The 72,089-nt window shown below is 35.6% G+C and overlaps 5 protein-coding genes across 7 annotated transcripts in view; all 5 read right to left on the bottom strand.

The window, feature by feature from the left end:
- Positions 1 to 2,452: 2,452 nt before the first annotated feature.
- Positions 2,453 to 5,467, bottom strand: LOC131075001 (phenylacetaldehyde reductase). Its single transcript, XM_058011767.2, has 2 exons — positions 3,141 to 5,467; positions 2,453 to 2,880 (listed from the first exon to the last, which is right to left on the bottom strand). Exons 1-2 carry the CDS (start codon positions 3,268 to 3,270, stop codon positions 2,729 to 2,731), a joined length of 282 nt encoding a protein of 93 aa, XP_057867750.2. The 5' UTR covers positions 3,271 to 5,467; the 3' UTR covers positions 2,453 to 2,728.
- Positions 5,468 to 5,721: 254 nt separating this feature from the next.
- On the bottom strand, positions 5,722 to 8,116 carry LOC131075000 (putative anthocyanidin reductase). Of its 2 annotated transcripts, XM_058011765.2 has the most exons (5): positions 7,534 to 8,116; positions 7,089 to 7,252; positions 6,355 to 6,724; positions 6,062 to 6,266; positions 5,722 to 5,969 (listed from the first exon to the last, which is right to left on the bottom strand). In XM_058011765.2, exons 1-5 carry the CDS (start codon positions 7,661 to 7,663, stop codon positions 5,825 to 5,827), a joined length of 1,014 nt encoding a protein of 337 aa, XP_057867748.2. In that variant the 5' UTR covers positions 7,664 to 8,116; the 3' UTR covers positions 5,722 to 5,824. The 2 variants fall into 2 exon arrangements, with proteins under 2 accessions (XP_057867748.2, XP_057867749.2); XM_058011766.2 differs by lacking the exon at positions 5,722 to 5,969 and having other exon boundaries at positions 6,102 to 6,280.
- Positions 8,117 to 31,198: 23,082 nt separating this feature from the next.
- LOC131074999 (putative anthocyanidin reductase) lies at positions 31,199 to 58,148 on the bottom strand. Of its 2 annotated transcripts, none has more exons than XM_058011764.2 (5): positions 32,836 to 33,183; positions 32,524 to 32,687; positions 31,855 to 32,224; positions 31,567 to 31,771; positions 31,199 to 31,474 (listed from the first exon to the last, which is right to left on the bottom strand). In XM_058011764.2, the coding sequence occupies exons 1-5, from the start codon at positions 32,963 to 32,965 to the stop codon at positions 31,330 to 31,332; spliced, it is 1,014 nt and encodes a 337-aa protein (XP_057867747.2). In that variant the 5' UTR covers positions 32,966 to 33,183; the 3' UTR covers positions 31,199 to 31,329. The 2 variants fall into 2 exon arrangements, with proteins under 2 accessions (XP_057867747.2, XP_059077565.1); XM_059221582.1 differs by lacking the exons at positions 32,524 to 32,687; positions 32,836 to 33,183 and adding exons at positions 57,434 to 57,597; positions 57,879 to 58,148 and having other exon boundaries at positions 31,201 to 31,474.
- LOC131074998 (putative anthocyanidin reductase) lies at positions 56,072 to 57,161 on the bottom strand. Its single transcript, XM_058011763.2, has 3 exons — positions 56,700 to 57,161; positions 56,412 to 56,616; positions 56,072 to 56,319 (listed from the first exon to the last, which is right to left on the bottom strand). Exons 1-3 carry the CDS (start codon positions 56,854 to 56,856, stop codon positions 56,175 to 56,177), a joined length of 507 nt encoding a protein of 168 aa, XP_057867746.2. The 5' UTR covers positions 56,857 to 57,161; the 3' UTR covers positions 56,072 to 56,174.
- Positions 58,149 to 71,157: 13,009 nt separating the features above from the next.
- The window catches only part of LOC131074973 (putative anthocyanidin reductase), a 1,824-nt gene continuing 892 nt past the window's right edge, over positions 71,158 to 72,089 (bottom strand). Inside the window, exons 2-4 of the mRNA XM_058011731.2 lie at positions 71,748 to 71,845; positions 71,463 to 71,667; positions 71,158 to 71,370 (exon numbers count right to left, since the gene is read on the bottom strand). Coding sequence (XP_057867714.2) covers positions 71,226 to 71,370; positions 71,463 to 71,667; positions 71,748 to 71,845 — 448 coding nt within the window. The 3' untranslated portion in view covers positions 71,158 to 71,225. The remainder of the gene's footprint in view (positions 71,371 to 71,462; positions 71,668 to 71,747; positions 71,846 to 72,089) is intronic.

Below are 72,089 nucleotides of genomic sequence, written 5' to 3'. Positions count from 1 at the left end.
GTATCCATTTTGGATCAGTTGTCCAACACTAATGAGATTATTTTTAATGCCTAGAGAAAAATAAACTTTCCCAATTTCCTTCTTCTCACCTTGCTTGTTGCAGATCATAATAGATCCTTTGCCCACAACTGGAACTATTCCATTGTTCCCCATTTTGATCTCAGACTTGACATTTTTTTCAATAAAAGAGAACAAACTCTCATTACCACTCATGTGGTTACTGCAACTACTATCCAAATACCAAATCTCTAGACTACCTTATTCACCAATGTTGCACATGATGAAGGTTGTGGACTGATTATTTTCACTCACATTCACATCAGCCACATTAGCATTTTTCTTTGGTTGATTACCTTTCTTTATCTTGAAATCTCTTGCATAATGTCCATATTTATGATAGTTAAAGAATTCAACATTTCTCTTGTCATACCTCTGATTCGAGCTACTATTCTTCTTGCCTTGTTTGGATTTATTTTGAGAGTTGCTTGCTCCCTCGTTGTTGTTTGCTCGTCCTAAGCTATCTTCATTGCCACAACCTCTGCCTCTTGAACTCCTACCGCTTCTTTCTTTCCCCTTGACTCTTGCATTGTCTTGAGCTTTGAAGGCTTGCTCTTGGGAAGAAGTAGCATACCTATTTAGGAGTTTCTCATGGGTTTTAAGAGAACCCATCAACCGTCAATATTGACAGATCCTTTTCCTCTTAAATGGCAATCATTATTGTATCAAACTTTGATGGAAAAATTTGAAGGATTCTCTCAACAATCCTCTGCTCCTCCATGGTTTCTCCATTTGACCTTAGCTGGTTCAACAAACTAGAGACTCTTGTATGAAACTCTAAAATGGACTCACTGTCCTTCATTTGAAGAGTCTCAAAATCTCTTCTAAGCATTTGGAGCTTCACCAATCTGACTTTGTCAGTCCCCTTGTAGCTAGTTTGGAGGATTTCCCACGCTTCCTTAGTATAGTTAGTTGCTTCTATTCTAGGAAATATCACCTCTATCAAGGTTGCTTTGATCAAACTCAATGCCTTAGCATCTTTTCTCCTTGTTTCCCTCAACTAGTTCTTCTGATTGTTTGTGAGGGCAACATACTAAGTTGGGTCAATTGTATCCACAAAATTTTGAACCACAAGCTCCCACAAATCATTTGCAACTATGATGGTCTTCATCTTCTTGGCCCAAACATCATAATTTTGTCCATTAAAGGACAGAGGCTGCTGCCAACTCTTTCCTTCATCTCCAACCATGTCTCCTACACACAAAACTCAAACACCCAGAAAATACAAATTCTCAAACATAAAGATTTAGGGATCTATTGCTCTAATAGCTCTATAGCTAGGATAGATCTATAGCTCTAATACCATGTCAAGAGATCAAAATCTCTCAAGATGGGTGGACCCAAAATGCACATAAACTGTTGTCTCAATTCCCAAATAGCTAGGAACAAACCCATAGAGAATAAACTCAAAACACACAAGGAGACATGCAAGATTTCTTTTATTTCTATTAAATGACTAGAAATGACAAAATACAAACTATAAACTAACAACAAACTTCTAATCTATAGGAAGCGATCAAGAGCTGCATACAAACACATAAAACAGAGCTTCTCTAGGCTCACTACAAATCAAATTGCTCACTTGGAGCTACACACAGTCAAGAGAAATAAAGAGTGATCTTTGCTCAACTGATTAACCACACACTGACACCTACAGGCTGTTGCTGTGAAATTCTTTGCACTCACTCTGGAGCTGCACTTCTCCTGGAGCTTCTTCTAAACTCTCTGAACTCTTTAACTTACTGGAGAATGTTCTTCTCTTTTATATCTTTTCTATCCACTCAAAAATTCCCCCCCCAAATTCAAATTCAAACTTACCTACCTTGTTAACTGCTTTGCATTCATGTTAGGAGCTGTTGGGATGGAGATCCCAACCAAATCTTCTCTAGGCTATTATGTTGCAGCTCTCCTAACAGGTAGGTGAGGAAATATATACGTTGGGGGCTGACTGGGCTTAGGGCAATTAATAAATTCCAACACAAATATCACAAACAAATGAAGTGAAAACCACTCTCCTAATAGATCTAGCTCTTGTGCATGCTTTCATCACATTAAGTACGCCATTTACAACAGGCACAATGTAATCTTCTTGCATCCCATCAATTTTGTTGCAACAAATTAAAAGTCATTCTATTTAAACATCAAAGGATTTACTCGTCAAGTAATTAATAATAATTTTAAACTTAATCTATGAATAAAAAATGTATTTTAAATTCTTTAATCACGTTTCACGAGTGATCTCATTAATAAATATCAAATAACTTATCAGTTAAACATTCATGAACTATTTTTACATCTACTTTTGAAATGATAAACAAATATCCTATTTTGACATTTACTTAATAAAATGATAAATACAAATCTTATGTTATTTAGAAAAAAGTAAATGGTTTGATTAAGATAAATGTTTTTGATCAGAGCTATGAACCAAAATCATGTGAAGGACCCGGGCCTGATTACAAAACAACCAAAAAGACCAACAATAGTGTCTCTCAAGAAAAAAGATAGAAATTGGTCGGCCTTAAACCACACACACTAAGCAACATATTAAACCTAGAGATGTCCGTCAATTTTAAGTGTTTAACAATTTTAAGCTAGTGTGTGATTTAAGCCGTCTGTAGAAGACAACACAAATGATATTCAAAATTTTCTTACAATATACCTATAATTGTCAAATTACATTACTAACCAATAAAGCTTGAACACCCATATGACCAGCTACAAGAAAAACTCCTTCACAACCATCCACTGCTGAATCAAAGCTTCCCTCCTTCAGTAGATTAGCTTGGAAGAGCTTAAGCCTATCCTCTGCTCCTGTCAGATCTGACAAAGACCCAAATTGTAACATAATGTTTTACATGATGGATCACAGAATGTGATAATTCTTATAGTTCTATATTATCGTAAGATAGATCATAGAATGCAATCCGAAATGTTGATAAAAAAAACTGACATGATTTAATAAAAGCAATGATGATCTATGGTAAAGCTTTTGGATCTGAGAGATTTAACAAAGGCAAAATGAAACTTCTCTTTCCTATAGTTTTAAGCACGACCATATTATGTGTGAGAAAAAAAGGTACCTGGATCTCTGAGAGTGGTTTTCACTGTGTAACCCTTTTCTAGAAGATTCTTCACCAGCCATGGTCCAATGTAACACGCTGCTCCAGTCACACACACTCGTTTTACACTCTGCTCACCCTTTTCCGCCATTACTTTTTCTCAGAATAGGGTTGCTTAAGACATTATTTATCTGTGAACTAGGTCTCTGTAATTAAATTAATGATAGAAGACTGTAAGACAAAACAGATTGTAATTAAAGTTACCTTACTACTGAATAAGGTAAACTTGGGTCAATTAGATCACAAAATAATGAAGTTAGTATCTTGCTTTGTTTCTATCTCTAAGTAATGTTTTATTTTATCATCAAAATTAACAAAGGTTTTATCTTCCAACACATTTTACTAATATCTTATTTTGGGAAGAAAAAAAATCTTTTATTCAATTGATAGGCTAATGTTACATAAGCTCTAATTTCATTTTCAACTCATATATATATTCCAATGTATTGAAGAGTACCCATTGAGGTTTATTTCCACTCAAGGCTAGACTACCACAAGTACAATGTATATCATATCTTGAGTAGTATGGACCAATTTAAATATTCCCACGTAATTCTCTATACTTTATAATAGCTACAATGTATACCACTAAGATTTTGAAGGGCATGGTCTATACTCTATCATGCTTATGGTTTGGTTGAATGAAGATCTTGAAGTCATAGAGTTCTTGAATAAGGTATGGTGTTAATTTACTCAACCTCACCTCCCATGTTATCGTAATGGTAAAATTTCCATACCCATACTTATTCCAAATTAGGTTTTTGCCCCTTTTAAGAAATTTTATCAATAAAATTGTATATCAACAAATAAGACAAACATATGTGAAATTGAGATCATTTTTATATTATTTACATACTCACATGAATTCATTCATATATAGTTGACCTTATTTTATTTATTTCTATGTATTGAAATAAATTTGAAATTTATTACGCCCACCATTTCTTCATGCATTCATTCTCTATATCATAAATAGTATTTCATTACCCATGTCAATCTAACAACAAAAGATTCGTCTTACACTATACAAAAGTGACCCTTAAAATGCAAAAAATTAAACTAAGTTTTTGCTATCTCTTGCTCATACCATTCTTTTAATGAGTTGGCTTAATGCATGCTTTGCATGATTATTACCATGTGGTAGCATTCTAGAGCACTTAATGTGCATTATCTTATATCAATCATTCATTAAAAAATCAATAGCATTCAAGGAACATTCACCATAGAAACACTTCAATTGAAGTACTCAAAGGAATTGAAAGGAACTCAAATATGAACCCTTTTTTTTTTTAATTGAAGATTGAAGTGTGGTTATATATGTGTAAGCTAATATGGAAATTAAGGTTGCTTAAGGCTATCTCCAATTACTTGAACTCTAATATACAACCCATAAGTTACAACCATGATACTTGGACTATATCCAGTTACCTTAATGAAGTCCACATTTATGAAAATATTGAGAATTGCTAGTCTCCAAAGATGTAAATTATAGATCATTGTTAGCACTGGTTGGGAAACAATACTTCTTCTATAATAAAAATTGAATGAATCCCATCATTGCACAAGGATAGCTACGTCCCTTGTGCCTTCTACTTTGTCAAGCACTCTATTAGATAAGACACTATATCTTGTGACATCATTTTATTTCCTTGAAGAGTCTCAAAATTTGACTATTATGTAATTTTCTATTGCTTTTTTAACCTTTGAAAATTGTAAGATTGATTGATCCATCTTAAGCTTTTTAAATCTAGCAGATTCTTCTAATTAACAATTACAGAGAAACTTCACATAATTGAGTTGAAAATTAAACTTTCCCATTCTCTACCTCTACAACTTTTAAACAATTTGAATTCTGCAAATTATTTGCACAAATCATTCTTGGACACTTGTGGGGATTCAAGAAAAAGCATTTGATGCATAATATCTTGGAAATTTGGTGGTTATCAATCAATTCTGCCATGATGGCTCATATGCATGAATAGAATCTTTGCATTGATCTGTTCTTCAATTTCGTAAGTCACCTGGATATGCCCACATACATCAGCAGACCTTCAAAAAAGGATGCTGAGTTGTCACTACATGGCACAAGAAGTATGCATAATTCAAGTTGTCCGTGATATGAAGGTTACACAACATGCAAAAAAAGCATAGCACGTGGATCCTAGTCATCAATCAATTTAGTCACCAAGACTTAGTAAGGAACCTCAGGCCCATGCCACGTCATGTCCGCGCATCATGAAATTGCAGTGTCATAGTCTATACAAATTATTCTTTCAAGAGTTTATGATACAAATGAGGAACTTAGACAATTTATTCTTTCAAGAATTTATAACATATTAGAAAATGCATTATTGCAGTCAAATTTAACAAACTTTTATTTTGTAAAGAAAATAAATGGAAAATTAAAAAATTAGATAAGCTATAATTTTTTTAATAAAACTAATACAGAATTGTCACATGAAATTAAGAGTAGAGAACTTTAGTGAACCCAGAGAAATAAAACATTCTCGAAGGAATACATTAAGATTTTATTAATCCGAGAGAATTACAAATTCAAAGTTTATATGATTAGAATTTGTATATGATACATAAGTTTGTGGTTAAGTAAATCTATTTTGGAAAATAGATTAAGATGCCTTAAATTATTAATTCAAAATCTTATTCTTCTTACAACATTCTATACCTTCTTCAAAAGTATGCTCCAAACTATATTTGTAAGAGAAGCCCATATCCAATAATTTTTTGGAAGAAAATGGTACATATCTATTAATGGAGTCCTCCTCATACAACCTAAAATAAATATCAAAGACAATAGTTATTAATAGAATATCTACTCTAGACAAATAAAACAATTAAAAAATTATTAAAAAATATTTACTTACTTAAGTGAAATCTTTAATTGTTTGGAAAGCAAATCTTTGAGAGACTTGATAGTTGCAGAATCAACAGAACAAATATGGCGACCTTGTGCACTTGGATGCTCCATCAAAAAAATGTGGGCATTGGATACATCCTCTATATGAACTATTGGTATGGAGCCCAATGTGAATTGCATATACTTTAGTACTTCATAGAATATATCATTGTCTGTGAAAAACACACTATATTAGAAATATAAAGAATCACATATGTTTTCTAATAATAAGAAAATGTTCATATATTTATTTATTTATACCTCCAATTAGAGCTGATATTACTTGGACAGATGTCAACTCATGTGTAGCTGTAATCCAAGGCCCAATGACAAAAGCTGATTGTACTGTTATAACCTCAAGATTGTTTTCAGCACCATAATTGAAGGCCTCTTGTTCTGCTAATGTCTTGGCAGTCATATACCAAGACAAAGCATTTGATTGCGATTTAAGGAAATTTAGAGGACTCCAACATGATTCATCAATGCATGAATAAACTAATTCCCCCTTGTCATTCAATGGACAAATAGCACAAACAGATGAAGTGAAAACCACTCTCCTAACAGACTTAGCTCTTGTGCATGCTTTCATCACATTAAGAACGCCATTTACAGCAGGCACAATGTAATCTTCCTGTGTCTCATCATTTTTATTGCAACAAATTAAAAACTATCTTATTTAAACCTCAATGTATTTACTGGTCAAGTAATCAATAATAATTTTAAACCTAGTCTATTTATACAAATATATTTTAAATTCGTTGATCATGTTTCATGAGTAATAGTTCATATGAATCCATCTCATTAGAATGAATAGTCCACTATAACTCATTACTAAATATCAAAAAAACTTATCAGTTAAACATTCATGAACAATTTTACATAAACATATAAAAATGATAAATAATTATATCTTTTCTAACATTTAGATAATAAAATGATTAAAATGGTTTCATTAAGATAAACACTTTTGATAGTTTCATTAATATGTTACTAACCGATGAAGCTCGAACACCCATAGGACCAGCTACATGAAAAACTCCTTCACAACCTTCCACTGCAGAATCAAAGCTTCCCTCTTTCAGCAGATCAGCTTGGAAGAGCTTAAGCCTATCCTCTGCTCCTGCCAGATCTAACAAAGATCCAGATTTCCTCTCGTCTCCTGCAATTTTTCGGTAAAAGTCCATTTAAAGTCTTAAAATAACAGTCTCCAATTAAACGTTAAACATAAAATTTCTCAAAATAAAATCTTCAAACCATATTACTTACTAGTAAGGATATAGGATCTGGCAGATCTGAATTTTTAAAAATAACAGTCTCTATTTAAACGTTAAACTGAATTTTTTCAAAATAAAACCTCTAGAATACATTATTTACTGGTAAGGATTTAGGATCTAACAGATCTAAAAGAGGCAGAGGGTTTAGGGTAAGGTTAAAAAGTACCTGGATCTCTGAGAGTTGCGTTCACTGTGTAGCCCCTTTCCAGAAGATTCTTCACCAGCCATGATCCAATGTAACCTGCTGCTCCAGTCACACAAACTCGTTTTACAGTCTTCTCACCCTTTTCCGCCATTACTTTTTCTTGAACTAGAACTCTGTAATTTATGTTAGATGATTGTAAGATAAACTGGGGCTGCCATAAACTGGAACTAAAAATAATTTGAGATTTCTTGGGAAGTATGTTAATTTCTCTGACATTTCTTGGGAAATCTGTTATTCGCCAAAGGCATTGCTATTAGCTTGAATTAAACAATTCCATCATATAGAAGAGGATGCAAAACTAAGCCCATAGCTAAAAGATTGTTCAAACCCTACACAACTTTTGTGAAATTAATTGCCAAGCTTTCCATATGCATTTGAGAGAACCTGATCTGTGAACCTTAAAGTATTTGGCAAGAAGAATCTTATCTTGTCAATGAACAAAACTCCAAGCTTAACAGCTCTTTGTGTGGTTGTGAATTGTGTGAACCTTAAAGTATTTGGCAAGAAGAATCTTATCTTGCCAAAGAACAAAACTCCAAGCTTATCAGCTGTTTGTGTGGTTGTGAACTTCAATATTATCGATTTGTGTGGGATTAGTTTCTAATATGTTTAATATTGGCTTCTAATAACGTACATATTGGTGTCCAATGCTTCTAATAACTTTTAATTTGTCTAGTTGTGAATTTCAATATTATTGATTTCAATTTTTAATATGTGTGGGATTACTTTCTAATATGGTTGATATTGCCTTTAAATAAAGTACATATTGGTGTCCAGTGCTTCTATCATTAGTTTTTAATGGATGTTATTGGATTCTTACACTCTCATTATTGATTTATCACCACGTCACATTATTTAAACAAAATTAGTATATATATGAAATGTAGCATAAATAACTAATTTGAGGGTATAGTTAATCTTGAGTCTTCCAATCATGATGTCAATTATTGAGTTAAATGGTGTAAAATTTTAATCATACTAGAATCATTACAATAATAAGGTCTTCTTGGAACTTGATTTGCAATAAAAAAATCCATTACACTTATATCTCAAGCTAGAAGGAATCTCTCTTTCTCTTGTTCATTACATCAAATACTATCTGAGTCGATTTTATTTGTGTTACTAGCTTTAAGTTGTGTAATGAAGAATTATGATTTCTTCTTCTAAAACCCGATCTCTCATTTCCTGTAGGACCTAGTTTCTAGAGAAGTCTCCATCTTTTGAAAGCATTACTTCACCCCTCCTATGCAACCCTTTGCTTCACCTAAAATAGCACCTTCTTTGCCTCTACTAAGAATACTCACTCCATCAAGAAGATACACTCCAATAAAATCTATTTCTCTTGTAAAGAATCCTCCTCCAACCCCTAATTCTCCAAAATTTTAGCAAGTCTAAAGTCAAGTTGAACAAGAAAATATTCAATTGTATAGAGATTCTCAATAACAATGATAAAATGACAAGAAAAACTTATGAGATCAAATTTCTTATCAACAGATGAGTATAGGTGATAATGCTCTTAAATTGTGTCCAGTAATATAATATAAAGACAAAAGTGAACATTTTAGCCTCATAGTGATGATTTTTCTCAACTCCCATCCATGTTTGTTAGACGACCTCCCCTAATAAATCTTGGGAGAGATCCACCATAACCATTGATGCACAAGGATCTTGAAAAGGTCAAATGACTACCCCACTGAATGATGTTCCATAAGCATATATATAGACAACAAATTATATAGTTACTGCTATTACAAGTCAAGGAAGCCAACAAGGGAAGAGGGAGCATAGATAGCTAAGTTTTTAGTAAAGTGGACATGCTAAAGATGGAAAAAAGGCCAAATCTACTAAAAAGGAGCTCAAATATAAAGTGGCTTATTTAACTCATATATTAAAAATCTGGTAGGCCAAATTTCTATATTCTTCTTCTATGCAATCTTCCTGACACTTTAACTTCTTAGGACGAGGGTTGGTCAAATACTCCAAGAATTTTGGGGTGTACAATCACTTTAATTAAATTTATAGTTTATGTCAAAATAATGTTTGTCCTATTATCTTTTGATAGATATCGATGAATGGAACAAGCAAAGGTAAAGCAAGGGCTCATGTGTAAACCATGGTCAGGCCAAATGTAATAGGGATTTTTAAGTTAATTAGTAACAGTATATAAATTGGTAGACATAAATATTAATGGTTTTGTTAGTCAAGAATGGTAAGTATAAAATGGGTATTGAAATTTTTATTTATTGTTGAGTTTTTTTTCCTAATATTCCTATCAATCAATAATATTAGAGCATATTTAGCTAAATTAGTATCTTTTTTACAACTAGTTATTTTTTTCTGCTTAAGTTTACTTAGGAATGCTTATTTTAGTTACACACCTTGTTTAGCTTTTATGCATCTAGGTTAGCTAGAGTTGATCTTTATTTATCTCCCCATGCTTGCACTTTAGTTCTACTAAATTTAGCTTTGTGCTTTCTTTATAAGCGCCTCATTGTACAATTGTAATTATCTTGTAATTTTGCATTATTTAATTTTGACTAGAATATAGCATTCTTTTGTGCAACTCTCGTTTGTGGAAGTTGTTTTTGTTTGTTGTTTGATCTCATAGGCTTGTGTTGCAAATTCAACATGGTATGAGAGCTTTGAAAATTCAACAAACAATCTAGTAGAAAGTCAAATTAAATGAATACACATGCATTCAAAATTAAATCAAATAAAATTATTGTTGTGAAAATTTTATTATAATCTATGGTGAGAATTAAATTTGAAGTTGTAGAAAACATGTAAAATCTCAGTGTAGACACCTAATATTTTCCTAGTATGCCACTATCCCACATGACCAAATAATTTCATTATCTAGTCAACTCCCCTTCACCTAATATCCCCTACCTATCTAAATACCTATTATTATTTACACCTATTTTCCACCTCACACATGATTAAAATATTTAAATACTAATATATTTAATTACAATTATAGTCTCGTCACCAAATTTCAAGAATAAAGTGGTCCTAAATACACTTGTTCCTCACATCCCTCATGGTTGTAACAATTTACTATTTTTCATAAGTGCATCCTAATTTTTCACATTCCAACAAAACTCATTTATCCCCTTGGTTTGATCCAAGGAGATTGAATCTAACTTGATTAAATAAAACCCTAGAGATGGAACTGTAATGTCAAAAATCTTATCCCTTGCAATTAATGCGACAAATGGGGCCTTCCTCCATGTCATCGGAGGTCGAGCTTCACCATCATGTCCTTTTGTCTACTTAAACCATCATTGTCATCTCTGGTCGAAGTATTACCAACTTTGCCAACCTGTCACCTTTGGGGACACAGGCGCGATGCATAGATGTTCGCGCGACGTGCTAGCATCCTACAAATTTGATAGTCAGTAGGTGGTCATTTGAGCATTACGCCTGCACTCGAAAGAAATCGTAACGCCTTTGTATGCACCCACCGACGTCCAGTTTCCTTCCAGGTCATTTATCTATCAATTTCGAAGGCATTTTGGAGGATTATCTTGGCAAGTTGATGATCTTTTGAAGGTTGAAGCTCTTGGAGGTTATTTTTGGATAGCATTCTACAAGAATCACCATTATTGGAGCATCTCAAGCACTCTACGCCAACATTTCCAACAATCGTTCATGGAAGGGGAGTTTCCTTAATCTCTCTCTTTCATTTTTCAATATCTTTTACCAATCTTTTGTCACATCTTTTCAATTATCTTTAATCACTTTATTATTCATGTGGCTTCTTGGGTTGTCCGTGGAGGTGGAAACACCAAAATGGGGGTCTGACTTAAGCAGGCTCCAAAACACAACCCCCAACATTTTCTCTCTTGCATGTGCATAGGTACATTATTGCGAGGAAGAGATTATCTTGCGAGAAGCTTAATAATGTGGCTACTTTGTAACTTTTTCCCTACTTTCTTCTTATTTTCCTTATTTTGTTTCGTAATCCACACTTTTTATTCATTTCGATATTATTTAGCTGTTTTGTAAGTTTTGTCAGTGCATCCAGAGCTTTTTGCTCAGACTCTGCGCTCTGTCCATATAGGATGACAACGCATTGCACTGGTGTCCCAGCTCTGTGTGCTCGTCCCGAGGTCAGAGGCTTTGTAGAGTCGTCTAGAGACATCTCTCAGGTGTCTAACATCCTAGCATAACTTTGTTATCCCCTATCTCATCTTAGCACCAGTTTGAGGAGGTATCAGAGGAATAGTTTGTTCTCAAGGATCCATCATCCTTGAGGTAGCAAATTTCCTCTGTTACATTTTGGTGAACCTGACGTGAATCAGGATTGTCTTTGTATTATTTACATTTTGTTTCACTTAGTTTCCTTAGTCTTTTAAAATTTTCACAAAGTTAAAAATTTGAAAAACAATCTAAAATCTAGGAACAATCTTAAAAAAAAAAAAACAAGCATTCACATTTAGTTTAAATATATGCATTTCCTTTTAGCATTGCGCTTAATTCAAACCAACTTTATCATTCCAACTTTTTCGTGTCCCTGTAGTGTGGTTCTAAACATTGTGTGGTTTGTCTATGAGCTTTACAACTTAGACTGCAATAGGAGTTGTGGCTAGGAGGTTTTCCAGGAGGAGCTTTCCCCCTAATCCTTACATTCTTCTACCCGACACAATGAACGAGGATCATTTTTCTGACCCAAACAAGTTTCTCACTTCTCGTGCTCTTAGGATCCCTTTCATGGGTGGTTCTTTAGCTGCTAGTTCCCAAAATAATTCCCCAACGAACTCTTCGTTGCCTTCTCCTCCCGCTGTTGACCATGATTCCTCTGTCACTATCGACTTTGACTGGATCCAATATTTAGAGGAGAACCTAAGAGACTTCAAAGGGTTCCTTAATCGAGAGAATATTCTCCCCAAGTGAGGAACGTAGTTAACACCCTGAGGGATATTCTGATCTCAGATAAGAGAGGTCTGAAGATGCTAAGAGCATTGTCCATGATTGTGAAGAGTCATGTACCCTTAGCATATGCCTCTCCTCAGGATGGCTAGTCCGATGTTTGTGGTTCTTAGTTGAGTGTTGACATACCTAGTTTGACAATGCATATTGTCGACCATGGGCCCACTATTCATGGCATCAATGCCTCTACTAATCCACTAGGTTATACGGATATGTTTAGTGGCTCAACCTTTGCTTCTGTTATAGCTCAGATATCTACGGTTATTACTAGCACTACATCTATCAGTGCAACTGGTCCTTCTGGAGGTTATGGTGGAGGTGGTAGCGGATCTGGCCCACCTCCACCTCCTCTACCTTCTAATCCCATCCTGAATACAATCTTGTAGAACATGGGGCAATTGCAGTTGCAGCTGATGAACTTAGCCTCTACTTCTAGTCAATCATATGTGCATGTGTATTATAGGAAGAGTTCCCTTAATATTACCATTTTGAACACTATCCTTCCTACTGCTGCTGAATATTTGAAGTTTGATAGGGTCAATGGTGATGGGGACCCAAATGTGCATATAGATTCCTTCATGACTATGTGTAGTGATTACCATAGTCTGGATTTTGTTCTGCTGAAGCTATTCTGGCATTCCCTCAAAGGGACAGTGTTAGAATGGTACAATTTTCTACCTGATCATTCTATTTGTACCTTTTATGAGCTCATGGATCTCTTTCTCAAGTGTTTTCAGGAAAACATTGGTAGCAGGGTCATTATTGTCGACCTTGATCATTGTAAACAAAAGCCTACTAAGAATATCACAGAGTTCATTACGAGGTATCAAGATATCTCCACTAATATCCCCTTTGCCCTAGCAGATAGTGATCTGCAATAGTCCCGACCTGCTATGGAAAAAGTTTTTAACTTTTGGATTGGGGAATAAACTTATTATTAACTAAATACGTCCACCCTGAACTAATAATTCATGAATCTACTATGGTGACATGAATCGAAAAAAAGGAGAAATGGTCCCTTAATGGATACCGGAACTTTTGTAACATGTTCCATGCTCTAACTGACTACCAGAACAATGTCGCAGTTCAAAGATGCCTCTTCAAACCCTCGTGGTGGGTCCTTTGCAGGCACATCGATGGATGGCTCCCAAAAGAACAATGTCGTCACTAATGTTGCGACTATTCCTTCGATGCCTACTGCACACAATCCTGCAACAAAATAGATTCTTCATCAAGTTGAATGACTCTTACTTGAGCATAATGCGACAATTGTTGAAAGAAAACCTCTTCACCCTTCCGGAAATTAAATTGTTGTCTATTAGTCAACCCTACCCCCATTGGTATGATGGATCGAACTTCTGCCATTATTGTCATGTGCCTGGTCATGACACTGAGCAGTGTTATCGTCTTTAGCATGTTGTCCAAAACCACATCGACTGTGGTGCAATCAAGGTGGATGCGCGGAAGCACAAATCAAACAAGTCTGTTGATAAAACCAATAACAACTTGCAAATTTATACTAATCCTTTCCCTCCTCATTCAACAAAATTTATCTCTACATTGAATCCTCCTTCAAATGATGGTCCATATGTGAACATGGTCACCATCACGCCCATTAACACACCTCCAGCCTAGAAGGGGAAGGTATCTGATCTATCCCTGTCATTTACCCATCTGGATGGCTCGTATTGCGGAGAGCCCGCTCCTCTTTACATCCATGTCAAGATAAATGGTCAAACTATCATAGGTGTGATGGTTGATGACCCATCTAGCAGAGTCAAAGTTATCACATAGGAGACTCTCTTTGTGAATGGTTGGCATAGGCTGACATATGATGATTGCCATGTAACCTTGAGGATGCATGATGGGTTTTTTATCCGGCCCTTGGGTAGTATCACCTTTAGGATCCTTGTAGGGCCTAAGACGATGTCCTCTGTGTTCATGATCATCCTTGATTTGGACCACTTCCGAGTTAAGCTTGACATTCCTTGGTTGATTGCCATGGAGGTGGTCCCTTCAGCTGTCCATAAATGTCTCAAGGTCCCCCATGAGGGCATGGTGCATGTCATCCAGGACACTGGATATTGACCCTTGATTGCTCGTGGGGATTTTAGCTGGACCACTTTTGGCCTGCTCTGGTGGGGCCCATGCTTCCTTGTGATGATCTAATGTACCATGCTTACTATCAATATAAGATGAGGGAGTCGGCCCCTACATCTGTGCATCCTAGTGTTTCGTTGTCGCCCCCTGCATCGACCCCTCCTCCATTGATTCTGTTCTTGGAGCAGGTAGTGGCTTATGTCTCCTCATCATTGGGGGTTGAGGCTAAGCCTTCTCCCTCGAACAGACTTCCGCATCTGCCTAGGACCACGTAGCCTCTAGTGGTGTTTGTTGTTCGTACGATTGCGCCTAGCACAACCAAGGGAAGGGTACCCATGCTATCGAAGTTCGTGACCCACCCTCCCCTCGAGCTCCCTATCATGGTCAATATTCCTCAACCCTCTCGTTACGAAAAAGGGAAGCGCTCTTCTTATGTTTCTTCATCTCCACTTGCACCATCCTCGCAACCCATCTTCGCATGGTCATCTAGCATGTTGCTATGCATGTTGGCAATCATCTTGTCCTATCGTATGGTTATCCATACCGACATATCACACCCTGTCCTATGGCCATCTAGGGGTGAATTCACAAAGCTAGTTCTCACTTTTGCCAACAAAGGAATTTGGCGAAAGTGGGAATTGCGGATTTGCCCGTGTTCGAGTGAAATGGAAATGTTCGCTCGGACTACCCCTGGGAGTCCGAGCGAACCAAACTTTTCACTTGGGTTTGCTTGAACATCGGGCGAGTTTGGGGTTCAAGAAAACCCATTAAATATTAATATTTTAATGGGTTCGCTCGAACCCCCCCATTCGCTCGAACCCTTTGCGGTTAGGGTTTTTTTTTTAAATTTATAAATATCGAAAATGACAGTTAAAAGGTCATTATCAAATTTGACTTTTTCTGTCTGGTGGGGGTTGGATCGAACCAGTCGTCAGCATCACGTCACCGAGCTTTGTCTGCAATAGTTAGCATCTTTCCTATTTCAGTTTTCGACCTTTGTTATATTAGGTGCACAAAATAACCCTTTGTTTGGTTTAATAATGTCTTTTTTTATTAAATTTGTAAATAATTTGTTTGTTAATTTATTTTTTTAATTAAATAATTGTATATAGTTATTGTTTTTCAACATTTTAGAAAAATGTTTGATAATTTATTGTTTTTCATTTTTTTAGAAAAATGTTTGATAATTTATTGTTTTTCATTATTTTAGAAAAATGTTTGATAATTTAATGTTTTGATTGAAATGTGTCAATTTGTTTTTAAAATTACATAATTGTATAGATGTATATTTTTTTCAACATTTTAAAAAATTGTTATGAAAAACATAGAAAACTAACCTGTAGTAAATCAGAACTTAGAAAAACATTAGCAAAAAAAGAAAAACATTAGAAAAATTAATTTAAATAAACATTAGAAAATTTAGATAACAAATTTAAACAAATTAGACAAAATAAATTTCCTCTACAATGTGACCCATTTTCACATCCTATTACACGCACAACATGACCCCTTAAGACCACATATGACACTATACGTTCCCTTAGGAGGTCATAGAGGATCACATATAACATAGTAGTGTACATGTATGACATTCCCTTTAGGATCACATCTAGTGTCCTAAGGGGTCATACGTGGTTCTAAGGGGTCACACATGTGTTATAACACATGTGTGACCCCTTAGAACCGCATATGACCCCTTATAAAATTGTAGTGTGAACGACATACCCCTTAGTCCATCAAATAGTGTCTTAACACATGCGTGACCCATTACAACCACATATGACCCTTTATAAAATCCTAGTGTGAACGACATACCCCTTAGTCCATCACCTAGCGTCTTAAGGGGTCATATGTGGTCCTAAGGGGTCACGCATGCATTAACACATGCATGACCCCTTAGTAGGTCACATAGGACCCCTTATAACATCCTACTATACACATGACATTCCCCTTAGGATCACATAGTGTCATAAGGGGTCATATGTGGTCCTGAGGGGTCATGCATGTGTTATAACATATGCATGACCCCTTAGAACCACATATGACCCCTTATAAAATCCTACTGTGAATGACATACCCCTTAGTCCATCACATAGTGTCTTAAGGGGTCGTATGTTGTCCTAAGGGGTCATGCATGCATTAACACATGTGTGACCCCTTAGTAGGTCACATATGACCCCTTATAACATCCTACTGTACATATGACATTCCCCTTAGGATCATATAGTGTCCTAAGGGGTCATATGTGGTTAGAACCACATATGACCCCTTATAAAATCCTAGTGTGAATGACATACCCCTTAGTTCATCACATAGTGTCTTAAGGGGTCGTATGTGGTCCTAAGGGGTCACGCATGCATTGACACATGTGACCCCTTAGTAGGTCACATATGACCCCTTATAACATCCTATTGTACATATGACATTTCCTATGTGTCCTAAGGGGTTGAATATGTGGTCCTAAGGGCTCACGCATGCATTAACACATGCGTGACCCCTTAGTAGGTCACATATGACCCCTTATAATATCCTACTGTACATATGACATTCCCCTTAGGATCACATAGTGTCATAAGGGGTCATATGTGGTCCTGAGGGGTCATGCATGTGTTATAACATATGCATGACCCCTTAGAACCGCATATGACCCCTTATAGAATCCTAGTGTGAATGACATACTATAGAATCCTAGTGTGAATGACATACCCCTTAGTCCATCACATAGTGTCTTAAGGGGTTGTATGTTGTCCTAAGGGGTCACACATGCATTAACACATGTGTGACCCCTTAGTAGGTCACATATGACCCCTTATAACATCCTACTATACATATAACATTCCCCTTAGGATCATATAGTGTCCTAAGGGGTCATATGTGGTTAGAACCACATATGACCCCTTATAAAATCCTAGTGTGAATGACATACCCCTTAGTCCATCACATAGTATCTTAAGGGGTCGTATGTTGTCCTAAGGGATCATGCATGCATTAACACATGCGTGACCCCTTAGTAGGTCACATATGACCCCTTATAACATCCTACTGTACATATGACATTCCCCTTAGGATCATATAGTGTCCTAAGGGGTCATATGTGGTTAGAACCACATATGACCCCTTTTAAAATCCTAGTGTGAATGACATACCCCTTAGTCCATCACATAGTATCTTAAGGGGCCGTATGTGGTCCTAAGGGGTCAACATGCATTAACACATGCGTGACCCCTTAGTAGGTCACATATGACCCCTTATAACATCCTACTATACATATGACATTCCCCTTAGGATCATATAGTGTCCTAAGGGGTCATATGTGGTTAGACCCACATATGACCCCTTATAAAATCCTAGTGTGAACGACATACCCCTTAGTTCATCACATAGTGTCTTAAGGGGTCGTATGTGGTCCTAAGGGGTCACACATGCATTGACACATACATGACCCCTTAGTAGGTCACATATGACCCCTTATAACATCCTACTGTACATATGACATTTCCTATGTGTCCTAAGGGGTTGAATATGTGGTCCTAAGGGCTCATGCATGCATTAACACATGCACGACCCCTTATAAAATCCTAGCGTGAATGACATACCCCTTAGTCCATCACATAGTATCTTAAGGGGTCGTATGTGGTCCTAAGGGGTCAACATGCATTAACACATGCGTGACCCCTTATAACATCCTACTGTACATATGACATTCCCCTTAGGATCATATAGTGTCCTAAGGGGTCATATGTGGTTAGAACCACATATGACCCCTTATAAAATCCTAGTGTGAACGACATACCCCTTAGTTCATCACATAGTGTCTTAAGGGGTCATATGTGGTCCTAAGGGGTCACACATGCATTGACACATACATGACCCCTTAGTAGGTCACATATGACCCCTTATAACATCCTATTGTACATATGACATTCCCCTTAGGATAATATAGTGTCCTAACATATGACGTGTTAGATCTCTCTATTCTTGAATTTTTTATTTATGTCAAAGATTTAAATATGTACATGTGTTAGATCTCTCTATCTCTCTGAAATATATGTTATCTCTAGATCTGAAATATATGTTCTCTCTCTCTCTCTCACTGAAATATTTGAATTTTTTACATGTATTTTTTGAAAATGAAAATGATCTCTCTCTCTCTCTCATGAAGATTTATATGTATATAATCTCTCTCTCTCTCATGAAAATGATCTCTCTCTCTCTCTGCTTACGTATTTATTTTAACTTTATGACATGTACCTAGATAGATGGCATCCCAGGATATACCTTCACAGGCTCCTGATCAGGATCCACCTGCGCAGGCTCCACATCAGGAGCCACCACAACAGGATCTCCCCTTGCCCGACATTGCTACTATTTTTCATTATAGTGATCGAGAGTTGCATAGGTTGAGGGCCATACTAGATGACCCTCGTACTGATGGCGTGTACAAGAGTATGTGCACGTCCATTTTTGATAGTTTGCGGACATTGAGGGACTGCTTAGTATCTCATACCTCATTCTCACCTGAGGTTATAGAGGATATATATAGACAGTTGAGGAGTGAGGTGAGGGGTCCTCATTCTTTTGCTGATGTGGTGGGGGTGCTCTCGAAGGAGACCATCAAGGAGAGATGCTTCCCACAATATCAGGAGAAGAGTAAGGTGAGGGGATATCTGGTTACCAGATGTATTGACCCACAGGTTGCATCACTGATTTACCCACGATTCTTAGCAGCCCATGGTCGTTATCCTAATAACGACCAGATTCCATTATACTTTGCACAGCAGGTATTTGCTGAGGTTCATTGTCAGATGAAACCAAACTACCTTGATATTTCAGGATATTATGGACAGGGGAGGGGCAGGATTGCTGATAGAGATGCATATCGTAGGCGTGATAGAGCTCCGCCTAGACACAGGGACATTATTGGCCAGAGATTTCCTGCAGTAGTCCCAGCCATGGCACCCATAGCAGATCACATTGTGATTGCTTCTCAGAGAGAAGCAATTGATAGGATTGGACAGATTGCATCAACAACAGCCACCATATCTTCTGACAGGGTGGGCAGATATATGATGAGTCGACCACGTTTGCGATCATCCATAGATCATGCATCTTCTAGTCATGGGGGCGCTTCAGATTCAGATGATCGGTATATTTCTATTGGCATCCCCTCTCCAGATGAGGTAGTAGCTATAGTCGGAGGTAGTAGACATGTACAGATGTCGCAGTATTTAGTCGAGGACCTACTACATGCTTATAGTTTTATTTCATCTCGACTTGGGATACCATTGGGTGATGTTAGAGAGGAGATTCTCAGAGATGGTTAGGCTACAGCGGCATCAACGCATACCCTGAGGCAGTCACAATATTCTCATCACTCTACGCATGCTCTAGGCACTGACCCACCTACAGATCACTCTATTGCTACAGAGGAGGAGCTACGAGCTGATCAGCTCCATATCACAACAGAGGGCCGGTTGGATTCATTTGAGGAGGAGATACGAGTTGATCAGGTACATATCACAGATGAGGGTTTGGACTCATTTGAGGATCAGTTGAGAGATTTGAGCCATACTAGATTTATGGACATGCTACTACAGTCAGACACTTCATCCACAATGCCCACTCATCTAGTTAGCCCCTTGCACTCCTCAGTGACACGTACAGCTAGAGAGAGATATGCAGGCATGAGTGATGTTGTTGATATGATCACGGGACAGGATCAGACTATACAGCCTACTCCAGGTGATACACAGGTATGTACATGTACATGTGCGTTTAAAATTTTAGAAGATATGTATACATACATTGCAAATTTGTACTTGATAAATCTATATATATAGATCTCATGTTTAATAAATAATCTAGAGTTCTAAGTTTTAATTTGTAGATCATTTAAATTGATTGTGGACTAATCCTTAAATTGACAGTTAGCTCATGTCACTCCTTCCTTGAGCTCTGAGCATGTGTGTAGGAGAGATTCTTTAGATGCTGTTAGTGTACAGGTTAGTTATGGTTTTTGGTATATATATTTGATGTACATGCACGTCTAGAGAGATATATATATTATATTTAATATTTAAATAAATTCTACTTTTGCAGGACTCCCCCTCAGATGGTCGCTCAGTTCGTAGCCGACATGATCCCTATTGATTTGCTCCAGACTTTATAGCTCATTTACATTTATCTTTTTATATACTTTCATATTATATATATTCATGCACGTACATGGAGTTTAGACTCTAGATTATACTTTATACCTGGTTTGTGTTTGACTCTAGATTATACTTTATACTTTATACATGGAGTTTAGACTCTAGATTATACTTTATAAGTTTTATACATGTTTGATTATATTAGATTTATACATGTTTGATTATATTCTAGATTTATGTACATGATGTAACTTGACTAAATTAGATTTAAATACATGTTTGATTAGATTGTATATTTCATGCATGTACAATGACTTGTTTAGACTCTAGATTATACTTTATCCCTGGTTTGTGTTTGATCATCTATTATACATGTTTGATTATATTAGATTTATACATGTTTGATTAGATTAGATTTAAATACATGTTTGATTAGATTGTATATTTCATGCATGTACAATGACTTGTTTAGACTCTAGATTATACTTTATACCTGGTTTGTGTTTGATCATCTATTAAACATGTTTGATTACATTAGATTTATACATGTTTGATTAGATTAGATTTAAATACATGTTTGATTTTCAAACAAAAGAGTATGTATGATTATACATGTTTGATTTTCAAACAAAAGAGTATGTATGAAATGTACAAACTAAACTTAATAGGTCATGTATTGAATAGTTCACATCCAGTACATGTATATTACATAGGTATGTATATTGTAGACCTATGTGAGCTTCTAGGTATGTATATTGTAGTTAAATAGTTCACAACATGTACATGTCCTAATTCCATATTAAATATATCAATTTTACAAATGTACATATTACATTCTAATTTAAATATGCATTTTTTAATTAAATACAAATACAATTACATACAATTAAACATGCACATTTAAATACATCCTAATTTGATATAATGTATAAATAAACTTAAATTTTTTTTTTTCCTTTAGTTTCAAAACAAGTTACTTGAGATCTAGAATTTATCTTGAACTTGTACATTAAAATTCAATTCATGTGGATTACTAAATGTATATATAGTTCATACCACATCAAGTGGTTCACAACGCTCTTCAATAACACTTAATATTTTGTCATGATCTTCACTATCTAGTCTCCACTTTTGAGACCGCCCTCGATGTGGAACTGTTTGAAGAATTAGGCCAACAGCAATGACCAAGTGACTATACTGATATACCTTGTTGTCAATTTGGTATTCAGTGAAATGAATCCCATGTTGAACAATTTTAACTTGTTTGAAATATGTCCCTTGCACTACAACTGATCCTGCATGTACATGTATAAAAGAAACGTGAGAAATTAAAAAATTTCACATAAGCGATTTGTATGTATGTATATATTCAAATCAGAACTCAAACCTGTGGGAAATGACATTCCATCACTCATCTCAGATTTTGATAACTTCTTTCTCTCTTCTGTGCAACGCAATAAATAATAACTAACACCTTCTATATTTCCATCTTCTGCTATGACTGCAAAAATATCTCTTGCAATTTGGCACAAGTTAAATAAATTCTAAGTTATATGTCATTTTTAAGGAAATGTTTACATGTGTATGTCATGTATGTACCTTTTTTAATCAATCCTGAAATATGATCGTAATCACCAGAAATCAAAGGAATGTCTTCAAAGTTTTCATCCTCATTTGAATCCTCGTATGTGTCAGAAACATCTAGTGGCACCATTTTCCATTCACTAACATATCCAAGCTCTTGGTTCTTGCAATCAACATAGTTTTTGAAAATGCATTCAGAACAAAAACATGAATAATCTCTAGTGTATAATGTCCATGGGCGATTATCCGTACTCATGACACAATGCAAAGATCTTGTCCTCTCCACACTCTTGCATCCATGCATTGATTTTCTATCCACATCTGTAAAATGTACATGTGTACAACAATGTACATGTAGATCAAGTTGTTAGATTAAAAAAAAATTAAATAAAATACTAAAAGAGAACACGTACTGGTTATCTCCCAAAACACTCTATATGGAATGGGCTTATATGTTCTTGATGATGATTCCCCAGGATAATTAGGTTGCTCAAAGTGTTTCTTACACCATTCAACAACATCATGTGCATTTTCTATACGTTCTCCTATGTACTTTATTTGATGCTTTCTTAGAGCACGTTTGATACAAGCTCCTGCACCATCATGTTCACCCTTTCCATGACCACTCTCAAAAAAACTCCAAACATGTGGTATTTTGTCATTTCAATGATATCTACATAGTGCATAAAATGGCTTCAAAAATTTGAATTGTGCCGCACATCCATCAGACCAAACAAAATGTTTAACTATTGTTATGCCTCTATCTTTCAAATATTCAAAAAACTTCTTAAAGCAATGTTGTACAAAAAGTGTGTCATGCTCCTTATCATCACTGATATAGAAGTGGTACTCTTTCTTAATGACACGATTTTCAAATGTACTATCAACACCATCCAAATTCATCTGTGCATGTCGATAACACACATGCACGAAAATAGTGATTTGCTTTGAAAAGTAATACTCTGATTGAATCTCTTTTTGATGTGCAAAAGAGTAATTCTCTATGAAGTCAACTACAGATAAAATAGTTCCAAGTGGGAAAGTGTCTCTTAATCTTTTAAATTGTTCTGCTTGCCACTTGGCAAAAAAACCATGGCATATGTATGGTTTTATCAACTTACGAAAATTTTCCATAAATGTTCCAATAGGTATTTCCTCTTCTACATAATCTAGTCTTGTAGATTCCTTTCCAAATTTTGTTTCAAATTTTTTGTACTTGTAACTCTTGCAATTTACCATCTTCCTCATGTCAGTATCTTCATCTCTCAAAGGCAATTTAGCCAAGTCCCCACATGTTCCACAAATTCCTCTTATGCAATTTATTTGACCGGTTGCATTATCATCTGATTTATCACATAAGATGGATGCTATGAATTGACTTGTTCGTTTAGGAGGAGCATTTTCATAACCATCATTATCTTCTCTAATCTTTCGAAACACCTGATAGTACAAGTCAAATTCGATGTGATAATGACAACAACAAGTTTTGAAAACTTTGTTTAACTTCACATAATATGGCCTTAACCGTTCAAACATGGTTTGTCCAATCTTTATATGAGGGTTTGTTTTAGTAAACAATACATACAATTCATGTTTTGTTGTGTCTATCCAATGTTTTACATGGAGATCATAACGATCAGGACCAATCCTTTGCTTGATAACATCTCTACTATTTGATGAAGGGCGAGTATTATCATTCCAAAAACTTGTCACAAAGTTCCTAACAACATCTTCAATTCTATTAGAATGAGGAGCTCTACACATAATTGCCCAATTCCCTTCTGAGGTAGTATCATCCAAAATCTTTCTCCTTTTAACATATTTAGATATTGTCCTTCTACTAAAACCAAACTCAAATGACAGTGAAGAGATTTGTCTTTTTTGAGGGAATCTTTCATTTACTAAATATGTCAACATCACTCTTCTTGAAATGGTCTTATCTAGTTTTCGAGATTTTTTACCAATGTTCACCAAACCTTTCTTAACATTATCAACAATAGATTTTTGTAGCTGAGAAGATTTCCTCTTTTGACTTGTTGTATCTATACCCAACAATTTCATTGGATCTATTAAGTCTTTATGAGTAAGTACAATTGATAACAATTGAGCTTTTTCTAGTGTAGTATCAAGATTGTTGAAATGCGACATTATTTCTTTTCCACTTTTATTCATTGACCTCCTTTTAGTATGTCTAGGTTCTTCACTGAGACATTTCAACTCATCCACATCCATTTCAAGCAAATGATCTAAATTTTTATAAGAAATATTTCTCTTCACCCGTTTAGCTAGATCCACAATATGCTCATCCATATCAGTGGTAGGAGGTAAGGAGCCTGACCCCTCTCCTTCAAAGGTCTTCATTGGTTCAACTTGGACAATCTCCTCCTTATGTTCATCAACTATATTGTGTTCCTCAACAGGTTTGTTTGCCCGTTCTGCACATAATTTAAGAGTTTGTGTAAGGTTCTTGAATTAATCAGAGATTATTCAATTAGGATTAAGAATAGGGGTGAATTTGGCTTAAAGCTTTACATGTTAAAATTAGCCCATTCAATTTGGTTTATTAAATTTAATTACTTTCAGGACCTTATTGTTATAACTCTAATTAAATTACCTGTTTAGGTTTAAAGTTCAATTTGTTCTCAGGTTAGGATTAAAGTTCAATCTCTAATTTTGAGCACTAATTTAACACAAAATAAAATTTTGATAAATTAGAAATTCCAATTTTGAAAATTAAAAGTACAAATATTTTGATGCATGCATACGATAACTTAGGTGACCTCATATTAATTTGTTATGGACCATAATGTAAGTGGACTATAATTTGTCACATGTGTGTATATTTAAGACCTATTATTGCATAATAGACCTCCTAATCTGAAATGTTTTTGCATGTACGTGAAGTTGAATATAAATAGTTCACCTAAATTTTTCAACATGTTTAACAGGTTATAAATTTATGTCACATTTAAGACCTATAATCAATGGAATAGTCCTAATAGGCCTTATTATTAAAATCAATATGACCACATTTGAAAAAATATTTCACAATTAATATACTTAACTACCCTTAAGACAGATATATTATGTGATATTAAAGGACCTATCACATGAAATTACTTGTACATGTAGATTAAATATTCAATATATATAATTTAGAACCTAGAAATTATGACATAATAGGTCTTATTAATTTTATGACTTAATAGGTCTTATCTATTATAAATGAACTTAATTATATAGGAGAAAAATGCAATTACACAACAAGCAAGTTGATGGAATTTGAAATTTGCAAATACACGTGTATTATCTCAAATTAATTATGTTTTCCAATTAAAACAAAATTATTTTTAATCCTATTAAAAATATTAGATAAAAAATATTGAATTCTAATTAATTGATACGTAATACATATTAAATTAAATAGAAATAAAATTAAAAATACATACTTGCATCATGATATCTTTGTCTTCTTTGTTCTCGATATCTTTCTTCCGTTTCGGGAGAATAATTCCTTGAAATCTTATTTTGCCTTCTCTTCTTGTTCCCCATGCTTTTACAAAAAACCTTCAAAATAATTTTCAAATGTCTTCTCTCATCCAAAAATGCGAATTATTTTAATCATTTGGGTGATAAAAAGCGAAAAAAAATTATGGACATTTATACGATTTCACAAATGAAAAAAAAATGAAAAATGCGTCGGCCAGAGTTCGAACGAAAGCTGACAGTTAAAAATTGTTGGGTTCGCTCGAACATGACAGTTACAAAAATGTGCGTGCCAAAATCGAGCTCACTGGTGCGAGTGAATGGGGGTTCGCTCGAACCCTTTTTGGTTCGAGTGAACCCAATCCGCTCGAACTTGTGTTCGTTTGAACCCGCAAATTAAGGGTTTCTCCCAAAAAATTTCAGAGTTCTGAAGAATTAATGACTTCGGAGCTCTGGTTCAATGCACGAATGAAATAATCTTGATAACCCAAAAATGTTACATGGTAGTACTTGAAGCAAGCTTTTCAACGAGTATAATTTTGTTATATTTTGAATTTATTATGTTCTTGTTTTTTTAATTTTATGAAAAATTGGTTTTTCACAAAACATGAACTTCTTTGTTCAACACATTGGGAAAAATAAGAAACTAATTCAAAAAAATTCTGAAAAATATCTATGCCCCTGGTATTGATGTCTTCTTTCTAACAAAAAAAAATAAATTGAATTTTGATTTATATAGAACAAGTTATGTGTTCAAACGTAAACCTATGTTTGAATTATGACTAGTTGGACTTCAAAACTTTATAAAATGAAAAATATTGAACATATCACTATAAAACCAAATGCAAGCCCTGGATATTGATGTTACAAACCAAAATTCAAAAGAATTGAGTTTTTATCATTTATAGAAAAAAAGTTATGCATTTCGGGAGGCACATCACTCTTAAAAAATGTAGTTTGATGTAAAAAACTACTTTTCGAGGGAGATGGAAATTTTTAAAAAAAATCCTTCAAAAAAATTTGAAAAAAATATATATAGAATCTACAAACAAAATGCTAGAAATCACTAATTTACATCATCTTCAAATTTTTAATAGTTTAAAAGTTATAGTTCTCGGAAGTTGAAGATTATTTTAAAAATGTACATCTCAGTGTCAAAAGTGGCAAAAAAGTGGGAACCATTATTGTGAGTTCACCCCTAGCATAACACATCTTGCTACCCATATCGACGTATCTTATACCAATGATGACCGCTTATCTCATATCTTTCTGTAACCAAGGGCTTTCCTCCAAGGTGAGGTTTGTTTTTGTTACGTTATCTTATCGTTTCCTTTATATTATCATCCATCATGCTAGTTTACAACTAGCATGTTTGAGATGTACCAAATAGCAATATCTATACCAAATCTCAAATTCATCTCACTGGGAGAAACCTCATCTGATCAACAAATATCTGCCTCCTTGTCGTGAGTTTTCTTTCTCTGTATCTTCCTCTACTTTAGCTTCATATCCCTTGACAAAGGCATGCTCACTACAGTGGGGGCAAAATGTAATGTCAAAAATCTTATCCCTTGCGATTAATGCGACAAATGGTGCCTTCCTCCATGTCATTGGAGGTCGGGCTTCGCCATCCTATCCTTTTGTCCACTTAAACCATCCTTGTCAGCTCTGGCCGAAGTATTACCAACTCCGCCAACCTATCATCTTCAGGGACAGGCACAACACACTAGCGTCCTATGAATCTGATAGTCTGCACGTGGCCATTTTGAGTGTTACGCCTACACCTGAAAGAAATCATAACGCCTCTATATGCACCCAACGATGTCCGGTTTCCTTCCAGGGCCTTTATCTATCAATTTCAAAGGCATTTTAGAGGATTCTCTTGGCAAGTTGATGATCTTTTGTGGGTTGAAGCTCTTGGAGGTTATTTTTGAATATCATTCTACAATAATCACCATTGTTGTAGCATCTCAAGCACTCTACGCCAACATTTCCAACAACCGTTCATGGAACTTGGGGAGTTTCCTTAATCTCTCTCTTTCATTTTCCAATATCTTTTACCAATATTTTGTCGCTTCTTTTCAATTATCTTTATCACTTTATTATTCTCGTGGCTTCTTGGGTTGTCTGTGGAGGTGGAAACACCAAAACAAGGGGTCTGACTTAGGCAGGCTCCAAAACACAACCCCCAACATTTTCTCTCTTGCATGTGTGTAGGTACATTATCACAAGGAAGAGATTATCTTGTAGGAAGCTTCATAGCGTGGCTAATTTGTAACTTTTTCCCTACTTTCTTCTTATTTTCCTTATTTTATTTCGTAATCTGCATTTTTTATTCATTTCAATATTATTTAGTTGTTTTGCAAGTTCTGTCAATGCGTCTAGAGGTTTCTGCTCAGATTTTGCGCTACGTCCGTACATGAGGACAGTGCACCATGCTGGTGTCCTAGCTTCGCATGCTCGTCCCAAGGATAGAGGCTCTGCAAAGCTGTCTAGAGACATCTCTCAGGTGTCTAACATCCTAGCATAACTCTGTTATCCCCTGGCTCATCTTAGCGCCAGTTCGAGGAGGTATCAAAGGGATAGTTTGTCCTCAATGATCCATCCTCTTTGAGGTAGAAAATTTCCTCAGTTACAGGAACACCTCTAGAATTAAATCATTAATTTTTTGAAAAAAAAAAGTATGATTTCAACAAAAAATCACACTCCACAAGGAAGACAAGTTATTGTGGGATGAACCAAATGTAAGTTGATTATAATAGTAAAGTTCTTATTTCTAATGAGTAATGTTTAAATTTTGACATTCATCTCATCAAGTCTTTTAAGAATTTCCTTAAGGTTAGAAGGGTATAAAATAGAATTATGAAGAGGAGTGGAGGTGAGCACATGGTAAATGATATGTGGAGTATAGATAGTTGGGGGATAAAGGATGGAGGTGATGTGAAAATGTGCTCAAAGTAAGTACAAGACTAGTGGGATGAGGGGTAGACATGATAAGTAAGCACACTAAGAGGATTAGAAGAAGTTGAATGTGAGAAGTAGGCACAAGAAATAGATAAGTAAACTCGTTGTATTGTTTATTATATTAAATACTATTTAAGTCGCTTTCATTCTCATTACTAGCTTTAAGTTGTGTAAAGAGTACTTCATATCCTTTTCTAGGTATCTTGTTATAGTATCCACTCTAAAAATTACTAGGCATCAATGCCTATATCATGCTCTTTAAATATATGTCCACATTCTTTCACTACCTTTACCATCTATTGACAAGATCCCTTAGATAGTTTTGGTATGGATCTTTATTTGTTTCACTTTTAACAACTAGGCTCCATCATAAGTGATACACAATTACAATCTTTCTAAAGGTCCATATCCTATTTCAACTTATCCATCAAAGTTGGATAAATTTTTGGACCTAAGAATATTGAAAGGAATTGTCCAACATTTAAATATTTTATGGATTAAATTCCTTTTTTAAATTTACTTTTTAGATGATCACATATAAATATCTTTAATTGTTTGGATATGCTGACTACTGAATAAGGTAACTTTCTCTTAAGTAAACTTGGGTCAATTAGATCACAAAATAATGAAGTTAGTATCTTGCTTTGTTTCTATCTCTAAGGGCAGGTCCCCATGCGGCTGCTTAGCTTATTTTGGCTAGCAGCTGCTGCTCAAATTTTTTAGGAGCAATTTGTGAAGCTGGTGGCCCCATGAAAGTTAAATTTTGCTGCTTATAAAAACAATCATATTTTAAATTATATTTTTAATATAATCTTTAATAATAATAAATTTTCACCTAAATTTTAGAGAAAAAAATGGAAACATAAAAAGAGGGAAAGAAAATTGTGGAGCCACTTGTCATTTTTCTCAATAAGCAGTTGCTGCTTATTTTTAAGTTTTAAGGAGTGGCTACGACACGAAAATAGGAAAAGGTTCTAATTTATCCTTTCCCCTTAATTTCCATGGGAACACTCCAATTGCTTAATTTTAAGCAGATTTTACATTTAAGCAGTAGCATGGGGACATGGGGTAAGTAATGTCCTATTTTATCATCAAAATTAACAAAGGTTTTATCTTCCAACATATTTTACTAATATCTTATTTTGGGAAGAAAAAAATCCTTTATTCAACTGATAGGCTCTCCATGTAATGTTACATAAGCTCTAATTTCATTTTCAACTCATATATATATTCCAATGTATTGAAGAGTACCCATTGAGGTTTCTTTCCACTCAAGTCTAGACTACCACAAGTACAATGTATATCATATCTTGAGTAGTATGGACCAATTTAAATATTCCAACGTATTTCTCTATACTTTATAATAGCTACAATGTACACCACTAAGATTTTGAAGGGCATGGTCAATACTTTATCATGCCCATGGTTTGGTTGAATGAAGATCTCGAAGTCATAGAGTTCTTGAATAAGGTATGGGGTTAATTTACTCAACCTCACCTACCATGTTATCGTAATGGTAAATTTTCATACCCATACTTATTCCAAATTAGGTTTTTGTCGCTTTTAAGAAATTTTATCAATAAAATTGTATATCAACAAATAAGACAAACATATGTGAAATTGAGATCATTTTTATATTATTTACATACTCACATGAATTCATTCATATATAGTTGACCTTATTTTATTTATTTCTACACATTGAAACAAATTTGAAATTTATTACACCCACCATTTCTTCATGCAATCATTCATAAATAGTATTTCATTACCCCATGTCAATCTAGCAACAAAAGATTCGTCTTACACTATACAAAAGATTAGTATTTGATGGATAATATCTTGGAAATTTGATAGTTATCAATCAATTCTACAATAATGGCTCATATGCATGGATAGAATCTTTGCATTGATGTGTTCTTCAATTTCGTAAGTCACCTAGATATGCGCACATACATCAGCAGACCTTCAAAGAAGGATGCTGAGTTGTCACTACATGGCACAAGAAGTATGCATAATTCAAGTTGTCCATGATATGAAGGTTGCACAAAATGCAACAAAAGCATAGCATGTGGATCCTAGTCATCAATCAATTTAGTCACCAACACTTAGTAAGGAACCTCAGGCCCATGCCACGTCATGTCCGCGCATCAAGAAAGTGCAGAAATATAGTTTAGACAAATTATTCTTTCTAAGGGTTTATGATACAAATGAGGCACTTAGACAATTTATTCTTTTAAGAATTTATAGCATATTAGAAAATGCATTATTGCAGTCAAATTTAATAAACGGAAAATTAAAAAATTAGATAAGCTGTAATTTGTTTTATAAAACTAATACAGAATTATCACATAAAATTAAGAGTAGATAATTTTAGTGAACCCAGAGAAATACAACATTCTGTAAGGAATACATTAAGGTTTTATTAATCCGAGAGAATTACAAATTCAAAGTTTATACAATTAGAATTTGTATATGATACAGATGTTTGTGGTTAAGTAAATCTATTTTGGAAAATAGATTGAGATGCCTTAAATTATTAATTCAGAATCTTATTTTTCTTACAACATTCTATACCTTCTTCAAAAGTATGCTCCAAACTATATTTGTAAGAGAAGCCCATATCCAATAATTTTTTGGAAGAAAATGGTACATATCTATTAATGGAGTCCTCCTCATACAACCTAAAATAAATATCAAAGACAATAGTTATTAATAGAATATCTACTCTAGACAAATAAAACAATTAAAAAATGACTAAAAATTATTTACTTACTTAAGTGAAGTCTTTAATTGTTTGGAAAGCAAATCTTTGAGAGACTTGATAGTTGCAGAATCAACAGAACAAATATGACGACCTTGTGCACTTGGATGCTCCATCAAAAAAATGTGGGCATTGGATACATCCTCTATATGAACTATTGGTATGGAGCCCAATGTGAATTGCATATACTTTAGTACTTGATAGTTTATATCATTGTCTGCAAAAAAAAATACATTAATATAAAGAATCACATATGTTTTCTAATAATAAGAAAATGTTTATATATTTATTTATGTATACCTCCAATTAGAGCTGAAATTACTTGGACAGATGTTAACTCATGTGTAGCTGTAATCCAAGGCCCAATGACAAAAGCTGATTGTACTGTGATCACCTCAAGATTGTTTTCAGCACCATAATTGAAGGCCTCTTGTTCTGCTAATGTCTTGGCAGTCATATACCAAGACAAAGCATTTGGTTGTGATTTAAGGAAATTTAGAGGACTCCAACATGATTCATCAATACATGAATGATCTAATTCCCCCTTGTCATTCAATGGACAAATAGCACAAACAGATGAAGTGAAAATCACTCTCCTAACAGACTTAGCTCTTGTGCATGCTTTCATCACATTAAGTACGCCATTTACAGCAGGCACAATGTAATCTTCCTGTGTCCCATCATTTTTATTACAATAGATTAAAACATGAGAATGAATAGTCTACTAACTCATTACTAAGTTTCAAATAATTTATCAATTAAACATTCATGAACAATTTTACATCTACATAAACACTTTTGATTGAAACTATGAACCAAAATTATGTGAACGATCCAAACCTGATTACGAAACAACCAAAAAGACCAACAAAGGTGTCTCTCAAGAAGAAAGATAGAAACCAACAAAAGTTTAATCAATATTCATTTTTTTTTCAAATTTAACTATAATTTTCAAAATATGATACTAACCGGTGAAGCTCTAACACCCATAGGACCAGCTACATGAAAAACTCCTTCACAACCTTCCACTGCAGAATCAAAGCTTCCCTCTTTCAGTAGATCAGCTTGGAAGAGCTTAAGCCTCTCCTCTGCTCCTGCCAGATCTAACAAAGGCCCAGATTTTTTTTCGTTTCCTGCAGTTTTAAGCATATGAACAATCAGTTAGAAAAATCATAACATAATATCTTGATGATAGATCATAAAATGCGACAACGTTTATACCTCTCTATTATCTTAACAGATCTTAAAAAACAGAGACTTTAAGGTAAAAAAAATAAGTACCTGGATCTCTGAGAGTGGCATTCACTGTGTAACCCTTTTGAAGAAGATTTTTGACCAGCCATGATCCTATGTAACCGGCTGCTCCAGTCACACACACACGTTTTACAGTCTGCTCACCCTTTTCCGCCATAACTTTTTCTCAGAACAGGGGTGCTTAGGACATAATGTTTATTTGAACTGGGTCTCTGTACTTAAAGGTAGATGATTGTAAGAGAAAACAGAGCTAGAATATTAAAAACCAAGGAAAATATATCCTTAAGCAGCTGAATGAATTTTTAAAGATTTGATGGTTTTATGTTTCTTTCTCGAGAATCTCGACGTCTTATAACCTGCTTATATTTTATTTCTGGATTGCTCTCTTACTATTAATTTAAGAAGGTCGTTGAGCGTCAGCTATTAAATTAAATTAAATTACTTTTCTTTTCAATTTAATTTAATAATAATTGAGGGGTCACTCTTATTAAATCATCTGGACATTTAGTTCTTATCTTTTAGGTTTAATTATCATTTTAATAATTTTATTTTATTTCTAGATTGTTTTATTACTGTTAAATTAAGGTGGTTGTTGAGCCTCAGTTATTGAAATAAATTATTTTCATTTCAATTTAATTTAATAATTGAGATGTCACTCTTATCAAATTATTTGAAAATTTAGTTCTTATCTTTTAGGTTTAAATACCATCTTAATATTTTTATTTTATTTCTAGATTGCTCTATCACCATTGTATTAATATCTATTGTGTCTCCTTCAAATACAGTGTCAATTATGTTTAAAATTAATAATTATGTTTTTAATTGTCGTTTTGTTTTGAAATTTATGAATTTTTATTATGATATTTTTGGGACTTTGTATGGCATGATTGAATCTATTGTTAGTTTGTTATGTGGTATACAAGTCTTATTGTTATTCACAATGTGCTATAGTTGTCACTTATTTTGGAATTAGCTTATTCATGCTCTAACAATCAATGTCCACAATTCCTTCACTACCTTTTCTATCTATTGAATTTCCCTTAGATAGTTTCGGTATGGATCTTTGTTTGTTTCAATTTTACCAACTAGCCTCCACCATAAGTGATACATTATTACAATAATTCTTAAACTCTACATCCTATTTCAACTTACCCATCAAATTTGGATAAATTTTTTGACCTAAGAATATTGAAATGAATTTGCCCATCCTAGAAATATTTTATGCGATTAAATTCCTTTCTAAATACTTTTAAGATGATCCTATATAAATATATTTAATTATTTGGATATACCGAGTAATGTAATCTACCCTAAGTGAATATGGGTCTCCTATAAAAAAAAATCAACGAAGTTAGTATCTTTCTTGGTTTCTACTATAAGTAATGTCCTAGTTGATAATAAAAAATAACAAAGTTTTTATCCAAACCTTTCAGCACATTTTCCTAATAATTTATTTTGGGAAGAAAAAAATTCGTTTTTTGATTGGTTATACATTTTCTTACATAAGCTCTTATTTCTTTTTGAACTCATATATCTATCAATATATTGAAGAGTAACCATTGAGGTTTCTCTCCATGAAATTCTAGACTACCACAAGTACAATATATATCAAATTTTGAGTAGTATGGATCAATTTAAATATTTCTACTTGTTTCTCTATAGTTTATCATATTTATGGTACACTACTAAGATTTTGAAGTTCTTGGGTCTATACTTTATCATAGTTATGTTGTGGTTGAATGAAGATCTTAACACCATAGTGTTCTTGAATTTACTAACCTCTTCTAGCATGTTATTGTAATGGTAAAATGTTGATACTCATACTGGTTCCAAATTGTTTTTTGGTCCTTTTAAGAAATGTTATTAATAAAATTTTATATCAAAAAATGTGAAATTGAAATCATTTTTATATTATTTATTTATCCACACCTTAATTCATTCAAATATAACTGACCTTATTTTGTTTAATTCCATTCCTTCACACAAGTTTATCATTTATTACACCCACCATGTCTTCACATTCATTTCATATATCAGATCCACTAGTACATTTGGAGTGGTTTTCCGACGAGCGTTCGTTAGAACTCAAACAACTAAACATCGAAATTCAAACGTATTTGGGGAGAAAATCCTTGTCGCTATTTTTTCGTCGGTGATTTTGACGATGATATTCACATTGAAATTTCGACAACCCCATGTCGGAAATTTATATGCAGCCCCAACATGTTTTTTTGACGAGGCGACATCGAAATTCCAACCTTGTTGCATCCTTTATCACCGTAACCTTTGCCGATGACCCTTTATTTATCGTCATAACCTTTGCCGATGTATTTTACTTTTTCCAGTGTCCATCAGAATAAGTCTTTAAGATAGCCTCATCGGCTATCGACAAGACAAGATTTCTCCATTGCCGCTAAGTGGCATGTTTGTTTGACGAGACGTCAAAATTTTGACCTCATTGCATCCTTTATCGTCGTAACCTTTATCGATGACCCTTTTTCATCGTAACCTTTGTGATGCATTTTACTATTGCCAATGTATATCGGGATAAATACATGATTTCTCCATTTCCGCTAGTGTGTGTTCTGCCAATGGACCATTTTTAAGGAGATGTCAGAATTTTGATGATTACAACGACGAATGAGGCTGCATCCTACGACATTTTTGTCGTCACAGGTATGGCAACATCATCGGTTGTCTTGTGGTGTTTGTCAGAATTCCGATCTTCCCCAATATTTAAAAAAAAAAAATCCCTACTGCTTTTGTCTACACTGATGACTGTTTATCACCATAACCTTTGCCGATGCATTTTAATTTTTTCTAGTGTCCATCGGGAAAAGTCTTACCGATAGCCTCATCGGCTATTGACGAGACTAGATTTCTCCATTGCCACTAGTATGTGTTCTGTTGATGGACTTAAACAGTGTATGCTATCCTGATCACATGCTTCTACTTGTCGGTGTTACCATCGGGTTGACTTTTGCCAATTACAAAGGATTAAGCATAGTAGGTACTTCATTATCAAGAAGATAAATATGAAATAGCTACAAGAATGCATGAGAAGACTTATCATAAGAAATTATAATAGTAAATGCCAAACAATGTCTTGCAGCTAGTACATAAAGCATTCACAAATAGTAATATTGTTGTTAAACAATACTATCAAAGGAGGATATTATAAAGATAGAGACCTAGAACTCAATATGCAGTCATGGATAACAGCGTAGGGTTAGGTATAGTCCTAGACCTTGTTTAAAGGGAAACATGTGATAGTGCACATGCCTAAGGAAAAATCTGCAAAATAGTGAGCAGCAAGACTATCAAGAACAGTATTGCAGTCTTAGGCATACACAACTCAAGGAGATAATGATTAACAAAGAAAGCACTTACAAAGATATATCTAGTCATACAAGATAATCATATGAGTTGGAGACATGAGAATATTTTAGAACACAAAGTAGATAGTGCCATCATAAGGCATACACTCCATTTCAAGGCTCCAAACTTAAGGGCAATACAAGGAGATTCCATCAATGTCAATTGTAGTCCATAAAAGCCTTATCTCAAAGCAAATCAAAGACAAAGTACAGTCATAGAGAGATAAGAAGATCAAGTCTATCAAAGAAAAAAAAGAACTCAAAGGCATTCAAAGGTGTAATAGTCATAAGGCATGTACAAAGGCTCAGTACAATGGTGATACAATGTTGCAGACCAGTAATGAGGAGTGAAGAATAAGTATTGTGATAGAAATTAGGTTCTAAATATAGAGGCACATGACAGTAAGTTTGAGATTAAACTATGCAACATTGAGATATGATCACCTTCTATGAGAAATGAAAGTGCAGTCATGATAGTATTTTTTAATAGATTTGACTACCATAAACATGCACATGGAAATAACTAAAGGGTGGGGTTTTAGTTAAGTGAACTTCAAGTTAGAATGCAAGTTCTTAGTATCATTCATCAGTTCAGGCATTAGTTTTTAGAGAAAATGTGGATTTCTAAGTTCATCATTAGTTTGAGGCCTGAAAAGGTGGAGCTTTGAGGATAATTTCATCAGTTAGAAGCCCCTCATAGGTCATACATGAGACAAGATGGCTTTTAGATAATTTAACAGCTAAGTTACCGATTTAGGTATGGATTCATGAAATCGGCAAAAAAAATCCTTGGGTATGGGTATGGGTACATTCGTACACACACACACACACACACACACACACACACACACATGACATAAAATATACTCCATTGATATAAAAGAAGTTAAGAGAAAATGTAATCCTGAATTTATTTAATTTATGACAGACTGAAATGAAATCAAAGTAAACACTCATACAGTGAATTACATAGATGCAGAAATTGATTTGATTAATGATGCTCAATTAGGTCTTGAAACCCTTAGAAAAATATTGACAATACTAGATCTAATCATCAAGATAGTAGGACGACAAAATCTAGTGATAAATAATGCCACTATAACTATTGGAAGATCTCAAAGTTGATTACTAATCAATATGATAACCAGTTGACCATTAAGAAATCACTAATAGAAGTTTCACATACTTATGACAATATGAAGAAATCAACAAAAATAGAAATAAAGATTAGATTGCACCAATGATGACATGTTGTGTATTTAGGACAATTTCAATTTGAATAGTAGTTTGGGTCAGATCACACCCCTTACAAAAGGTTCTAGCATATATGAGATAGCAATTTAAATTGTACACTTTGCAGCCAACAACACTTTAATAATTTGCCCCAAAATTAAGCACAACAAATGATGAATAATCACTGAGGACCCAACCAACTAAGAAGGACCTTTGAGGAATCCAAGGGGAATCAGGCTTGGACCAGGACCCAAACAAAATTAGAATCAGGATCCAGGGGTTTTAGTGAAGAATCAATAACTTAGTTTAACAATCAGTTTCCAGCAGTTGCACCTCCTTTTATGCATGCTCTTTCTTCGAATTCGACCCAAAATAAACTCAAAATGAACTATGAATGAACAAAATGAGGTAGTGTGTCTATTCTAAAATAAAATGAACAAATGTTAAGGAATGAACAGAGAAAGTATGTCCATTCTAGAACAAAATAAACTCACAAAACCAATGAGGCATGCATTCACTTGTAATGGGGAATTGTCTTGTAGAAGCATGTTCACAACCTACAACACTGAATATGTAACCTGCAAACAAGATGCTTAGCATCAATAAGATTAACAGTGGAGCATAATGAAATATTGAAAAGTGTGTTACCTTATTGAGCTTCTCTTTGTTTCAAGAATAGTTTAATATTCTCTACTTAACAGGGCCAACCACGCGAACGTGGAAGCTCATTTGTCCCCTCCCAGACTAAGAAAAATGATGTCGCAAGTATGGAAGTCTTCTTAGAACTACTTATAGAGAACTTGAAATGTTAGTTATGAAATGATTTTTTAGTATAATATACCAAATTGAAATACTTAGACATAGAAAAAGTTACAAAATGAACCAAAACCATTGAACATTCAACACAGTAACATCATGAACAACATTCATTGACAAATCACAAGAGCACCGACTATATTACAACAATGTCAAAGCACTCCGATAAGATCAAAGTAGTGATAAGGTCAGGAAGGTTCACAAAGATTTGAGGGATGCTATAGCCTTTCTACATCACTAGGATTCTCTAGAGTTTGCAAACTAGGCCAAGCAGTAAGTCAAGAGTAGCTAAATTTAAAGGAGCTTGAAGGTGATCAACTCCCATCCATCTGTGATTTGGCTCCTATAAACCAACCATTAGCTGGGCAACTTGAAGGTGACACTAAGATGAGACAAGGTAGAAAGAGATCCTCTCAAGGTTCAAATTGGAGGATGGAAAGCTTATTAGACATTTCTTGGAGTGATAAAAAATGCAAATGTGATTGTGGCTACTTATCGAAAGGTTTTCAAGATTCCTTTGAAGCAAAAACATGTGTTGTTATCAGATGGTAGATATGGATGAGCTTTCACTTTGACATATTTTGCTAAAATGTATGCTTCAAAAGTATCTTAAATAGTGGAGTCCATTTTTGTGTTAGGGTTTTTGTTCACTTTATATTGAACCCATTAAGAAGATTATAAACATTTGTATTCATAAGAAAAAGAAAAAGTTACAAAAAATTTGAAATCTGCGCTATTGGAAAAAGTCAACCCGATGGTAACACTTAAGACAAGTAGAAGCATGTGATCATTATAGACTACATCGATGAAGTCCATCGATAGAACACACACAAGCGACAATGGAGAAATCCTGTCTTGCCGATAGCTGATGAGGCTATCGGTAAGACTATTCCCGATGAGAATGTTGGCAAAGCTTATGATGAGACATAATGTATTGGGAGGAGCTACGCTGAGGGAAAAGACATCAGGGAAATTATGGCCATTGCTTGAACACATTTTAAGTTATCCTGATGCTCGATGAGACTAGCAGCATAACTCTCACCAATCAGCAGGAAGAGAGGTCATCGGCTTATGTTATCTCGATGAGTAAGAAGAAATCAAGAGGCCGTGAAAATCATCAGACCAACATATGTCGATCAATAGGTAATCTCAATGTATTGAAGAAAGGGAGAGAGTTATGCCTATGGCGCCAAAATAAAATTACACCAGGGAGACCTGTGCCTATGAGCCATTGTCAAATCAAATTTAAAAACTGAAGTAGAGGACTCTTATTAAATGCTTGCATCGACTTCACACGAAGCCAATTTATGGGATGCTAATCATTGCGAGTTTGGCATTGAATACATTTGTTATATAATTGAAGTTTCCTGACATAGATCTCACACAGTGAAGGAAACTAGGATAATAGAGACTTCTAATTCGTGAAGGGTAGAGTGAGAAATTGTAGTTGCAGAAATGGAGGCATCTTGTTCTATAGGGAAAAAAAGATCAGCCAAGAGTTCGGAGTCAAGAGCCAAGAAATCCAAAATAGGAGAAGATGCCCTAGCTAGAAAATTGAACCACGATATGATTGATCAAATGCAAGCACCTAGCCCTAAGTCTAGAAGATCGAAACAACATCTACCTGGGCGGGATCAATTGGAAGATAGATACAAGGATGTCAGGGATGTTTGGACTAGGGTAAGGGGCTATGAATTATTTTTATTTCATTACTTGAGGGGAAATAGGGAGGTGCTGCTTTGCAACCCCTGGGTTACAAATCTAGGTAAGATAATTGTCCCTAATGTTTTTTCAAATTTGAAAGTTTTAGAGATTCTAGTGAGAAATTATAATTCTGTGGGAAGATACATTCAGACTCCAAATGGAGAAGCCTTCATAAGGTTTTCAGTAAACACTATAAATGAAGTGTTCAACCTAGATTTTGGTTTGGATAAACCTCTATCTTTTGGGGAATTGGAAGAGGCATATCAAAGAATGGACACTACATACCTTGGGTGGAAACTAGCCATCCATAAAGAAGAAGCAAGAGAACTTACAAAACAGGATGAGGCACCATTTAACATTGATTTGTTCAGACATTACCTTCAATACACCTATATGTCTTGTGGGCAGTTAGGAGGCGTTGAGGTTCCAGACCTCACAAGTATTGGGCCATTAGTTTTAGCTTCAGACATTCAAATGTATGAAGCTAGGCTATTTGATTATGCATCATATTTGGTAGAGAGAATGCATGATGGATTTTTGAACCTTAGGGATAATAATTGCCCTAATTTTAATTTTTACTCATTATTGATGCATTTAATCTTATTCTATGGATGTTTTAGGGGAATGTGGCCCACCGAATTGAGGCTTAACATCAGAAATAGGCAAGGGGAGGAGCAACCAGTTCAATTATGGACTTTTGTTAGGGATTCTCATTACACATGATCAAATTATATCAAATTTGAGGAAAGGATAGTAAAGCCAATTTATCGGATGTATGGATTTCCTTGTGATGGAACAATCTCAGATGATATTAAAATATTTTTAAGACCTAAAGATTTTGATGACAGAAATATAGTGAATCATAACTGGGGAGATTGTTATGTCCATAAGGACTTCACATGTTTCAGGATATATGGGTTTAAAGGAACTCCCTATATGTTGCCAAAATGTGTTCCTGACCAAATAACATACTTGGAGATTGACAGACAATTGAGTGTCTCAAATGCTAAAAACTTTGGGGATCTGCGTAAGCAAGCTTTCTTGCCAGGTACTCTCAGCTTTGGAGATTTCACAATTGTTTCAACAAAAGCCCTATGATGTAATTGAAAAGATATTAATGGAAAAATTTAATTTATTAAAAAATTTTGCAAGAAAGAATTATGATCCGAAAGGATATATCCACTGCTGCAAGAAAAGGCAAAATCTAGGTGATTATTTACATGTGAGTTTGGAAGTGGAAGATATATATAGGAACATGGAAGATACAGAGGCTGAAGAAGTGATTGATAACCTAAACAAACAGTTGGAGGAGAAAAGAAAAAGGTTAATGGAGATGGAGTATGAAGCAGAAGGCACTGAAGCCATTTCTAGGTCATAGGCAAAATATGTGGAAGAAGAGTTCAATGAAGATGATCAAATTGTAACTAAAATAAAAATTTATAAAGATGCAAGATTGGATAGACATGTTGCTTTTGTGGCAGATGATGTATTTGTTAAATCAAAATTTTTTTAAGTCTTTTCTTTATAATTTCAAAGACAAAAGGTTGAGGGAGTCTATCCCAAATGTGACACCTGAAAACAAGGCAGAATTATTGAAGAAACTAAAAGAGGATATAGAAGCAAAATTGGTCATAATGACTCCACAGAGAGGGAGACAATTACTGATAGAGGCCAAAGTAATTCTTTTTCCATGATGGGACTTGAGTGCCTCTTTTATTTTTGATAGTTTATGGCACTCTGATAATAAGGAATTCAAATTGGATATTTAGGGAGATAATGACATTTTTATTGGGTCAAGGTTTGATCTAGACGTGGAAGAACTAATGCTATGGGCACTGTATGCACCAAACAAGAGACCAACAATCATTGATGTGGATAGGGATTTTGGACACATGATGAAATTAAAGGTGGGAGAAATTGATCCTATTGTCTCAATAGATATAGGAGTAGATATTTCCAAATTCAACAGGGCACAGACAGTTAGATTTGTAAGGGAAAGGAATCAGTACAAAGCTATGTATGAGGAGGCCATTAAAAGAAGTGGACAGTTTGAACCCATGTTGCTTTCTCTTGAAAATACAAAATGGAAGAATAAATGTGAGGAATTGCAGCAGGAAAGTCAAATAATTCTCAAACATATGCAAAGTATAAGAATTGATACTGCTTCTTTCTTATTGAATAAAAGATTTGAAAAGCTACAGGGTCACTTGGAAGACTTTTGGGTTGTGTTTCAGAAAAGTGTGGACAATGCAGTATCACATAACAAGATAAAAAACATACTGGGGGTCAAGCTGCATGAGAATAATTTGGAGGGAGCAGATGCCAAAGAGATTGAGAAAATTGAAAGTCTACTTGCAAAGCATGATAAATTCGATGCAAAATTACAAAACGAATATGATGAGTGTAAAGATGTAATCCAACATGGTATTCCTAGGTTAGTTGACCAGAATGGTGAAATTAAGGATAAGGATAAATGGATTCCTGAATGTTAGAGTCTCCTCAGTGTTGCCTTTGATGTTGCCCAAATAGATGGAATAGAGTTAAAGGAAACCACTGCAGAGATGGAGCGGTTTGTCACATTGGAGATCGTTGTCAGGGACATGATTTATGATACAAATACCTGTAAGTCAGAAAACAATTTGGAGCATATTAAGAACTGTTGCGAAGTGCTTGGCAATTAGCTCTTGTTCCGAATGTTTCAAAGTGTTGTCTTTAAAAGTCTTATTTAATAAGTTTTTTTATGTTGGTAGTTGTGTTAGGGTTAGTTAGTTGGTTTTTTTTAGTTACGATATTAGTTAGTGTAATTCTGAATGAAGGGGTATGCCCTTTCATTTTGAAACTGAATCCTCATCTATATATATAGAGGATGTTTTGATGAAATGAGAGATAGATTCGGAGATGCAATTATATACAATACTCTCGGGGTTTATTTTCTGGAAATGCCAAACTGGTGAAGAGACATTGTGCTATATGTAACCAGATGATTATCTTATGTTTATTTCAATACAAAGATCAAGTGTTTTTCATCTCTGATGGTATTTATCTTTTTGATTGTTTGATTAGTTCCCTGTGATAAATCTATTCATTTAGATTGTTTCTGTAGACGTATAAAAATGACCATATTCCTAAATGAATATTTTAATGTTCATTTTATTCTCATTCCTCTATTTAGTTAAATCTAATTTAATTAAATCATCCACATTCCTCTATTTGATTAAATAAATTATTCAATTTATTTATTTAAATTCACTTAAGCCTTTCACATCATTTAATTGAGTAAATCATTTTATTTAATTAAATCCCTTCTCTCTACTTTTAATTACATTTACATTTAATTAAATAGTGATAACTCAATGATGAACCATTAGTACCAAACCGGTATTGAGAGGGGGGTTGTGAATTAGTACAAACACAAATACAGTCCAAAACAGGTTCGACAGAAAATACTCCAAACGATTGGCAAACAGGAATACCTGTTCAACACAGACTGCAATCGGTAAAGCCAAGAGTGTCTAAAACAAGCATTGACCGGTTGAACACTTAGCTTTTCATTTAACTCAAAACAACCCTACCATTTCACCCTCATGCATGAACAGGTAAACTATCCTTTGATAGTCACAACAGTTAGTTCAGTATGCTTTATAGATAGGCATAAAACACAGAACCATCATATGCTCAACAGGTAATAACAAAGCATCACAAGATAAAAACATCACACATGACACACATATTTTTTTTCACATGGAAACCCAACTGGGAAAAACCACGGTGGGGATGAATACCTACAAGCCGCTTTTGAACTCTTTTGAAGTCCGCTCTATTAGGAGCCTTGTCCGATTAAAGACATTACAATAGGTTCTGCTAGGAACTGATCCTATTAGGGATCACCCAGTTAAGGGATGGCTATAATTCCCGGTTAGGGTTACCTTGTTAGAGGATTTCTAGAGCTCAATAGCTAAAGGATATCCCGAGCTCTATAGCTTCTCAGAACTCATTAACCTCGAGTTACCTGGTTAAGGGAATTGAATAAAGCTTGTTAAGACCACCCTATTAGGGGATTTTGCATCAAGCCAGTTAAGGCTGTTAGAGTAAAGTAATTAATTAACTTTGCTCTCCTCTTAAGATTTCTCTTTATGCATACATTAGTCATTTAATAATTAATATTTAATTATTAAATGCTCACACCTTAGGGTTAGGTTTTCCTTTTGGTGTTGATCTCCTTTATAAGGATTGATCTCCTGTATTATTCATATTCTTGATTCATTTTTCTCCGATAATACATCTTTTCTCTTTGTCAGAGCCAAAACCCTTGTATTCGTTCTCTCTCTTTCTCTGTGACAGGTTTCTTGCATGCAGGTTTCTTTTGGGTTCTGTGGATTTGTATTTCTCAAATCCTATATGGTATCAGAGCTAGATCTGCTGCAGCTTGTTCAGACTTTTGAAAGATTTTGAGATCCAGGTTTTGGTTGCATCAGATCTGTGTTTGTCTTCTGTTTTTTATTTTGGAATAGGGGGGTATTTTTTTTTTGGAGCACTTTGAGCCCTAACGGACCTCACCGTTGAGCTCGTAGCGCCCAAAAACCCCTATTTCCATATAAAATTCGTCCGATTTGGACACAGTTGCACCAGGAGGCAAAAAAAATTTTGGCCCCAAGGCCGTACGGCCCTAGGGCACGAAAACCGAGGCAGAAATTTCAAAAAATAAAATAAAAAAAATTAAAAAATGCAGTTTTTTTGTTTAAAAAGGGCGCAGCCAGTGTAAACAGCCCGCTCCATCGGTGCGCAGCCCGGCGGCCACCGCTCGGCCACCGAAACCACCGGCCACGGCTAGGCTTCCACCGCCGCGCCGCCCACCGCCCACGCACAGCTCGCGCCCAGCCCGCACTCCGCCCGCGCGTCGCCCTCCGCCCGCGCGCCACCACAGCGCCGCCCCCGCACCGCCGCCCCCTGCGCCCGCCCCTGGTCGCCCAGAGGACCAGGGGCTTATTTTTTTAAAGCCCTTGAGGGCTTAAAGGGCCTATTTGGGCTCTTTTGGAGCAGTTTTACTAAATCGGGTATAACTCGGGCATTTTAGCTTGGATTTTTGAATGAAAATAGGCGTTGGAAAGATGGTTCTGAGCCCAATCTAAAAGATGGAGATCTTTTTTTCTGATTTTTCCGTTTTGTAGTGTTTTTTGCCAGTCGAAGTCAGAACAAGTTTTTTGTACTCCAGGAGCCATATCTTTTGCATACGGACTCCGTTTTTCGAAAGCGAATAGGCGTCGGAAAGGTGGTTCTGTGCTCTTTCCAAATATATAGTCTATTTCATCTGAAAAATCTTCAGGTGCTCCAAATTTTGTCTCAACCCGTTATTGCTTTCTATCATTTTCTGGCTTTCAGTTTGTACTGGGATATGTTTTTTGCATTGTGGGGGGGTGTTTTTCTCTTGCTTTCTGTTATTTACATCAGAAAACCAGAATTTACAAACACCAATACAAAAAAATCAAACCCCCTTCTGCATCTTCTGTCTAGTTCTGAAAGACCACTTAATAATAATTAAAAATTCAGAGCAGTTGAGGCACAGTTCACAGGATGGCAGATAGACCTATTGAATCTCTCACACCGCATAATTACCACACTTGGAAGGGTCGCATGATGACTCTTCTCCAGTCAAAAGGGTTATGGTCCTGTTTGGATGAGGTTCAGCCTCAGTTGACACGTCCTTTTGAGATTATGCAGCACAGGAACAATATGGATCAGGCTATGGGATTGATGGCTTTACACATTTCTGACAGTCTCCAGTTTCATCTTGAAGGTTGTATCACTCCTCGAGCCATTTGGACCAAGTTTGAGGGACTTTTTGGTACTATCAACGAGTTCAGAGCTTTGCAGCTTGAGGCAGAGTTAACTTCCTTGGTACCTGATTCATTTCCTTCTATTGAGGACTTTCTGATGAAGTTCAAACAGCAAAGATCTATCTTGCAGGGTTGTGGTAAGACTAAGACTGATACAGAGTGCATTTTCCTGATTCTCTCCAAGCTTCGGAGTCCATTTCAGATCTTCTCTTCGACCTTCTATTCCACCATGGATGCCTTGGGTGCTCGACATGTCATGCCTTCTTTTGAGGTCTTTTGTGGTCGTCTGACTCGTGAGCAAGCTAAGCTTAAGCAGTTGGATTCACTTTCAGGTTCACAGAACCAAGCATTGGTAGCCCAGTCCTCCAAAGGAAAACAGAAGCAGAAATCGAAGCCTAAGAAAGATTCAGAGGCTAGTGAGAATCCCTCCAAGCCACCACCTAAGTCTGATTCAAAACCACAATTCAATTCTAAACAGGGCAAATCTTCAAAGTCTGGTGAGTCTTCCTCCAAGACTAAGAAGAAATCAGGTGATCCTTGCAGTTTTTGTGGCAAGGAAGGACATCCCGTTTCCAGGTGTTGGAAACGTTTAGAGGCTTTGGAGGAAGCCATGCAGTAGCATAATATCAGTGCACCACAGCCTCCTTCACAGCCCACAGGGAAAGGTCATGCTCTTTCTGCACGAGCATTGTCCTCAGCGTCCACTTGGATTCTAGATTCTGGTGCCTCTCACCATATGACACACACGCAGGATTTGGTCACTGCTCTTGCTCCTACAGGCACTCGACATATTGCAGTTGGTGACTCAGCACAACTTTCCGTTCAGGGTTCTGGTACTGTTTCATTGGATGGTGGTTGTCTTCAGGATGTGCTTTTGGTTCCTAACATTTCGACAAACCTTCTATCTGTTTATCAGATTTGCCACTCTGGCTCTGGTAAGACAGTTGAGTTCTCTCCACATGATGTGGTTATTCGAGATCTTCATGATCCTGACTTGGTTGTGGCTACTGGGAGTGTGGATTCTGCATCTCACTTATATAGTTTTGATGGCTTTGAGAGTTCAGACACTGTTGGTTCCTCTCTTATAGCACATGCAGATTCAGTGAGCATGCTTTGGCATGAGCGTTTTGGTCATGTCAATTACAGATATCTACAGCAGATGAGTACACAGGCACTTGTGATTGGGCTTCCACAGATTTCTTGTACAGATGGTGTATGTCGTGGTTGTGTCCTTGGCAAACATCATCGAGATCCTTTTCCTAAGGGTCGAGCCTCTCGTGCTAGGGCAGCCCTAGAGTTGGTACACAGTGATCTTATGTCCTTTCCGACTCCTTTTTTAGGGGCCCATTATGTACTCACTTTTATTGATGACTTTTCCAGACGTACATGGGTGTACTTTCTTAAGTACAAGTCTGATGTCTTTGACTCTTTCAGGAAGTTTAAGACATTTGTGGAGAAGCAATCTGGACTTTCTATCAGGAGGATACGCACAGATAATGGGGGGGAGTATGTAAGTCAGGTTTTCAGAGATTTTTGCATTGAGCATGGTTTACAGCATCAGTTTACAGTTCCTTATACCCCTCAACAGAATGGTGTTGCTGAGAGAAAGAACAGAACCTTACGGGAGATGGCAAATTGTATGATACAGTCTCGAGCTATGAGTTCTTCATTTTGGGCTGAGGCAGTCAATTGTGCCAATTATATTCAGAATCGGATGCCCCATAAGGCATTACGACATATGACTCCTGAGGAGGCTTGGACCCATGTCAAGCCTGATGTTTCTACATTCTGAGTTTTTGGTAGTGAGGCTTGGGCATTTATTCCTGATGCTCAGCGGAATGCCATGGAGAGGAAGAGCCGACCACTCATATTTGTTGGCTACTGTGAGGATGTTAAGGCATACAGGTTGTTTGATCCTGATTCTAGAGAGGTCTTGTTTCGACGGGATGTCCAGTTTGATGAGTGCTATCCTCAGATGGATTCTCCATCACCAGCTTCTCCCTCATTGCCTACTCCTTCCTCTTCATCTCTTGAGGATTACTTATCTCTTGAGGATGATGTAGATCATGATCCACCATCTCCACCACCACTAGTTGCTCCGTCTTTGCCGAAGTGGGCCCGTGATACTGTTGATGTAGCTGGTTCTTTGGTAGGTGATCCTTCAGATACTCGTCGCACTCGTGCTTAGACATCTGGTTCTAGTCTTTTGAGTCATACCCTTTCAGATGATCCTCAAAAGTTTTCAGAGGCGACAGGACACCCAGAGTGGGATAGGGCCATGGATGAGGAGTATTCTTCTTTGATGAAGAATCATACTTGGGATCTTTGTCCTCTTCCTAAGGGAAGAAAGTTGGTTCGGTGCAAGTGGGTGTATCGTACCAAGTATGCTGCAGATGGTTCTATTGATAAGTATAAGGCCCGTCTTGTTGCGAAGGGGTTTTCTCAAGTAGAGGGTATTGACTACTCTGAGACCTTTGCTCCTGTCGCCAAGATGAATTCTATACGCCTGGTACTTTCACTTGCAGCTTCACAGGGATGGACAGTGTTTCAGATGGATGTGAAGAGTGCCTTCTTGCATGGAGACCTACATGAGGAGATCTATATGGAGCAGCCTCAGGGTTTTGTGCAGGACACTTCTTTGGTTTGCAGACTTCGACGTTCATTGTATGGTCTCAAACAAGCCCCCAGGGCTTGGTATGAGAAGATGGACTCCTTCTTGCTTTCCTTGCACTTCACACACTGTCATTCTGATCACACAGTCTATATTCAGCGTCAGGAGGGTGATCTTTTGATTCTAGTGCTATATGTAGATGATCTCATCATTACAGGTAGCTCATCCTCCATGATTCAGAGTGTTCAGAGAGCTTTGATGGAGCAGTTTGAGATGACCGATCTTGGTCTCTTGCACTTCTTTCTGGGTCTACAGGTTATTCAGTCTTCGGATGGGATTTCCATTTTTCAGGAGAAGTATGCTCTTGATATGCTTCAGCGATTTGGCATGCTTGATTGCAAGTCTGCCCCCACTCCATTTCAGTCAGGTGTTGTTTTGTCTTCCACTTGCTCTACTCCTTCAGTAGACCCCACTTTATATAGGCAGTTGGTTGGCAGTCTGTTGTACCTGACACATTCTCGTCCTGATCTTTCCTTTGCGGTTGGCCTTGTCTCTCGGTTCTCCCATGATCCTCATGAGAGCCATTGGCAAGCAGCCAAACGTATTTTGAGATATATTCGAGGCACCACACATTATGGCATTCACTACTCTTCAGGATCCCCTCACATCATTGGCTTCACTGACTCCGATTGGGCTGGTGATGTCAATGATCGGAAGTCTACTTCTGGCTTCGTTTTTTGCCTTGGTTCTGGTCCTATCACATGGTCTTGCAAGAAGCAATCTGCTATTGCATTATCATCTACAGAGGCTGAGTACCGTGCAGCAGTGTTAGCCAGTCAGGAGGTTTTATGGCTTCGACAATCGATGACAGAGTTTGGGTTTCCTCCAGATTGTCCCACTATTCTTTGGTGTGACAACCAGAGTGCCATTCACATTTCTCGCAACCCAGTGGAGCATCAGCGGACAAAGCATATTGAAATCCACATGCACTTCATCAGACAGTTGATTCAGGATGGTTCTCTCATCTTGGAGTATATTCCTACAGAGGAGCAGGTTGCAGACATCTTCACTAAACCCTTGGCATCTCCGCGCTATCTTCAGTTGCGCTCAATGCTTGGGGTGAAGGAAGTTGTCCTTGGGGGGTCTCAGTGAGGCCTTCCTTCCTTCATGTTTGTTTTCTTTTCAACATGATTCTTTATCTCTTTTTGGAGAGGAGTTTTTTCCCACTGGGTTTTCTCCTTTACTCCACTTTATAGAGATTTTCTTGTATTTGGGTACCTCATCAGGCCTTGTTGCCGGGACCCTCTTTTGCATTGTAGTTCCTTTGCTTTCTTCTGCATTGTTTGTAGCTACATTGTAGCTCATCTTAAGGGGGGGTGTTAGAGTAAAGTAATTAATTAACTTTGCTCTCCTCTTAAGATTTCTCTTTATGCATACATTAGTCATTTAATAATTAATATTTAATTATTAAATGCTCACACCTTAGGGTTAGGTTTTCCTTTTGGTGTTGATCTCCTTTATAAGGATTGATCTCCAGTATTATTCATATTCTTGATTCATTTTTCTCCGATAATACATCTTTTCTCTTTGTCAGAGCCAAAACCCTTGTATTCGTTCTCTCTCTTTCTCTGTGACAGGTTTCTTGCATGCAGGTTTCTTTTGGGTTCTGTGGATTTGTATTTCTCAAATCCTACAAAGGCTACCTTGTTAGGGGATTTCACAACTGTTGAAGTGGTTAGAGATCAATAGGAATTACAGTGATCTGATAATAGCACTCAATGCTAATGCAAATCCGTTTTGGCTCCTCTTCTCCTTCTGCACATTTACTTTGCAGATATCTCTTTTCTCCTTTGGTTTGGCAAGAATCATGTATCTCTTCCCTTGGATACACACTCACAACTTTTTCCAACAACCTTAGAAAGAAACACAGCATCGACCTTATAGGAAACAGACAGGCCAATAGCAAAAACCCTAAACCCTAAATCTGTTGAGTTAAGCAATTCAAGCGATTCAATTATGACCGTTGAATCATACTGCATTAAATGCAACAATCTTGAATCGATCTCAAGACATTCTCCATCATCCATTTTCCACCGATTTCATGGCGGCTAATAACTCATCATGTGTTATCACCGTTTGACAGACTTCACACATTCCCGAGGTAGATAGGAATAGTCTTCTTCATGCTAGATACTTCACGTGAATAGAGCTTACGTGGCAACATGATCTGTTCTCTATTATACTGCTAACTCATCACACAAAGATCACTGATTGAGTTACATAGGCTTGAGATTCTCCAACCGGAAATCCTGAAGTGTAAACTACCTAGCAACCGGTAGTAACACAATGCTTCCATGGGTCGGTTCCCGTAACTGCATGCCGGTTCATCTTGAACAAATATACCACTTCACTTTGGCATATAAACCGGTTCATACATATGCCAGTTCCTCTCTCTTTTCACCTATCACATGTGCCAATTCACACCATGTCTCATATTGACATCAATGACAACATGCAATATCATTATGTCTTCATGCCAGTTCACATAATGCCAACAATTTCCCCCTTTGGCATTGATGGCAATATACAAAGATATCTTCTTCGCTTCACATCTTCTCCCCATTTGTTGTAGATATCTTTTCGTTTCACTCCTTCTCCCCCTTTGACAACAATGCCCAAGTGGAGGTACAAGCATCTCTATTCCATCATGCTGCTCCCCCCGAGGAGTAGCATCCTTCAACACATCAATCAACAAAAAATTGACTTTGCAATACCTAACTGATGTGGAACAATTACTTTTAGTTCACCTCCTGAAGGGGCAGTACCCCCAATTCACCTCTTAAATGCACAAATGTAGTCTTTGGGAGAGGCTTGGTGAATGTGTCTGCTAACTGCTCCTTACTGGACACATGCTCCAGTGCAATCTCTTTATTCTGAACCTTTTCCCTCAAGAAATGATACTTAAGCTCAAAATGCTTGGTTCTAGAATGTAAAACCAGATTCTTAGATATATTGATAGCACTTGTGTTATCACAGAATATACTCACCGGTTCAGATATAGGGATTTTGAAGCCTTCTAGTACATGCTTCATCCAAATTGTCTGAGTGCAGTTCATGAAAGCTGAAACATACTCCGCTTCCATTGTAGACTGAGAGATACAACTCTGCTTTTTACTCATCCATAAGACTAGTCTACCACCGAGAAAGAATGCACCACTGGTTGTGCTCTTTCAGTCATCCACATTACCTGCCCAATCGGCATCTGTGAACACTTTCAAATTGAAATCATTGTTGTATGGGTACCACAATCCATAGTCAATTGTTCCCTTCAGATACCTAAGAATCTGCTTGACTGCAATCAAGTGGGATTCTCTTGGACTCTTCTGGAACCTTGCAGTAATGCCCACTGCATGTGCAATATCTGGTCTGCTATGCACTACATAATGCAACTTACCAATCATTGATCGGTATTCCTTCTCATCAACCAGTGCGGAATCATCCTCTTTTGTCAATTTACAACCGGTCACCATCGGTGTACCAACCGGTTTGCTATCTTCCATGCCAAAGGTCTTCAATACCTCTTTGACATATTTGGACTGAGTGATAAAGATTCCATCTTCCATCTGTTGGATTTGCAGTCCAATGAAGAACTTAATCTCCCCTATGAGTGACATCTCAAACTCTTTCTTCATCTCATCAGCAAACTCATGACTCATCTTGTCATCTCCTCCAAAGATAATGTCATCAACAAAAACCTCACAGATCAGGATCTGATCTCCTTCAGACTTCAAGTAGATATTGCTATCTTCACAAGATGGGAATGTAGGCACTCATACCATGCCCTAGGTTCTTGTTTTAGACCATATAATGCTTTATGTAGCCTACACACCATATCATTGTCTTTAGATAGGGAAAACTCATCTAGTTGCTCTATATATACCTCCTCTTCAAGCACACCATTTAGGAATGTAGATTTTACATCCATTTGATATACTTTGAACCTTTTAAAAGCTGCATATGCAAGAAGCATACGAAATCCTTCCAATCTGGCTATAGGAGAAAAGGTTTCTCCATAGTCTTCTCCTTCTTCTTGAGCATATCCTTTGCATACCAATCTGGCTTTATTCCTAATCACTATGCCATCCTCATTCAATTTGTTTCTGAACACCCATTTGGTGCCAATGACATTTTTATGCTCAGGTCTAGGTACCAAGGACCATGTACCATTTTTCTCTATCTGATCAAGTTCCTCTTCCATTGCCTTGATCTAGTCTTCATCTTTATGAGCCTCTTTGAATGATTCAGGCTCAAATTCAGAGATCATACATGAGTTTTCTCTGATCTTTCTTCTTGTAAGGATTCTTGCATCCTTATTGTTAGGTCCAATATATAAAGCTAATGTACTGAGAGGGGAGGGGTGAATCGATACTCCAAAACTTTTCTCTAATAATAACCTTACTGTTATGCATAGACAGAATAGTGCAGTAACATAAAATAAAACTATAATCAATAGATAACAATCATACATGATTCACTCCATAACACATATATTTTGGTCACGCAGAAACTCTTGGTTAGAGAGAAAAACTGCGGTGGGGATGCCACCCACAACTTCACTACTACAATAATAAAGAATGCTCGGTTAGAGCTACATTTAGCTATTTCTGATAGCTTACCCTATTAGGAGTATCAAGATCAGTTAGATCTACCTTACTAAAGGATTTTTACAACACTATATAAGTGTAGCACCTGGTTAAAGGATTTACAATTTATAGACTTGGTTAGAGTCTTTTACCCTGTTAAAGGTTTCTCTTACAGCTTCAAAATATTACAATAAAATCATTACAAATGTCTGCAACTTTACATCTGAAATGCTAAAACAGATTCTATGTGCTCTCAATAAGATTACCTAGCTTGTAGCATACCTCAATAACCCATAATGAAACTTGGTAAACCCTTCTGTTTACTCTGTTCTTCGACTATTCACTGATAACCTTCTCGGTGACTTCTTTGTGTCTCTGTAACAGTCTTCGTTCATGCATACACTCTGTTATCTCTTATTGCATCTCATATATCTAACCCTAGAATCATGCTGTATAAATAGATCTCTTACAGCGGTGATCTGATTCATTGCTTCGATCTAAAGGTCCATATCCTATTTCAACTTATCCATCAATGTTGTATAAATTTTTGTACCTAAGAATATTGAAAGGAATTGTCCAACATTTAAATATTTTATGGATTAAATTCCTTTTTTAAATTTACTTTTTGGATAATCACATGTAGATATCTTTAATTGTTTGGATGTGCTGACTACTGAATAATGTAACTTTCCCTAAGTAAATTTGGGTCAATTAGATCACAAAATAATGAAGTTAGTATCTTTCTTTGTTTCTATCTCTAAGTAATGCCCTATTTTATCATCAAAATTAACAAAGGTTTTATCTTGCAACACATTTAACTAATATCTTATTTTGGGAAGAAAAAAATCCTTAATTCAATTGGTAGGTTCTCCATGTAATATTACATAAGCTCTAATTTCCTTTTCAACTCATATATATATTCCACTGTATTGGAGAGTACCCATTGAATTTTCTTTCTACTCAAGTCTAGGATACTGCAAGTACAATGTATATCATATCTTGAGTAGTATTGACCAATTTAAATATTCCCACGTATTTCTCTATACTTTATAATAGCTACAATATACATCACTATGATCTTGAAGGACATGGTCTATACTTTATCATGCCTATGGTTTGGTTGAATGAAGATCTTTGAAGTCATGGAGTTCTTGAATAAGGTTGGGGCTAATTTACTCAACCTCTCCTAGCATGTTATCGTAATGGTAATATTTTCATACCCATACTTATTCCAAATTAGGTTTTTGCCAAGGGCTTTTAAGAAATTTTATCAATAAAATTGTATATCAACAAGTAAGACAATCATATGTGCAATTGAGATCATTTTTATATTATTTACATACTCACACATGAATTCATTCATATATAGTTGACCTTATTTTATTTATTTCTATGCATTGAAACAAATTTGAAATTTATTACGCCCGCCATTTCTTCACATTCACTCTCTATATCATAAATAGTATTTCATTACCCCATGTCAATCTACCAACACAAGATTCATCTTACACTATAGAAATGTGTCCCTTAAAATGAAAAAAAATTAAACTAAGTTTTCACTATCTCTTGCCTATACCATTCTCTTAATGAGCTGGCTTAGTGCATGCTTTGCATGATTATTACCATGTGGCAACATTTTAGAGCACTTAATGTGCATTATCTTATATCAATCATTCATTAAAAGATAAATTGCATTCATGGAACATTCACCATAGAAACACTTCAATTGAAGTACTCAAAGGAACTGAAAGCAACTCAAATATGAACCTTTTTTGTTTTTTTTTAAATTTGAAGATTGAAGTGTGGTTATATGTGTGTAACCTAATATGGAAATAAAGGTTGCTTAAGGCTATCTCCAATTACTCAAACTCTAATATACAACCTATAAGTTACAACCATGATACTTGGACTATATCCAATTACCCTAATCAAGTCCACATTTATGAAAATATTGAGAATTGCTAGTCTCCCAAGATGTAAATTATAGATCATGCTTAGCACTAGTTGGGAAACAATACTCCTTTTATAATAAAAATTGAATAAATCCCATCCTTGGACCAGGATAGCTACATCCCTTGTGCCTTCTACTTTGTCAAGCACTCTATTAGATAAGACACCATATCTTGTGGCATCATGTTATTTCTTTAAAGAGTCCCAAAGCTTGACTATTATGTATTCTTTTATCGCTAATTTAACCTTTGAAGATTGTGAGATTGATTGATCCATCTTAAGATTTTAAAAAAATAGATAAAATTAAAGATTCTTCTAAAACTAAAGATAATATAAAAATACTACGAAGCCCTAAAAACTAAATCTTTAACAATTATAGAGAAACTTCACATAATTGAATTGAAAAGTAAACTTACCCATTCTCTACCTCTACAACTTTTAGCACAAATCATTCTTGAACACTTGTGAGGATTCAGAAAAAAGCATTTGATGCATAATATCTTGGAAATTTGATAGTTATCAATCAATTCTACCATAATGGCTCATATGCATGAATAGAATCTTCCCATTGATATCTTCTTCAATTTCGTAAGTCACCTGGATATGCCCACATACATCAGCAGACCTTCAAAAAAGAATGTTGAGTTGTCACTACATGGCACAAGAAATATGCATAATTCAAGTTGTCAAGAAGCTGTGATATGAAGGTTGCACAAAATGCAACAAAAGCATAGCACGTGGATCCTAGTCATCAATCAATTCACCAAGACTTGGTAAGAAACCTCAGGTCCATGCCACGTCATGTCCACGCATCATGAAAGTGTAGTGTCATAGTTTAGACAAATTATTCTTTCAAAGAGTTTATGATACAAATGAGGAACTTAGACAATTTATTCTTTCAAGAATTTATAACATATTAGAAAATGCATTATTGCAGTCAAATTTAACAGAAAATTAAAAAAATTAGATAAGCTATAATTTTTCTAATAAAACTAATACAGAATTGTCACATGAAATTAAGAGTAGAGAACTTTAGTGAACCCAGAGAAAGAAAACATTCTCTAAGGAATACATTAAGGTTTTATTAATCCGAGAGAATTACAAATTCAAAGTTTATATGATTAGAATTTGTATATGATACATAAGTTTGTGGTTAAGTAAATCTATTTTGGAAAATAGATTAAGATGCCTTAAATTATTAATTCAAAATCTTATTCTTCTTACAACATTCTATACCTTCTTCAAAAGTATGCTCCAAACTATATTTGTAAGAGAAGCCCATATCCAATAATTTTTTGGAAGAAAATGGTACATATCTATTAATGGAGTCCTCCTCATACAACCTAAAATAAATATCAAAGACAATTGTTATTGATAGAATATCTACTCTAGACAGATAAAACAATTAAAAAATTATTAAAAAATATTTAGTTACTTAAGTGAAATCTTTAATTGTTTGGAAAGCAAATCTTTGAGAGACTTGATAGTTGCAGAATCAACAGAACAAATATGGCGACCTTGTGCACTTGGATGCTCCATCAAAAAAATGTGGGCATTGGATACATCCTCTATATGAACTATTGGTATGGAGCCCAATGTGAATTGCATATACTTTAGTACTTGATAGTTTATATCATTGTCTGCAAAAAAAAATACATTAATATAAAGAATCACATATGTTTTCTAATAATAAGAAAATGTTCATATATTTATTTATTTATACCTCCAATTAGAGCCCATATTACTTGGACAGATGTCAACTCATGTGTAGCTGTAATCCAAGGCCCAATGACAAAAGCCGATTGTACTGTTATGACCTCAAGATTGTTTTCAGCACCATAATTGAAGGCCTCTTGTTCTGCTAATGTCTTGGCAGTCATATACCAAGACAAAGCATTTGGTTGCGATTTAAGAAAATTTAGAGGACTCCAACATGATTCATCAATGCATGAATAAGCTAATTCCCCCTTCTCATTCAATGGACAAATAGCACAAACAGATGAAGTGAAAACCACTCTCCTAACAGACTTAGCTCATGTGCATGCTTTCATCACATTAAGTACACCATTTACAGCAGGCACAATGTAATCTTCCTGTGTCCCATCATTTTTATTGCAACAAATTAAAAACTATTTTATTTAAACCTCAATGTATTTACTGGTCAAGTAATCAATAATAATTTTAAACTTAGTCTATTTATACAAATATATTTTAAATTCATTGATCATGTTTCATGAGTAATAGTTCATATGAATCCATCTCATTAGAATGAATAGTCCACTATAACTCATTACTAAATATCAAAAAAACTTATCAGTTAAACATTCATGAACAATTTTACATAAACATATAAAAATGATAAATAATTATATCTTTTCTAACATTTAGATAATAAAATGATTAAAATAGTTTCATTAAGATAAACACTTTTGATAGTTTCATTAATATGTTACTAACCGATGAAGCTCGAGCACCCATAGGACCAGCTACATGAAAAACTCCATCACAACCCTCAACTGCAGAATCAAAGCTTCCCTCTTTCAGCAGATCAGCTTGGAAGAGCTTAAGCCTATCCTCTGCTCCTGCTAGATCTAACAAAGGTCCAGATTTCCTCTCGTCTCCTGCAATTTTTCGGTAAAAGTACATTTAAAGTCTTAAAATAACAGTCTCCATTTAAACGTTAAACATAAAATTTCTCAAAATAAAATCTTCAAAACATATTACTTACTAGTAAGGATATAGGATGTGGCAGATCTGAATTTTTAAAAATAACAGTCTCTATTTAAACGTTAAACAGAAATTTTAAAAAATAAAACCTCTAGAACACTTTATTTACTGGTAAGGATTTAGGATCTAGCAGATCTAAAAGAGGCAGAGGGTTTAGGGTAAGGTTAAAAAGTACCTGGATCTCTGAGAGTGGCGTTCACTGTGTAGCCCCTTTCCAGAAGATTCTTCACCAGCCATGGTCCAATGTAACCTGCTGCTCCAGTCTCACACACTCGTTTTACAGTCTGCTCACCCTTTTCCGCCATTACTTTTTCTTGGGCTAGATCTCTGTAATTTATGTTAGATGATTATAAGATAAACTGGGGCTGCCATAAACTGGTGCTAAAAATAATTTGAGATTTCTTGGGAAGTATGTTAATTTCTCTGACATTTCTTGGGAAGTCTGTCACTTTCTCTGACATTTGTTGGGAAGTATGTCACTTTCTTGTGTCTTATATAAGCTTGGCTGTTACATACAATGTGTGAGAAATAATTGAGATTACAAGAATCATTGTTTAAGAACATTATAAAAAATCCCAAGTTAGATTCTGAATGATAAGTTTTTTTTTTAAATAGTAGATTAAGAAAAATAATACAGAGAATTAAAAAAAATCAGCAGTTAAACAGCAGAGATGAAATTACTGCTGTTCAAAGAGTAGCAACAAAGAAATATCACTGGTGTTCACAGCCAGCATACATAGAGAACACTGGACAAATAGGCCACAGAACAGCCAAAGTACAGAGCTAAAAAACAAAACAGCTCTTACAACAAATAGATATAAATACCATGTTGCTGTCTTATGCTCTGTCTTGCAACCATTACATGATCAGACCTCCTCCTTTGAGAAAGCAAATTCCTGTCTTTCTTGTGCAGCCATCACAATCCAAAAAAGCTCTGAAGATCACCTTCCTGGCAAAGGGTGAAACAAATGACCTGATTTTATCATGGAAGCAGTTAAAGTTTCCATCAAATTGTTGTGCCGAGCGTTGGGCAGGATTTTGTCTTGTATTCACCTGTTGAAAAAGATCATTTTTAATAGAGCAATTCTCATTCATATAGGATGCAATGCTGAACACTTGAATATGCAGGTTAGAGCAGATGGTAAGAATTTCAATTTCAGGTGGAAGGAAAGAGTGAGACAATGCAGCCTGGCAACGGATCTTCCAGATGTTTTTTATTATAATGAGCCGACAAGAGTTTGATAGCATGTTGTGAGCTTTAGAGGACACGAGAAGATCAGATTTCCAAGTCAAGGGAAATGAAAGAGGGCTGAAAAAGGGCTTTCAATAGCAATTTAGCATGAGGGTAGAATTAAAAAAACAGTTTAATTCAAAAATCTTGCATAATATCAATATGGACTGTGGAAATACAATGAATTTGACTCAAAAACCATGTTTGAAAGTTTCAATCGTGACACAGAATGGACAGGAAGGAGGAGGGCAGAGGAATTTAAGGTGAATTCCCACTGGAAGTTTTGCATGCATGAGCTTCCAATCAGTGAGTTGAGATTGTCTTTCAAATTTGCAGGCTGAGTTTATTCCATTTGGATCTACTGAGGTTGCATTTCCAGATAATGTTAAGTCCTCATGAAAGGGGCAAGCAAGGCACAAGCTTTTATAGAAGATTTTAAGAGGATAATTTTTGATAGTGCTGCCAATAGGCCATCTCCAGTCCTTATGAAAGCTTGGGTGACAGCTAGAAGACATGAGCATAGTGGGATTTGGGGGCACAATTTTTTAGAATCTCCAAAACTGTGCCCTTGTCTTTATAATTAAGGTTGAAGCATATCTTAAGCTGATTCCATGTTTTCCATGTGAAGGTAGGTGAATCCCACAAGTCCTAAACACTTGGATGCCCTTCTTGAAGAGGCATTTAGCTTTGAACATATGATTATTCGCCAAAGGCATTGCTATTAGCTTGAATTAAACAATTCCACCATATAGAAGAGGATGCAAAATTAAGCCCATAGCTAAAAGATGGTCAAACCTAGACAACTTTTGTGAAATTAATTGCCAAGCTTTCCATATGCATTTCAGAGAACCTGATCTGTGAACCTTAAAGTATTTGGCAAGAAGAATCTTATTTTGCCAATGAACAAAACTCCAAGCTTAACAGCTGTTTGTGTAGTTGTGAATATCAATTTTTAATTTGTGTAGTTTCTAATATGTTTAATATTGGCTTCTAATAAAGTAGATATTGGTGTCCAATGCTTCTAATAATTTTTAATTTGTCTAGTTGTGAATTTCAATATTATTGATTTCAATTTTTAAATTGTGTGGGATTACTTTCTAATATGGTTGATATTGCCTTTAAATAAAGTAGATATTGGTGTCCAGTGCTTCTATCATTAGTTTTTTAATGGATGTTATTGGATTCCTACACTCTCATTATTGATTTATCACCACGTCACATTATTTAAACAAAATTAGTATATATATGAAATGTAGCATAAATAACTAATTTGAGGGCATAGTTAATCTTGAGACTTCCAACCATGATGTCAATTATTGAGTTAAATGGTGTAAAATTTTAATCATACTAGAATCATTACAATAATAAGGTCTTCTTGGAACTTGATTTGCAATAAAAAAATCCATTACACTTATATCTCAAGCTAGAAGGAATCTCTCTTTCTCTTGTTTATTACATCAAATACTATTTGAGTCGATTTTATTTGTGTTACTAGCTTTAAGTTGTGTAATGAAGAATTATGATTTCTTCTTCTAAAACCCCATCTCTCGTTTCCTGTAGGACCTAGTTTCTAGAGAAGTCTTCATCTTTTGAAAGCATTACTTCACCCCTCCTATGCAACCCTTTGCTTCACCTAAAATAACACCTTCTTTGCCTCAACTAAGAATACTCACTCCATCAAGAAGATACGCTCCAATAAAATATCTTTCTCTTGTAAAGAATCCTCCTCCAACCCCTAATTCTCCAAAATTTTAGCAAGTCTAAAGTCAAGTTGAACAAGAAAATATTCAATTGTATAGAGATTCTCAATAACAATGATAAAATGACAAGAAAAACTTATGAGATCAAATTTCTTATCAACAGATGAGTATAGGTGATAATGCTCTTAAATTGTGTCCATTAATATAATATGAAGACAGAAGTGAACATTTTAGCCTCAACTCCCATCCATGTTTGTTAGACGACCTCCCCTAATAAATCTTGGGAGAGATCCACCATAACCATTGATGCACAAGGATCTTGAAAAGGTCAAATGACTACCCCATTGAATGATGTTCCATAAGCATATATATAGACAACAAATTATATAGTTACTGCTATTACAAGTCAAGGAAGCCAACAAGTGAAGAGGGAGCATAGATAGCTAAGTTTTTAGTAAAGTGGACATGTTAAAGATGGAAAAAAGGCCAAATCTACTAAAAAGGAGCTCAAAGATAAAGTGGCTTATTTAACTCATATATTAAAAATCTGGTAGGCCAAATTTCTATATTCTTCTTCTATGCAATCTTCCTCACACTTTAACTTCTTAGGACCAAGGTTGGTCAAATACTCCAAGAATTTTGGGGTGTACAGTCACTTTAATTAAATTTATAGTCCTATTATCTTTTGATAGATATCGATGAATGGAACAAGCAAAGGTAAAGCAAGGGATCATGTGTAAACCAGGGTCAGGCCAAATTTAATAGGGATTTTTAAGTTAATTAGTAATAGTATATAAATTGGTAGACATAAATATTAATGGTTTTGTTAGTCAAGAATGGTAAATATAAAATTGGTATTGAAATTTTTATTTATTGTTGAGTTGTTTTTTCTAATATTCCTATCAATCAATAATATTAGAGCATATTTAGCTAAATTAGTATCTTTTTTACAACTAGTTATTTTTTTCTGCTTAAGTTTACTTAGGAATGTTTATTTTAGTTACACACCTTGTTTAGCTTTTATATATCTAGGTTAGCTACAGTTGATCTTTATTTAGTTCCCCATGCTTGTACTTTAGTTCTACTAAATTTAGATTTGTGCTTTCTTTATAAGCGCCTCACTGTACAATTGTAATTATCTTGTAATTTTGCATTATTTAATTTTGACTAGAATATAGTATTCTTTTGTGCAACTCTCGTTTGTGGAAGTTGTTTTTGTTTGTTGTTTGATCTTATAGGCTTGTGTTGCAAATTCAACATGGTATGAGAGCTTTGAAAATTCAACAAACAATCTAGTAGAAAGTCAAATTAAATGAATACACATGCATTCAAAATTAAATCAAATAAAATTATTGTTGTGAAACTTTTATTATAATCTCTGGTGAGAATTAAATTTTAAGTTGTAGAAAACATGTAAAATCTCAGTGTAGACACCTAATATTTTCCTAGTATGCCACTATCCCACATGACCAAATAATTTCATTATCTAGTCAACTCCCCTTCACCTAACATCCCCTACCTATCTAAATACCTATTATTATTTACACCTATTTTCCACCTCACACATGATTAAAATATTTAAATACTAATATATTTAATTATAATTATAGTCTCGTCACCAAATTTCAAGAATAAAGTGGTCCTAAATACACTTGTTCCTCACATCCCTCATGGTTGTAACAATTTACTATTTTTCATAAGTGCATCCTAATTTTTCACATTCCAACAAAACTCATTTATCCCCTTGGTTTGATCCAAGGAGATTGAATCTAACTTGATTCAATAAAACCCTAGAGATGGAACTGTAATGTCAAAAATCTTATCCCTTGCAATTAATGCGACAAATGGGGCCTTCCTCCATGTCATCGGAGGTCGAGCTTCACCATCTTGTCCTTTTGTCTACTTAAACCATCCTTGTCATCTATGGTCGAAGTATTACCAACTTCGCCAACCTGTCACCTTTGGGGACACAGGCGCGATGCGTAGATGTTCGCGCGACGTGCTAGCATCTTGCAAATTTGATAGTCAGTAGGTGGTTGTTTGAGCATTACGCCTGCACTCGAAAGAAATCGTAATGCCTTTGTATGCACCCACCGACGTCCAGTTTCCTTCCAGGTCCTTTATCTATCAATTTCGAAGGCATTTTGGAGGATTATCTTGGCAAGTTGATGATCTTTTGCAGGTTGAAGCTCTTGGAGGTTATTTTTGGATAGCATTCTACAAGCATCACCATTATTTTAGCATCTCAAGCCCTCTACGCCAACATTTCCAACAACCATTCATGGAAGGGGAGTTTCCTTAATCTCTCTCTTTCATTTTTCGATATCTTTTACCAATCTTTTGTCACATCTTTTCAATTATCTTTAATCACTTTATTATTCCTGTGGCTTCTTGGGTTGTCCGTGGAGGTGGAAACACCAAAACGGGGGTCTGACTTAAGCAGGCTCCAAAACACAACCCCCAACATTTTCTCTCTTGCATGTGCATAGGTACATTATTGCGAGAAAGAGATTATCTTGCGAGAAGCTTAATAATGTGGCTGCTTTGTAACTTTTTCCCTACTTTCTTCTTATTTTCCTTATTTTGTTTCGTAATCCACACTTTTTATTCATTTCGATATTATTTAGCTGTTTTGTAAGTTTTGTCAGTGCATCTAGAGCTTTTCTCTCAAACTCTGTGCTCCATCCATATAGGATGACAATGCATTGCACTGGTGTCCTAGCTCCGCGTGCTCGTCCCGAGGTCAGAGGCTCTGTAGAGTCGTCTAGAGACATGTCTCAGGTGTCTGACATCCTAGCATAACTTTGTTATCCCCTTTCTCATCTTAGTGCTAGTTCGAGGAGGTATCAGAGGGATAGTTTGTTCTCAAGGATCCATCATCCTTGAGGTAGCAAATTTCCTCTATTACATTTTGGTGAACCTGACGTGAATCAAGATTGTCTTTGTATTATTTACTTTCTGTTTCACTTAGTTGCCTTAGTCTTTTAAAATTTTCACAAAGCTAAAAATCTGAAAACAATCTAAAATCTAGGAACAATCTAAAAAAAAAAAAAAAAGCATTCACATTTAGTTTAAATATATGCATTTCCTTTTAGCATTGCGCTTAATTCAAACCAACTTTATCATTCCAACTTTTTCGTGTCCCTGTAGTGTGGTCCTAAACATTGTGTGGCTTGTCTATGAGCTTTACAACTTAGACTGCAATAGGAGTTGTGGCTAGGAGGTCTTCCAGGAGGAGCTTTCCCCCTAATCCTTACATTCCTGTACCTGACACAATGAACAAGGATCATTTTTCTGACCCAAATGAGTTTCTCACTTCTCGTGCTCTTAGGATCCCTTTCATGGGTGGTTCTTTAGCTGCTAGTTCCCAAAATAATTCCCCAACGAACTCTTTGTTGCCTTCTCCTCCCACTGTTGACCATGATTCCTCTGTCACTATCGACTTTGACCGGATCCAATATTTAGAGGAGAACCTAAGAGACTTCAAATAGTTCCTTAATTGAGAGAATATTCTCCCCAAGTGAGGAACATAGTTAACACCCTGAGGGATATTCTGATCTCGGATAAGAGAGGTTTGAAGATGCTAAGAGCATTGTCCATGATTGTGAAGAGTCATGTACCCTTAGCAGACGCCTCTCCTCAGGATGGCTAGTCCGATGTTTGTGGTTCTTAGTTGAGTGTTGACATACCTAGTTTGACAATGCATATTGTTGACCATGTGCCCACTATTCATGGCTTTAATGCCTCTACTAATCCACTAGGTTATACGGGTATGTCTAGTGGCTCAACCTTTGCTTCCGTTATAGCTCAGATATCTACAGTTAGCACGAGCACTACATCTATCAGTGCAACTGGTCCTTCTGGAGGTTCTGGTGGAGGTGGCAACGGATCTGGGCCACCTCCACCTCCTCTACCTTCTAATTCCGTCCTGAATACAATCTTGTAGAACATGGGGCAATTGCAGTTGCAGCTGACGAACTTAGCCTCTACTTCTAGTCAATCATATGTGCATGTGTATTATAGGAAGAGTCCCCTTAATATTACCATTATGAACACTATCCTTCCTACTGCTATTGAATATTTGAAGTTTGATAGGGTCAATGGTGAAGGAGACCCAAATGTGCATATAGATTCCTTCATGACTATGTGTAGTGATTACCATAGTTTGGATTTTGTTCTGGTGAAGCTGTTCTCGCATTCCCTCAAAGGGACAGTGTTAGAATGGTACAATTTTCTACCTGATCATTCTATTTGTACCTTTTTATGAGCTCATGGATCTCTTTCTCAAGTGTTTTCAGGAAAACATTGGTAGCAGGGTCATTATTGTCGACCTTGATCATTGTAAACAAAAGCCTAATGAGAAGATCACATACTTCATTATGAGGTATCAATATATCTCCACTAATATCCCCTTTGCCCTAGCAGATAGTGATCTGCAATAGTCCCGACCTGCCGTGGAAAAAGTTTTTAACTTTTGGATTGGGGAATAAACTTATTATTAACTAAATACGTCCACCCTGAACTAATAATTCGTGAATCTGCTGCTGTGACATGAATCAGAAAAAAGGAGAAATGGTCCCTTAATCGATACCAGAACTTTTCTAACATGTTCTATGCTCTCACTGACTACCAGCACAGTGTCGCAGTTCGAAGATGCCTCTTCAAACCTTCGTGGTGGGTCCTTTGCAGGCACGTCAATGCATGGGTCCCAAAAGAACAATGTCGTCGCTAATGTTCAACTATTCCTTTGATGCCTATTGCACACAATCCTACAACAAAATAGAGTCTTCATCAAGTTGAATGACTCTTACTTGAGCATAATGCAACGGTTGTTGAAAGAAAACCTCTTCACCCTTCCAGAAATTAAATTGTTGTCTATTAGTCGACCCTACCCCCATTGGTATGATGAATCGAACTTCTGCCATTATTGTCGTGTGCCTGGTCATGACACTGAGCAATGTTATCGTCTTCAGCATGTTGTCCAAAACCACATCGACAGTGGTGCAATCAAGGTGGATACGCATGAGCACAAATCAAACAAGTCTGTTGATAAAACCAATAACGACTTACAAATTTATACTAATCCTTTCCCTCCTCATTCAACAAAATTTATCTCTACATTGAATCATCCTTCAGATGATGGTCCATATGTGAACATGATCACCATCACCCCCATTAACACACCTCCAGCTTAGAAGGGGAAGGTATCTGATCTATCCCTGTCATTTACCCATTTGGATGCCTCGTATTGTGGAGAGCCCGCTCCTCTTTACGTCCATGCCAAGATAAATGGTCAAACTATCATAGGTGTGATGGTTGACCCATCTAGCAGAGTCAAAGTTATCACATAGGAGACTCTCTTTGTGAATGGTTGGCATAGGCCGACATATGATGATTGCCACATAACCTTGAGGACGCATGATGGTTTTTTCATCCGGCCCTTGGGTAGAATCACCTTTAGGGTCCTCGTAGGGCCTAAGACGGTGTCCTCTATGTTCATGATCATCCTCGATTTGGACCACTTCCGAGTTAAGCTTGACATTCCTTGGTTGATTGCCATGGAGGTGGTCCCTTCAGTTGTCCATAAATGTCTCAAGTTCCCCCATGAGGGCATGGTGCATGTCATCCAGGACACTAGATATTGACCCCTGATTGCTCATTGGGATTTTAGCTAGACCACTTTTGGCCTGCTCTGGTGGGGCCCATGCTTCCCTACGGTGATCTAATGTACCATGCTTATGATCAATATAAGACGAGGGAGTCAGCCCCTACATCTATGCATCCTAGTGTTTCATTGTCGCCTCCTGCATTGACCCCTCCTCCATTGATTCTGTTCTTGGAGCAGGTAGTGGCTTATGTCTCCTCATCATTGGGGGTTGAGGCTAAGCCTTCTCCCTCGAGCAGACTTCCGCATCCACCTAGGACAGCGTAGCCTCTAGCGGTGTTTGTTGTTTGTACGACTGCGCCTAGCACAGCCAAGGGAAGGGCACCCACGCTATCGAAGTTCATGGCCCGCCCTCCCCTCGAGCTCCCGATCATGGTCAATATTCCTCGGCCCTCTCATTACAAAAAAGGGAAGCGCTCTTCTTATGTTTCTTCATCTCCACTTATACCATCCTCACAACCCATCTTCGCATGGTCATCTAGCATGTCGCTATGCATGTTGGCAATCATCTCATCCTATCATATGGTTATCCATACTGACATATCACACCCTATCCTATGGCCATCTAGCATAACACATCTTGCTACCCATATCGACGTATCTTATACCAATGATGACCGCTTATCTCGTATCTTTCTATAACCAGGGACTTTCCTCCAAGGTGAGGTTTGTTTTTGTTACGTTATCTTATCCTTTCCTTTATATTATCATCCATCATGCTAGTTTACAGCTAGCATGTTTGAGATGTACCAAATAGCAATATCTGTACCAAATCTCAAAGTCATCTCACTGGGAGAAACCTCGTCTGATCAACAAATATCTACCTCCCTATCGTGACATTTCTTTCTCTCTATCTTCCTCTACTTTAGCTTCGTATCCCTTGACAAAGGCATGCTCACTAAAGTGGGGGCAAAATGTAACGTCAAAAATCTTATCCCTTGCGATTAATGCAACAAATGGTGCCTTCCTCCATGTCATTGGAGTTCGGGCTTCCCATCCTATCCTTTTGTCCACTTAAACCATCCTTGTCAGCTCTTGCCGAAGTATTACCAACTCCGCCAACCTATCACCTTCAGGGACACAGGCACAACGCATTAGCATCCTGTGAATCTGATAGTCCACAGGTGGCCATTTGAGTGTTACGCCTACACCTGAAAGAAATTGTAACGCCTCTATATGCACCCAACGACGTCCGGTTTCCTTCTAGGGCCTTTATCTATCAATTTCAAAGGCATTTTAGAGGATTCTCTTGGCAAGTTGATGATCTTTTGTGGGTTGAAGCTCTTGGAGGTTATTTTTTAATATCATTTTATAAGAATCACCATTGTTGTAGCATCTCAAGCACTCTACGCCAACATTTCCAACAACCGTTCATGGAACTTGGGGAGTTTCCTTAATCTCTATCTTTCATTTTCCAATATCTTTTACCAATATTTTGTTGCATCTTTTCAATTATCTTTATCACTTTATTATTCTTGTGGCTTCTTGGGTTGTCTGTGGAGGTGGAAACACCAAAACAAGGGGTCTGACTTAAGCAGGCTCCAAAACACAACCCCCAACATTTTCTCTCTTGCATGTGTGTAGGTACATTATCACAAGGAAGAGATTATCTTGTGGGAAGCTTCATAGCGTGGCTAATTTGTAACTTTTCCCCTACTTTCTTCTTATTTTCCTTATTTTATTTCGTAATCTGCACTTTTTATTCATTTCAATATTATTTAGTTGTTTTGCAAGTTCTATCAATGCATCTAGAGGTTTCTGCTTAGATTTTGCGCTACGTCCATACATGAGGACAGTGCACCATGTTGGTGTCCTAGCTTCGCATGCTTGTCTCGAGGACAGAGGCTTTGCAAAGCCGTCCAGAGACATCTATCAGGTGTCTAACATCCTAGCATAACTTTGTTATCCCCTGGCTCATCTTAGCACCAGTTCGAGGAGGTATCAGAGGGATAGTTTGTCCTCAACGATCCATCCTCTTTGAGGTAGAAAATTTCCTCAATTACAGGAACACCTCTAGAATTAAATCGTTAATTTTTTGAAAAAAAAAGTATGATTTCAACAAAAAATCACACTCCACAAGGAAGACAAGTTATTTTAGGATGAACCAAATGTAAGTTGATTATAATAGTAAAGTTCTTATTTCTAATGAGTAATGTTTAAATTTTGACATTCATCTCATCAAGTCTTTTAAGAATTTCCTTAAGGTTAGAAGGGTATAAAATAGAATTATGAAGAGGAGTGGAGGTGAGCACATGGTAAATGATATGTGGAGTATAAATAGTTGGGGGATAAAGGATGGAGGTGATGTGAAAATGTGCCCAAAGTAATTACAAGACTAGTGGGATGAGGGGTAGACATAATAGAAGTGGATTAAACATGATAAGTAAGCACACTAAGAGGATTAGAAGAAGTTGAATGTGAGAAGTAGGCACAAGAAATAGATAAGTAAACTCGCTCTATTGTTTATTATATTAAATACTATTTAAGTCACTTTCATTCTCATTACTAGCTTTAAGTTGTGTAAAGAGTACTTCATATCCTTTTCTAGGTATCTTGTTATAGTCTCCAATCTAAAAATTACTAGGCATCAATGCCTATATCATGCTCTTTAAATATATGTCCACATTCTTTCACTACCTTTACCATCTATTGACAAGATCCCTTAGATAGTTTTGGTATGGATCTTTATTTGTTTCACTTTTAACAACTAGCCTCCATCATAAGTGATACACAATTACAATCTTTCTAAAGGTCCATATCCTATTTCAACTTATCCATCAAAGTTGGAAAATTTTTTGGACCTAAGAATATTGAAAGGAATTGTCCAACATTTAAATATTTTATGGATTAAATTCCTTTTTTAAATTTACTTTTTAGATGATCACATATAAATATCTTTAATTGTTTGGATATGTTGACTACTGAATAAGGTAACTTTCTCTTAAGTAAACTTGGGTCAATTAGATCACAAAATAATGAAGTTAGTATCTTTCTTTGTTTCTATCTCTAAGGGCAGGTCCCCATGCATCTGCTTAGCTTATTTTGGCTAGCAGCTACTGCTCAAATTTTTTAGGAGCAATTTGTGGAGCTGGTGGCCCCATGAAAGTTAAATTTTGCTGCTTATAAAAACAAGCATATTTTAAATTATATTTTTAATATAATCTTTAATAATAATAAATTTTCACCTAAATTTTAGAGAAAAAACTGGAAACATAAAAAGAGGGAAAGAAAATTGTGGAGCCACTTGTCATTTTTCTCAATAAGCAGTTGCTGCTTATTTTCAGCCCCCCTTTTTTTTCAAAGCTTATTTTTAAGTTTTAAGGAGTGGTTGCTACACGAAAAGAGGAAAAGATTCTAATTTATCCTTTCCCCTTAATTAAAATTTTCCAAGGGAACACTCCAATTGCTTAATTTTAAGTAGATTTTACATTTAAGTAGCAGCATGGGGACATGGGGTAAGTAATGTCCTATTTTATCATCAAAATTAACAAAGGTTTTATCTTCCAACATATTTTACTAATATCTTATTTTGGGAAGAAAAAAATCCTGTATTCAACTGATAGGCTCTCCATGTAATGTTACATAAGCTCTAATTTCATTTTCAATTCATATATATATTCCAATGTATTGAAGAGTACCCATTGAGATTTCTTTCCACTCAAGTCTAGACTACCACAAGTACAATGTATATCATATCTTGAGTAGTATGGACCAATTTAAATATTCCCACGTATTTCTCTATACTTTATAATAGCTACAATGTACACCACTAAGATTTTGAAGGGCATGGTCAATACTTTATCATGCCCATGGTTTGGTTGAATGAAGATCTTGAAGTCATAGAGTTCTTGAATAAGGTATGGGGTTAATTTACTCAACATCACCTACCATGTTATCATAATGGTAAATTTTCATACCCATACTTATTCCAAATTAGGTTTTTGCCGCTTTTAAGAAATTTTATCAATAAAATTGCATATCATCAAATAAGACAAACATATGTGAAATTGAGATCATTTTTATATTATTTACATACTCACATGAATTCATTCATACATAGTTGACCTTATTTTATTTATTTCTACACATTGAAACAAATTTGAAATTTATTACACCCACCATTTCTTCATGCATTCATTCATAAATAGTATTTCATTACCCCATGTCAATCTAGCAACAAAAGATTCGTCTTACACTATACAAAAGATTAGTATTTGATGCATAATATCTTGGAAATTTGATGGTTATCAATCAATTCTGCCATGATGGCTCATATGCATGAATAGAATCTTCGCATTGATCTGTTCTTCAATTTCGTAAGTCACCTAGATATGCCCACATACATCAACAGACCTTCAAAAAAGGATGTTGAGTTGTCACTACATGGCACAAGAAGTATGCATAATTCAAGTTGTCCATGATATGAAGGTTGCACAAGATGCAAAAAAAGCATAGCACGTGGATCCTAGTCATCAATCAATTTAGTCACCAAGACTTAGTAAGGAACCTCAGGCCCATGCCACGTCATGTCCGTGCATCAAGAAAGTGCAGAAATATAGTTTAGACAAATTATTCTTTTTGAGGGTTTATGATACAAATGAGGAACTTAGACAATTTATTCTTGTAAGAATTTATAACATATTAGAAAATGCATTATTGCAGTCAAATTTAATAAACGAAAAATTAAAAAATTAGATAAGCTGTAATTTTTTTTATAAAACTAATACATAATTATCACATAAAATTAAGAGTAGATAATTTTAGTGAACCCAGAGAAATACAACATTCTATAAGGAATACATTAAGGTTTTATTAATCCGAGAGAATTACAAATTCAAAGTTTATACAATTAGAATTTGTATACGATACAAATGTTTGTGGTTAAGTAAATCTATTTTGGAAAATAGATTGAGATGCCTTAAATTATTAATTCAGAATCTTATTTTTCTTACAACATTCTATACCTTCTTCAAAAGTATGCTCCAAACTATATTTGTAAGAGAAGCCCATATCCAATAATTTTTTGGAAGAAAATGGTACATATCTATTAATGGAGTCCTCCTCATACAACCTAAAATAAATATCAAAGACAATAGTTATTTATAGAATATCTACTCTAGACAAATAAAACAATTAAAAAATGACTAAAAAATATTTACTTACTTAAGTGAAGTCTTTAATTGTTTGGAAAGCAAATCTTTGAGAGACTTGATAGTTGCAGAATCAACAGAACAAATATGACGGCCTTGTGCACTTGGATGCTCCATCAAAAAAATGTGGGCATTAGATACATCCTCTATATGAACTATTGGTATGGAACCCAATGTGAATTGCATATACTTTAGTACTTGATAGTGTATATCATTATCTGCAAAAAAAAACCACATTAATATAAAGAATCACATTTGTTTTCTAATAATAAGAAAATATATATTTATTTATATATACCTCCAATTAGAGCAAAAATTACTTGGACAGATGTTAAGTCATGTGTAGTTGTAATCCAAAAGTTAGTATCTTTCTTGGTTTCTACTATAAGTAATGTCCTAGTTGATAATAAAAAATTACAAAGTTTTTATCCAAACCTTTCAGCACATTTTCCTAATAATTTATTTTGGGAAGAAAAAAATTCTTTATTTGATTGGTTATACATTTTCTTACATAAGCTCTTATTTCTTTTTCAACTCATATATCTATCAATATATTGAAGAGTAACCATTGAGGTTTCTCTCCATGAAATTCTAGACTACCACAAGTACACTGTATATCAAATTTTGAGTAGTATGGATC

The sequence above is a fragment of the Cryptomeria japonica genome, chromosome 5 (genome assembly GCF_030272615.1).
Source record: "Cryptomeria japonica chromosome 5, Sugi_1.0, whole genome shotgun sequence".
Taxonomy (NCBI): Eukaryota; Viridiplantae; Streptophyta; class Pinopsida; order Cupressales; family Cupressaceae; genus Cryptomeria; species Cryptomeria japonica.
The sequence above is the reverse complement of the archived record's forward strand: the minus strand, read 5'-3'. Positions and strand labels throughout refer to the sequence as shown.

Bases quoted from the DNA above. Each gene is read 5' to 3' on its own strand.
- LOC131075000 (XM_058011765.2), bottom strand. From the start codon at position 7,663: ATGGCGGAAAAGGGTGAGAAGACTGTAAAACGAGTTTGTGTGACTGGA. The intron at 6,725-7,088 runs GTTAGTAACATA...GATGAGACACAG, and splicing joins TGGGTGTTCGAGCTTCATCG to GAAGATTACATTGTGCCTGC. The intron at 6,267-6,354 runs GTATAAATAAAT...TGTTTTTCACAG, and splicing joins AATATCAGCTCTAATTGGAG to ACAATGATATATTCTATGAA.
- LOC131074999 (XM_059221582.1), bottom strand. From the start codon at position 58,008: ATGGCGGAAAAGGGTGAGCAGACTGTAAAACGAGTGTGTGAGACTGGA. The intron at 32,225-57,433 runs GTTAGTAACATA...GATGGGACACAG, and splicing joins TGGGTGCTCGAGCTTCATCG to GAAGATTACATTGTGCCTGC. The intron at 31,772-31,854 runs GTATACATAAAT...TTTTTTTTGCAG, and splicing joins AATTTCAGCTCTAATTGGAG to ACAATGATATAAACTATCAA.
- LOC131075001 (XM_058011767.2), bottom strand. From the start codon at position 3,270: ATGGCGGAAAAGGGTGAGCAGAGTGTAAAACGAGTGTGTGTGACTGGA. The intron at 2,881-3,140 runs GTACCTTTTTTT...GGTCTTTGTCAG, and splicing joins AACCACTCTCAGAGATCCAG to ATCTGACAGGAGCAGAGGAT.
- LOC131074998 (XM_058011763.2), bottom strand. From the start codon at position 56,856: ATGACTGCCAAGACATTAGCAGAACAAGAGGCCTTCAATTATGGTGCT. The intron at 56,617-56,699 runs GTATAAATAAAT...TTTTTTTTGCAG, and splicing joins AATATGGGCTCTAATTGGAG to ACAATGATATAAACTATCAA. The intron at 56,320-56,411 runs GTAACTAAATAT...TATTTATTTTAG, and splicing joins CAATTAAAGATTTCACTTAA to GTTGTATGAGGAGGACTCCA.